Raw genomic sequence first — 68,909 nt, forward strand, 5'->3', positions numbered from 1 at the left:
ATTAATTATTGGAACTATTCATTTTTAATTCATTATGATCACTAAAATATGTGGTCCTAGGGTTTGAAATGGGAGCCTTGTTCATTTGAATAATTGTTTCTTAAAAGAACAAAACATGCGCATTACTTTTACGTAATAAATAAAGTTAATGATCATTTTTCTACTCAAATTTTTTGAATGATCAGGAGGCACCTTAAACTTAAATAAAGATCTATTCTATTTTTTTTATGTTAAAAATTCTTTCCCCTGTCATCTTATCATTTTTTCACTATTTTTTTTACTGTTAGTGGACCCCATATCATTTGTTTTAAAAAAATATATGTATATATATATATATATATGTATAAATAAAATGATGTAATTGCAATTGGTATACTATAGAACTGAATGAAAATATTTTAGACATAGCAACAACAACAATAATGACACTGAATTGTCAAACTTGGCCTAAATTAAGCATAATGATTGCTCTTATTCGCGTTATTGTCTGCAAAAAATGAATTCTGTCTGAGATTACTCCGACGTCTACTGAATGGCATTAGAGTCCATTAATTAATAATTAGAGGTAACCAATTTCAAAGTCCAAAAGAAGTCTTTAAAAGGTCAACGGGCCTTCGGTATCAACGTGCTTCCACTGGCTTAGTTTCACTTGCTGAAGCTCTTTAAAAGGTAAATGGGCCTACATAAGGGAGGTCTAACAAGCTGGGCAGGCCTTATTTGAAAACATTAACAATGAACTCTATCCTATTAGGTGGAATTAACTTCATAAATTGGACAATATTATTGTGCTCTGTCAAGTATCAACAACTAAGCTTTTTGATATATTATTATTATTAACTAAAAATATAGTACATTAATTTTCACAAAACCCATAAAATTATAACACCACCAAAATGACATAAGCCTTAATTTTTCATAAATTTTTTTATAGAACGTCAGTTTAGGTTTAAATCCTTCCGAGTTTGCATGCAACAATAACATTTGTTTTCCAATCTCTTGACTTTCCACACGCAGGATCTTCAGGCATGATACGAGCCACCTCAAAGGCTCAAACCAAAACCCGTTTGGATTATCCTCCGGAAGAGAAAAAAGAATCCATTGTACAAATGGGGATGATATGTTTCATATATACATGCATGCATGCATACATTCCTATCATCATTTCCTTTATCACTTTTTTATACAGAAACATAATGAATTTCTTATCTACAAAATCATTTTTCATTCTATTTTCTTGCTCACTTTCTTCCATTTTGTATATCACAGAGATCGAAATTGTTCCATGGCCCAATGAAGTGTCTGTTAACATTTTCATACAAGTAAGTTTATGAAGGGTAAGTTTTACCCAAGTGATTGCGGGATGAAACAAGCAATCCTAACAAAGTATTATGAAAGGTAAATGTGCTTATTTATGATTGAAATATTAATTGGATGAGGTTTTGGGACTCATTTCTTATATATAATTAGCATAAACCAGAAAAGAATATCAAAAATGAAAAGAAAAGGACGAAATTATGATGGAATCCAAGGAGCAAAATTTTCCGCGTTTCTATTGTATCTTAAAAGTCAAAAACAAAGTATTAGTCATTGCATTATTGTCTAACAATGCCTATACTTAGCAGAGTTCAGTCACTGAGGAACAAAATAATAGCAGCTTATGGGTTTGATCCCACCTTATTGCTGAACATATCAACAGCGAACTATAAAATTTACAGGGAAGGGAGGAGCCAGAAATTAAAAAGACAGGAAGCTGATAAAAGAGACCAACACAAGAAGGACATAGCAGCAGACCATCGAAATCCATTGCAAGACATTATGGGGCACATGGATCCACCAGCATGTTGCAGCAAATCTGTGACGCTGGCTGTTGAACAAGCTGCAGCTAGTGAGAGGTATGACAGACACTGAAGGAGGACACAAAACTCAAAATCATCAGTGCAGTGTGGCAAAAATGAGGCCTTTAGGTCATTTTACTCATAGACTTCACATACCAAGTCTCCCAAGAAGATGATCCTTATGATTCTCCGTTGACGTGGTAAACAATTTATGAGGAGAGAATATGCATCAACCACTAACAATGTCACACTCCAAGGAATTACCAAACTCATAACTGTAATGGAATAGCTGCGGATCACCAACAGTGACAGTTAGAACAAAAAACCCAATTAAAGATGAGAAGAGGATATGCTATATAATAAAAAACCTGCACTTTTGTCACCCTCAAACTGTAAGCCGACAGAAGATTCTAACCATGTGGACAACAATAAAACTCCCAGCCTAATTAACATCTTATAACATTTTCATTTGCAACATGTGAAAAAGTATATACAATGGAGTAATTGAAGAATGTCAACAACAAACTTTCAAGATTGAACAAAGATAATTCATCGAAGATTTTTTATTCAGCATCACCTAGAAGTCGAAACTCATCTGTTCTTTCTTACTTCCCTCGTTTAAAATTCCAATATAACAAACTTTGCAGTAAGCTACCTCTCCGTAATTTCTTCTCATCCTACAGTGTTAGGACAGCAAATTTAATGCTAGCAATTTACATGATTAAGTAAATCTGTTACTTTGTCTCCAATGTTGAGTAGTGTGGATGACAAGTCATCCTAAGCGGCCAAGTCTCTGTAAAATTGAAATTAAACATAGCCATATTGTAATTCCAATACAGCCTTGTTTAATTTTTTGACGACTACACCCAAAATATTATTCGCAAAGTCAGTTCTTCCAACTATCTTTACAAAACTTATGAGACCAATGATTTGAAGCCTATGAAACAGAGCATTGCTTTCATCGAGTACTCACAATTCAAGACCAAGAATTTGGACTCAAACCGAACAATAATGAGCAGGCTTGTCAAGAACAATATGATTTTATGAAAGGATACTGCGAATGACGGAGGGGCAGGATCGTAACAGAAGCATACCAGTGAGCAGAGTACATATAGAATTCAACATGGAAGCACAAAAAGAGAAGCGAAGCGGCGGAGAAACCGGCCTGCCCCAGTCGCAAAGTGAAACTCGAGCTTGTGCCAAATACTCCTCGCAGTTCCTCCATGGTTGCAAGCAACTCCTTGTCATGGTAATTTAATCGAACAGCTGGTGGTTGTGGAGAAAAGTGAGAAGGGAAAGAAAATGGAAGAAAGCTGGGAATATGGAATTCTAGAAAGATACGAAAAAAAGGGGAAGATCATATTGTTCTGAATTTGGCATTTTTGCAGGGAAATTGCAATAGAAAAGTGGTGGAATCGGCTAGAGACTCTTCTCATCACTTGGATTTCTTACACGTAGAATGCGTTTCGCCCGGTTGGTTTCTGATACACACAACACGTTTCAGGAAAATAAAAAAAGAAAGATGAGAAAAGATCGGTTTGTGCCATTCATCATTGGTGGAACAATCCCCGCTATTGTGAAGTGTGAACACCAAGCATTTGCCCCCATAAATGTTCTACTGTTTTGTACTTCTAAATTAAAGTCTAATGAATATTTGAGATATTTGTCTTCTTTTTTTTAATGAAAATCTAACTATTTAATTTAATGCAAAACCCAGAAAAAGTATTCTGTGTGCTCATTAAACAAAATTGATTACGAACACTTGACCATTTTGGAGCAAGTTCAATATATAGACTATGCAATTTGAATCTAAGATCCCATTCAACAAAATGAGTTAAATTTAATTTTATTTTCAAAGTTGTTTAATTATGTGAGTTGGGCTTAGATAATTTGATTATTAAAAACAAGTTCGGTTAAACAGTTTGACCCTCTGCCGGTCTTCGCTAAAAGTTCTTCATCATGGCGCACACACCGATTGCAAATTTTGGGGGCATATATTTCACAACATATTGAATCAATCTGTTTTGACCCGTTTTCATACTAGTTTTAAAATATTTTATTTTGGTAATGCATCATTTTAAATGAAAAAAAAACAAAATTCAACATTCAATTAAACTTGTTTTAAAATGGAAAAACAAAAAATTATAAAAACGATAAATTTATATATTATGACACAAATTTCATTACAAATTTTTATTAAATTAATTTTTGTTGTTCAATGAATTTTTAATAAATTAACTTCTGAGTAGACGGACACTATTTCTAATGCGCGGAATCCAGATGATGTAGTAATAATAACATGGATAGAAATTCAATCAGGACGATGATTCATCATTCATGAAGCTGAACTCACTCTTTTGCATTGGGGTTCGATGGAATTGCCACCGAAAGTAAACATCGAATGTTACAAAAACTCACGCACCACACCACCAATATAAACTACATTTTTTGATAATTTCAAGTCATTATTATAATATACAAACATAATAATAAAAGTAGTGCCCTTTGGGTCAGCCAGCATATGCAATATTCTCCTCTAGAGACTACAAACTCCGAACCCACACATTTCTTTAATCAGATCGAAGAAGAAGAAGAAGAAGGTCTATGAGAAATCAAGCTGAGCATACCAGATGCCCTGGATCTTCACATCCTTCGGGGCTTTGGCTCCTAAATCGGTATCAGATGGCTGAACGCTCTCAAATACGCCGATCGCCTCTCCAGTCTCAGGCTTGGTCTTGGTCATGCTCAGCGTTATCTTCCCTTTCGATGACTGAGCACTCTTATTGTTCTCCTTCGCAAGTTCTTCCTCGTCTCCTCTTCCTCCTGCCGGCAATGCCACCGCATTGTCATAACCCGTAGAAGCACCCCTTCCCTTGGGGTCCAAAAACGACGATCCCCGGTACGACGGCACCAGAAATTCTCCGCCGAAGCTCTCCGGTTTTCCGGAAGCCACCAACTGTTTGATGGTGAAGAGGAAAGGCACGCGCTCGCCTCCGGGAAGCTGGACAGTCACGGCGGCGTAGTCGATGCCGTCTTTCTCCTCGAACTTAACTGTGCCGTCTTGAGAAACTTCGAAGGGGCCCTCGATCTCGTCGAGAGTGTAGGTGAGGCGGGTCATGAGCTTGGTGTTTTGGAACTCCGGCGGGGCGTTCTTGTTGACGCCCTCGGCTTTCACCGTGAAGGACGTGGGCTCGAGACAGAACTTCTTGGCGTTGTATTTGCCAGGCCTGAAGGCGAAAGAGTCAAGCCCGCCGTCGATGGTCGGACACTGGTTAGCTGTTCCCGTTCCCTTGACTTCCAAGTACGTCTTGCTCTGGATTTCGTCGTAGGTGAGGCGTTTCGGGACACCCTCAGCACTCGCTCCCTGAGATTTCGAAGAAACTACCAGATTATGCAATCATCAGGTTGAGAAAAAAGAAGTGAATGCGAAAGAGAGAAAGAGAGAAACATACAGAGACAAGGAGAGCGGAGGAGGCGAGGGCGAATCCTGCAATTTTGGTGGCGTCGGCACACTTGTGAGCGAGGTCCTTGAGATGAGGGTGAAGAGAGCAGGTGAGCCTGGGGGCACAAGTTTCCAAACCGAAGGCCTTGGAAATGGAGTGAGAGGATTTGAGCTGTAAGGGCATGGCTACGAGGGTGGCGGCTGCTTGGAGTGAGGCTGCCATTGTTGCTGCCAAAAAAACTAGTGGTAGCGACGACAGAGAGAGTGATTTTGCTTTGGGGACGAAGAGGGTCTGGAGAATTATGTTGTGATGTGAGTAGAGAGCAGTGGGAGTGAGATAACGGATAAAGATAAGATGATATATGATTGGTCGACTCAAGCACCTGTGACTGCTTGCCACGTTGGAAGCTTCTCATTTGAGATAAAGATTCTTGCTCTCCGAAAACAGGTCACATGATGACGTGGCAATAAATTAATAATTTTGAATTTGATGTCTGAAACAAGCTCTTCCCACTCGAGTTTGCGAGGAACGATGATAATAGGTCATCAACAACAGGGAATGGTTTTGGTTTATAGATTTCGACGTCAATGGCGACCTCTTGGATTTCCTGGTGACCTGCGTACGATCGGCGGTTTTGATTTTTGGATGCTGTAGTAAGTAGGGTCCTGTTTTCACTTTGGTAAGGCCGCAAGGCTGATTTGTTCTTTCCATATTATAAATACACTTATTTTTCAATAAAAAATCATACAAAGATTTCTTTTATTTTTCTTTTAACATATCTTTATTTCACTTCCTATTTATTTTATTCCACTCTTTTTTTTTTTCCTGGATCTATACGAGGATTCCGGGGCTTTCGAACTAAAGCCCAAATTTTAAATCATCTTAAATATAGTTTTATTATTTATAAAGTCTAGTACAAAATATTACAAATTATAACCAGCTTCAGTAATATCCTAAAGAATTTAACCTCTAATTAAATAAATAAATGAGATTAAATAAGTAAATAAATGTTGTGTGTGGTTACGAAGAGTTAACGGGTGTTTTAGATTATGAGTTTGGTGAGATCAGACCATTCGAATGTCAAAAAGTTAAAAAAAAAATAAAAACAAAGAAATTGCCTTACGTCACATGCTGCGACACACAAGCCAATCAAAGTGCAAAAGCTCCTCTTTGTACCACGTGACGCGACATGTGATATATTTTCTGTAGAAATAAAACACAAAACTGACAAAAAATAGAAGAGAAACAAAAGATAAAAGAAGAAGCTTGTGAAAACTTCTGCTAAGGCTTGAGATTTGGATGCATTGAGAGTGTTTTAAAGCTTTTAAACGCTAAAGATAAGACTCCTAAGTTCTTTCCCTCTCTTCCTTTTGCATTTTCTTGAATTTAGAAGTTTGAGTTTAGTTGGAAAAGATAATTTTTTGTCTAGAGAGGCTATGGGTCAAAATATATTGATGTAAATAGAGTTAATAGAAGTTATTTGAGCTATTTAAACCTAATATTTACGTCATAAATATCCAAAATTCTATCATTAATGAGGTGGTTGAAGCAATATAGTTCTATTAATGGTTATTTAGAAGTTCAATAATGTTAAAGGGAATTAGAGGAAGCTAATAAATCCTATAGGTACCTTTGAAATTGAGGAGATTGAATTTTAAGAGCATTGAAGTGTTGAAAATTATCCTAAAGGAAGATATTGATAATTGTGTCATGATTTATCGTAGATCAACTATCTATTGACACCGTTTAAGTTTCATGAAAGCTTTGAAAGTGTAAAATTGATAGATAAATTTTTGACCTCACAAAGATTTAAAGTAGCCAAATGAATTCTTTCTTGTGCTTTTGTGTATTAATTGATCTATCAATTTATATATTACAATTGAAATGTGTAAAATTACTTAATGCAAGTGCGACATGAAATATTTAAAAATTGAATATTTTAATTTTGTGGAGTTCAATGATGTATTTGTATGAAGTCCAATGATGTGGTTGAGTATAATTCAGTAATATGATTGTATGGATTGTATGGAGTTCAATGATGTGATTATGAGGAGTTCAATAATGTGATATTTGTTAAGTTCAATGAATATCTATAGTGAAAAGTTTGATGAGGTGAAGTAAAAGGGAGTTCAATGATCAGTATATATATGTTATGTGATATCTATTTATGATTAGATTACAATGGTAAACTTATGCATGCTTATACAATGAATAATTGCATGCTATGAGATATTACATTTGTACACTGCATGATTATGAGATGCAAGAATTTTTCTGAGAAGAGGAGTAGTGAGTTGTGTAACATCCTAATTTAAATTTTAATAGTTAATTTGAGATAATAAAAATTTTAAAAAATATTTAGAGGTAAGTAAATTAATAAGAGATGATTATTAGATTTAATTTTAGATATAATTCTAAGTTAAGATTTTAGAAATTTTTATTCATCATCATCATCAGGAAATAAGAACAAGAATTGTAAGAGAATGAGAAATTAATTAAAAAAAAAGGAAGATATAGACGTTCTTTTCGATAACAGGAGTTGATATTATTAATATATATATATATATATATATATAAAGGGAGGAAAAAGGACATGGTACCCACAGGTGTTTTTTAAAAACAACAAATGTCCATTTTCCTTTCATTTCTCCTTCTGTCTTCATTTCTCTTTGCGTACGAAACAGAGGGAGCAACAATAAGCGAGTTTGCCGGCATAGGGAATCTGATTTTAAAAGGTGAGCTTTTTTAATAAAATATTTAGGATGAAATTTTAAGTTTTTTAAGACTAAATAAGTGTTTTAAAATTTTTTTTATTCATCTAGCTCCTTTCGTTTCTGATTTTATGTTGGTGAAAAATCTAAAATTTGGAAGAGAAATAAATTTATGCTGAATAAATGTGGTTGTTGAGATTGTTAATAGTATACTAATTGTTCTAGAGTATAAATTTGTTGATGAGCTTTGAATTTGAAGCTTATAGATCAAACTTTAAACTAAATTTTTATTAAATCTAAAAATATATGTTGATTTATTAAAGTTTAGATGATTATTTGGGATAAAAAATAAATTATTATGGCTGTAGGATGATGATTTTAGACTTGAAATTCAATTTCTAATTTTTAATATTTTTAAGTGCGAATTTATGAAATAAAAAGAAAAATATTGATAATAGAAATTGGTTTAGACATTAGTTTTAGTTTATTAATGTTTATTGATGACTAAAAGAGGAGTTAAAAAATTTTTTTGATAGTACTAATTCTAGATTTGTATTAAGATTGAGATTAAAAATTATGTCATATTCTCTAATTCTATTATTAGAGTTATTTTATTAGTTTCAATAATTAAAACTAATATTTATAAATAATATATTATTTGTAGATTATGTTGTTAGTAAAGATTGTAGTGAAAGAGAAATTGTAAGAAATAATTTATTAAAAAAGTCACAAGGTAATCATACTTTTAATTTGTGACTAGTATTGCTTCATATTAATAGGGTGATTATTGAAAAAATTATGAATTGTTATTGAGAAATTATTTTGTTATGTTTATGACAAAATTGTGAAATTATAAATATGCATTTTAAAGTATTTTTGCCAAGTAGGATGTCATGTAATATTATTGAAAATGAAAAAATTGTGAAGATTGTAATATTTTTTGTATTTTTGTTGGAATTATATGACTATTGTTTCCCTACTTAGCAAGTCCACATTTAACTGTTTGTACACATTATCATAAATTGGCATGGGTTACTGGAACTTTTAAGTCTCATTATGTGATTAATAATTTTCAAGAGAAGAGTCCACGAGTGACGCATAAGAAGCCTCTGAGGCTTAGTGGCATCGATCCACTGTCTTTTTTTGAATATTTAATTTATTATTTTTAATCTGTTATATTGCCAATACTAGAGCTTTTTGTTTATTAACAATTATATGAATGTAGTGATATAATCATGTTCGTCAAACTATTTCTACTTTTGGTACACTTTAAATGACTATAACTTTAATATTTGGTTTATTTTGGATAGTTTGAAATGGTATAATAATGAGGCCAAATAATTGGCTTGTTTTGAAAATTGATTAAGTTGTTTATTTTAGTTGTTGGTCTATGATTTGCACTTATTAGGAGTACAAGGATGGAAAAATATAGTTTTAGCCTAATAGCATGTGGGAAGTAAAAATTTATCTGAGATGTTACTTTATGCAAGCTTAAGCTAATTATTAAATATTTTTTATATTAAATTTATTAATATAAAATGTGTTGAGTTGCTGTTACCTAACTATGATTGTAAATGTGTATTAGTTGTATAAAATTATTTTATATTATTTAAAAAAGGTGATAGGTGGTTGTAAGATTTTAAAATGCATGACTATTTCTATTTTTGATTCTATCATGTTCATCATATTCTCAATTCTAAAAGGGATTATTTGGGCCTTTCACATTTATTTATTTTTTAATTTCTTGAAATTTCAAATTTTAAAAATGACAATTTAAAGAGTTAAATTCTACTTACCATGATAATATTTATTTATCTAGTTTAATCTTTCCTACCATGATAGTTATTTTAAGGCTTTATTTGATTTAAGGAAAGAAAAAGGGAGGGAAGGGATGGAGGGGATGGAGGGAATAGAGGGGAAGGGAGGTGAGAGGAGAGGAGGGGGAGGGAGGGGGAGGGGGGTTCTCCCCCCAAATTAGAGGGGGGAGGTTTTGGAGGGTTCCCTCTCCTCTCTCTAACCAAACAAGAGAAGGGAAAGGTCCCCTCCCCTTATTTCGATAGGACAAAGGGAAGGGAGGGGTGCCCCCTCCCCTCTCCCCAACCAAACAATACCTAAAAGGTGAAATGTATTATAAGGTTTTGTTTTATCATTTTCTACTACGGTAGTATTTTAAATTACAGAATTATTTCAAAAAAAATATAGGATAAGTTGATTTCTATTTATCATGGTAGACACTTTTCTACCATGGTTGAGTTAAATTATTTTTTAAAAAAATTTAGGGTGTTACAAGTTGAAATTCACGTGGTACAGCTTTCATCAGAACTTGATGGTTTGCCTAAATTTGTTTATACTTATCGTCCCACTTGTTTGACTTGACTATCCTACTAGTTCAACAAAGGACTCAAACCTAACTACTTTTTTACTTGTTCGATGAGAAAGCTAGTTTAAAGAAAATGACACCTCACAGTTTGAGATTTAGGGAAAACCGTGACCCACAAGTGAATTAGGTAACCTTAATCAGGTAACCCTTTACATGTGAATGATTAGGGTAGTCTCATCTCTTAGATAAGCCCATTGTGTGTTTTAGCCCACGATTTTATGTCAAAGGTATAAGAAGGATATAAGGGTGGTGTAATAATATATATAATGATAAAAGGGCACATGGTTGTCTAAATTGTAACCCTAGTGAAAAAAATCATTTAATTAGTGTTATATCCATGTGAAATTGTGTTATCAATCATTATCATATGATTATATGCTATTATGAATGAGAAATGTCAATAGTATTCTTGGACATGCTAAACGATTTGAGAATGATATCTTTGCCACTTACATTTAGATTAATTGACATATATTAGTATAAGTTAAAAATACTTTAGTTATTAAGTAGTTGTACATACCCTTTTCTTTTTAATATTATAGGAATTAGCTCAATGGGACAAGACATAGGGAAATAGTCTAAGGCATAGGGTTCTGATCCTATCTATAGGCCTCATTTTCTTTTTAGTTGTTCACATGTATAATCTTGCATGATATTTCCAACTAGGGAAAAATTCATGTTTTTGGCTTACTTACACTATAAGATTGTTGAATTATGTTATGTATTTTGGGCCTTAGGACTGTATATGTATTCATTGTAAAATCTATAGCAGGTTTAAAATACTAGTATAAGTAAGAGATGAGTATGACATGTGATTGATGATAATTAATTGATGATTATGTTATTGAAGCTCCCCATTCTGTTTTTAGGATCAAAGGGTTGAGCATTGAAAATGTATTTAAATTGTTAAGCTTGTAATATAGTGTATTGCACAGATCCGTAATAGTTCATTAAGTGCGGTCTAGGTTGTAAATTTGGCTCTTGACTCTTGAAATATGAATTTGACACCTATATTATGATAAAATTGAAAGGAGTGAGTTTTAAAATGGGTGTCCAATTTTATATTGTAAAATGTTATGATTATGAAATTAGTGTCATTAGCTAAAGTTAAGAGAAATTTTTTTATAAACACTTAAATCACCTCAATCGAACGTTGGATGGAAAAATGAGATGCATTGAAAGTTCAGCCATGTTGTCGTCAAATAATAGCAACAATGCTGTCAAAAGCATGCAGTGTGCCATAGCATGGCACAAAGATTAACATGTTGTGGCATATGTAGAACAAGCAGTGATGCATGTTTGTTTTCATGCACTATTTTTGGTTATTTTCAACTTATAGAAAAATGCTTTAAATTGTGAACGATCCCATGTTTCCACATACATCTATAGCTTGGAATTTTGAATAGTAAATGTGTATTAAAGTGTTTTATTTTTGAAAACTTGGGATCCCCAATTTGTAAAACTTGTACACTTGATAACTCTTTTGGGATAATTCCTTAATTATCTTGAATTTTGAAGTTATTTGGAGATTTGTAAAGAAGACATTACAAACTCTGCCAAGGGGTAGAATTTGAACCCTAAACTATTAGTTTAAGTGACAAGACCATTCACATTAATTTTAGTTGGTTGATTGGATTCTATTTGAGTGCTTTCAATTAAGAAGGTGTTACTTTGTTTGGCCCAATAAAAATTATAAAAATGTCAAAGTGTCATCCAAAACTACATGTTTAATTGAATAAATATCAAAATATAATTTTTTTTAGAATTTAAATTTTTTATTATAAAGAGAAAATGTTGTCTTAGAAATTTTGAATTTTAATCAAATATTTATTTAAAAAATTAAAAATTAAATTTCAATAGTTCTTTTTTAATTAGAGGGGCAGCCACCAACTGTGATCTCCCACTTGCAATAAATTTTACATACCACTAGACTATAAAGCCATTGGCACATGAAGTTTTAATAGTTAAACATGTGAAATTGGAACTTTGGTGTGGCAATTGGACGAAGGAGACACTTCCAAGCTAAGAATTAATACAATTTTACATGCCAATTAGAGGGAGGCAAGAATCCAAAGCAATAGGAATAAGGACTTGGCTTTCCTCCTCCTCAATCCATTAACTCAGAAAAAAGATATTGACGGTCTGGATTTTATATTTATATTTTTATATTTATTAAAATACAATATTTATAAAAATTTAAAAATTTTAATAAATCTGACCACGATAATAGAGAATTAAGACAAACGAATTAAGCCACATAAGATATTAAAAAGAGATTCCCCCTAAAGAAAAGCTCTAGATAAATTTCCAATGATATCTATTAGCATGCATTCAAAATGAGTAAGAGTTATTACATTCATTATATGAATAATCATATGAACAATTTATAAAATATTATCTGTATCATCATAATTTAAGTTTTAAAAGTTAATTAGTGTTAATAGAAATTAAGAAATACATTTAAAAATAAATAAACTGATTAAGAGATATTTATTGAATTTAACTTGAGATGTAATTTTGGATTAAGAATTTTAGAAAATAAAAAATATTACCATGGGACCCACACCCATATTTCAAAATCACACCCCCCTTTCTCACTTCTTGTTCCCTTTGATGCTCCCTGCCCAAAAAACACACGACGCACATAGAGAGGGGGGAATCCTGGACCGATAGTAAAATTTAGGAAAAACATATTTATAAGTTTTTATGATTTTATTCAATTTTAAATTAGATTCCTGTAATTTATTTTATTTTAATTGAGGCCATATAATTTAATCAATTAAATTTGTTAATCCTTAAAAGTTAAAATCCTTGCCTTTTTCCTTTTAAAAAATAAAATTAAGAACTTTTATATTTTTTTAAATGTTTATATGACTTTAGAATTAATTACATAATTTCTATAACTTAAAATTTATATAATTAGGTTGTTTTCTAAATATTTTTTATACATGCATAATTTTTATAAAAAATTATAATAAAAATATATACAAGGATTAAATCAAATCTTCTTTTTTTATTTTGGCTAAAAGTATTACATTAACTGTTTCTATAAACTCCAAGAGTATTTTTGTTTTGTAAAATTTAATAATTTATTATTAATTTTAATCTTCAGGGATTAATATATATAATAGATGAAACTATAAGGGTTTGATTAAAATAAAATAAACTACAGGGACTTAGTTTAAAATTGAGTAAAATTATAAGGACTTCCAAGTATATTTTCCTTAAAATTTATATTAGTGTTCTAAATTTTTTATCTATCCTCTTTTTTTTTATAAATTTCTTAATGGTAGAAAACTTAACGTTTGATAGATTTTGAGTTTTCATATATTTCAATTGATTATTTATTTTTAATGGAGCTAATGAAGTTGGAATAAGAGTTTGTATGGTGTAGATTTTGTCTAATTAATTGATTTGACGATTAAAGTTGAGGTTTATTGAAAATTTGTGATTTATGTTTTGGTAGTGATATATTTCAAATTTAATGGTTTATTTTGGGTTGATAGAGACTATGTTGATTATTGAATGGATTTGTTTTGAGCTTTATTATTAAATGTGAACATTAGTGATTTTTGTAGATATTGTAAATGTTGGAATTTTGAGATTAAGGATGGCTTGAGGAAATTATTGTTGTTTAATATCTCTAATGGGTGAAATAATATTATTGAATTATAGGAATATAATTAAAATGGAGAAATTTATTTGTGGTGGCGAATTAAAATTTTTAAAGAAAATAAAGTTTAGAGAAAATTGAGGGTTTTTTTGTGATGATTAAGAATTTATTTTGATTTTAAAACAAAATGTTTGTAAGGTATTGAGATGAAGATTTGTGGCTTGAGGCAAGATCTAGATTTTTTGGATTTATTAAATGTGAAAAAGTAAAGTTCCAAAATACTAATTATGGCAAATATAGATTTAATGGCTATGTTGAGAGTGGTTTAATTGGAGGGGTGATTAAGTTTAAAAAGTTTAAGTGATTAGGTGAGTGTTGGGTTAATGTGGCTAATTAATCTAACCCTAAAATTTTGTTGTGATTAGTGTTTAATCACTAACATTAATTATTGTTGATATTAAATATTACATAGAGGATAGTGTTAGCATTATTGGTGGTGATAATTCGCTTATTGGGAAAACTTGCTTACTCAGAGCAAATGTAACTTTTACTCTTATGTTGTGGTGTGGGTTGTGTGTATTTATTTAAAATTTAGTGTTGCTTGGAATGTATATGTTTTAAAAATATATAGTTATTGTTTGAAAATAAATTGTTAATGGGATAAAATTTTATATATAATTATGTTGGATATGAAATACTTATGTTTGAAAGTATGTAATATTGTTTGAAATTCATCTTTGTTCATAAAACCATATATGCATGAATTGCTCGGTTATGGGAGGTTGTTTGGGAGATTTTAATTTGAAAATAATCTATACCACATGGTATGCCTTCATTTGATCAATGAGTGTCACTTTATCACTTGAACTAACTTACCTTTGACCAGGTGAGTTAGGTATCGAGTATAAACTGCAATCCCTGAGAAAGGAGGAGATAAGGTGGTATGATCTTGTATATTTTATTTGGTTTTGTTTGGAATTGTTTAGGATTTTTTTAAATTAAATTGTTTAGAATTTGCTTTGCATACCTCACTTAACAATTATATGACTAGTCGCATATCATGCATTATGACATAGTAGTTTTATTTATTGAGACATTTGTATCTCATTCCTTGTGATTAATATTTTTATAGGAATAAGTATAGTCAGAGAAGTACCAAAGACTTAGATTTGGTGCATGAAACACCAATTTATGTTGTTATGCTTCATTTTGTTATTTAATGTATATTTACCAATTGGAATTGAATTTAGTGACCGAGGCATTGAGTGTTTGTACCATTTGGATTGTTGAAATTTATATCAACAATTTAGATAAATTCCTTCATTCATTAATTTCAAATGGAGTATGTATTTAGAACCATTGATATAAATTTTAATGGTTTAGATGATACATTCACTCATTCATTAATTTCAAATGAAGTATATATTTAGAATCATTTATCTAGATTTTAACAATTTAGATAATACAAGCATTGAGTACAATTATTGAATCCAAATCCTTTGCCAACTTAGGGCAATTTTAAAAGTAATTGAGCATGTAGACTTTAGTTTTTGATAGACTTTGTATATATTAGCTATGAGAATTGTGTCTGACACCTACGGTCTTAATTTGTTATGTTCTAGGATTTATATATGTTTTGAAAATGAATTTAATTATGTTTAATTTTATATAAATTGTATTAAGTGACTGCAATTGAACTGTATTTTTTTTTCTATCGTATCTAATTAAAGTATTGATTGGTATGTGATGTTTAGAATAAATGACATGTGATCAAGCAGTTCACCTAAAGCGTTGGATCTAGTTTGTGAATTGTGATATTAAATATTTGGAAAATATTGTTTGGGTCTTAAATGGGTTATGGAAATTAAATCTCTATTTGAAAACATTGTGAATTAAACCAAAGCCAATATCTAAATTATGTATATTATGATGGGTGGATACTTGAATCATTAAGTTTGGATATTTGTGAGAAAAGTATATGATATGTTTGACTAAATTATCCATGGGAACTTTTATTTCATGTTGCATGTAATTTATTACTAAATTTGGATTTGTAACCTTGTATTAAAAATGAGATCTCATTAGGTGGACATTTCTATTTTGGTAAACTACAATCTACCATTGTTGGCCTATTTATTAAGTTTAGGCTAAAGCATACATTTAGTCTTTTAACTTTACACAACGTTTCATTTTAATCTATTGACTTTATAAAATATTTTTTTATTTTTTTAATTCTAATATTGTTAGTTTTATTCAACAAATTTTTACATTGAACTTTTAAATATTGACAAAATATTATCAAATATTGACATATTAAGTTTATTTTTTTAAAATAATAATGATTAACACAAAAAATAATCATTTAAAACTAATGATATTAAGGTTAAAGAATTAAAAAAATACTTTATAAAATTAAAAGACTAAAGTAAAGCTTTATACAAAATTAGATGACTAAAAGTATATTTTAATCCTAAGTTTAATTCTTTCTATCATGTTAAAATCTTTTCTATCATGGCAATCGATTTTGAAATGGTTTTATTTAATTAAAAGAAGTTTTTTTTTAACTATGATAGAGTTTTATTTAAATTGGCTTGTCTCTTTTTTACTATGAGAAACTCCTTTCTACCATGATAAACTTTTTAAAAGATAAATTTTGTCCTTAATTATCATTGTAGACATTTGATTACCATGTTATATGTAAATAATTATATTAAAAAAAAAGTGTGTTACATCATCACAATACCATGTATTCTGTCTTCGTTGGCCCAACAATACCATGTATTTGTTTCTAATAGTGAAATTCAAAAACCTAGAGAACAAAAAACAAATTTCCTTCGAAAACAATTCACAATCAGCTCTACATACTTAACAAAACATGCGCGAAGAGAAAACAAGAACATGAAGATGAAAGAGGACTCCTCTCAAAAAGATGCCCCGATTAGTTGTTATTGAATGAAAAAGTAATTGGACTCGTCATCCTTCATTGGGTTGGGCTTTTAAAAGCAATATATGATATTTATTTATTATTGTTAATCTGATAATTTTTTACCAATCTCTCTCTCTCTCTCTCTCTCAAATATCACTACATTTAATGTTGCCGCACTGAATTTGTTAGCTCGAAATTTTTCTAAAATTTGAAACTTCTTTTGGATAAATAAAGCCAAATTAGTTTTTATAATATACTAATCATTCTTTACAGAAATGAAGATTGACATCAATGTGCCTAATCGTAGAAAGAAAAAACAAATCAAACTAGAGAGTTTTATTAGCACAACTCCCGTTAGCCTATCTCATGCTAATTTTAATTGGATAGATAATAAATGATGTAGTACATTTAGTCTACCTAAAAATTTTTCTACCAACACTCCCCTCAAGTTTGTAGCAGAACAAATCAAAGGTTCCTAACTTGCCCATCATATCAAAATGTTCTTTCTTCCCAAGTGCTTTAGTGAAAACAACAGCTAGTTGTACTGCACTTTGTACATGTTGTAGACAACGCTTCTCTTATATTAGATGACAGTCTATGTCAATGTGCTTTGACCTCTTATGAAAGCTGAGACACAGGGTTTGTTGCTATATGTATAGCACGCAGCTTTACAATGAACTAGCCAACTTACTTTTAAAACAGAAAATCACGTAGCTCAATATTATAGCTTCTGTTGATGATTTAGATACTGTATTTTTGTTTTTGAGACTTCTTTGAGACCGGAGGAGAACCTTCAAGCTTCATCATATATATATGTCACAGATCTTCTACTCTCTGCACAAGTACAGTAGGTCCCCTAATCTGAATCACGGAAGCGCCCCAATTACATGTTATTCATTATAGGCAACAAGATTCCAAAGCTCTGGGGTATATTTCAGATATTAAACTAATTTGATTGTTGCTCTTGTGAGAATCCATAGAATTATGCATTTATAAATTGGCTTACAACTTGTATTGCAAAACAAATATCAGGGCTAATCATGGTTAGATATTGTAATCTTCCAATTGTTCTTCAACATGTCCCTGCATCTGTCAACCATCCATCTCTTGGATCCTCTTCTCATGTAAATTTCACGCATTGTTGCAAATTTTTAATTTTGAATTGTGTAAGCAAATATTTCTTTGTTTCTTGAATTCCACGGTCATCACTTCCCTGTTATTAGCAAGCCATCAACATTGGCCAATACAAATATTGATTTATTGTCCTTTTGTTTTATAAACAAAGAATAATAGTAATACCTAGTTTATCTTTGATGACTTTATATATTTTTATATATTTTGAAGAGTTTTATTGATCTTTTAGAGAATCATCTAATTATTTTTATTTAGTTGTCTTGTTATAGTATTTAGTTTGATATTAGTTAGCTTGTCTTGTAAATATTGCGTTTTGATTTTATTTTTGAATATTTTCTTTAGTTAATTTGAGCTATTTTGGATTTTAGAAAAATCCACAATAGCTTGGAAGAGGTGAAGAAGAAAAATATAATGAATTTAATGAAGAAATTAAATTATTATGATTACCCACTATAGCGGGCCAGTATTATAAGGTAAATCCCAAACCAAAAATAAAGCCTACTATAGTGCATTGCACAAAAAATGCATAGTATCAGTTTTTCAAATAGAAAAATGAGAAAACGCGAGGGTTTGAGAGAGTTCAACTTTTGGGAAATTCTTTGGATCAGAGGAGGTGATTTGGAAGGTTGAGCACTAACCTAAGAGCTTGAAGAAAGATGATTCATACACATTTTGTGATTTCTTCTCGTTAATCTTGTTTTTCTCTTTTGTCTCCAATGTTTCTAGTTTACCTTCTTTATTTTGTTGTTGTGGGATTGAGTTTACTAATGTATAGTTAGATTTTCTTTATGACCTAAACAACTATGAACTTATTTATTTATTAGATACTATTTTCTCTGATTATTCTATAATTAATTTAGTTTTGGACTACTTAATGTCATTTATTGTGACTTGCTTGATGATTGGCTACCATTGAATTGAGATTTAAGGGTTTAGGTTTTATCTTGAAAAAGAAAATCTTAAATGGACCTTGAGATAAGGTAATATGGGATTGTAATTTATTTTAATTTGTCATTAAGATATGAATATGCCTCTAAAACCCATGTAATCATATTAGAGTGTTATTGAACTTTTAATGCCTCTTGAATAATTGTGTTAACATTTGCATTATTATTTAAGAGAGGGTTGTAATTGATTTAGAAGACAACTTCAACTAGTTAGACTCTAGATTAACCAAACAAAATTAATCTTAGGTAATTCAAGGGAAATAGATTCTAAGAACTAAGTAAGGGAATAGGAGCTTAGGGCATCTCTTTTATAAAATTATTGTTCGGTAGAATTAATTGCTAATTTTTCTCATTTATAAACTCTCATGTGTGATTTGCTTGACTTGAATGAAATTAGAAATTTGATGCCTATTTGCTTTTGTGTTTAATTCTCTATAGGATTAACTTTGATGCATTATTATGTTGCATATTGACTCGTAGAGTTGTGGTGCCCATTTAGTTTTTGTGTGTATCAATTTTAAACCTCCATTTATTGATGCTTGTGTTAGTTTTCATTCCATTATCTTGAAGTCTGCTTAAGGTCATATGAGCATTATTTTCCTGTACTTGCAACCAAATAAAATGAAAACAAATGGATGACTAACCTCATTCTCAACAATCACATGAAGGATTAAGTGAGGTGAAATAGGAAGTGCCTTTAGGCAAACTAAAGAAGATTACTGATTTTATTACTGGTTTGAGTTGGGGGGTTTTTCCCAACTTATAATACATAATTAAATATTTTAAACTATTGTAGTATATTCACTTATTACTTAATTTTAATAGTTAAAATCTAATAATTAATTTTGATAAGTGATTAATGCTCATCATGTAAAAATTCAAATAGAATTGTCTTTGAAAACTAACAAAGATTATTTTAGTTAATAAAATTATGGAATTAAATCACATTACTAATGTGACGACTTTATTGATAGGTGATCTGTAAGTAATTATAAAAGCATTCTTTGAATTTAAAAGCATGCATTGATTGCCTTAACTTTGATAAGCTTTTGAAACCTAACTCATTTAAATTTCTTTTTATATAAAAATAGAATTTTTCTTCAAAAAAATTGAGAAAACACAATCATTATTTTCTATAAGTTTATTGAGTTTTGCTTTGAGTTTATATAATTTATTTTTAATATTTTCAATCCTCATAGTCCCTGTAACTTAACATCATTTGGAACCTAAACAACAAACGTTACTCAACTTTATTAAAACTATAGGGTAAAAAAATAATGAAAAAACTATAAAAAATAATGAAAAAACTATAAAGATTTAAAATAAAACTCAAAAACATTATAGGAATTAATGATTTTGTTTTTCAAAAAAAAATTATTGCTTTTGCTTCAAAATTGAAGTTCAATATTTTCTTATTTAATTCCGAATCATATCAGAAAAGAACGATTCTACTATTACTCAAAAGAAAAAGGTCTCCGATGAAAAAAATTTGGACGAACATCTCACCTAATGAAAATGAATATTTTCTAAAGTTGGAAAAGTAACTTCCTTCACTTCAAAAACTTAATCAAAATTAAAAAAAAATGCCAAAATTAGATGAACAACACATCTTTCAATTTCATTTATAAATTACATTTTAAAAAGTACATTTAATCTTATTTATATATTATGATATGATTTCTTAAATAATATTTAAAAAATATTTTTAAAATTATCTTTCATAAATAAAAAAAGTAATATAATATTACTTTTTAAAATTTATTATATAAAAACATATTTAAAATCATACATACTTTTATTCATTATAATTTTTTATTGATATTGGAGAGGTTAATAAAAATATTTTATAAAAAAATAAAAAGAGTATTATTTTAGAAGCGTTGACGTGCATAAAGAAAAATAACGGGGAAAAAAGGTACAGTAACAGGGAAAAAAAAATAAAAGGAACAAAATAAATTCGGACAGCGGAGGTCCCCGTCTGGAGGCATTCAAGAAGAAGATTTACTGACCCCCAAAAAATTATGATGGCTGAGAAATTACGGAACACGCGGGAAAATCATGAGTTTGACTGTCATCCCTTAAAACAAATAGGAATATGATTAGCCAACAGGGAAAGTGCAGCAATTATGTCCCCATCCTCCACCCTGAGAAATACACCCACCCTTTTTAACTACTCCTCCCAATCATTACTACTTTCAGCTTCCTTATCAGCCTTTTCTGCAACCCTCTCTTTCATTCCAAGCAATCCCTATTCTTCTATTGTTCGGGCCTGTAATCCCTACACATATCCATTCATGCTTAGCTGTGGCACCCAATGTGCGTCCCTACCTCGAACCAAGCATCTTAATTTCCCATTACTGCCCCTCAGTATTTATTCCCCATAATTCTCTGGTCTTGCGCTCTTCACCCTCCACCTCAAAAGCTGCGTCCCCATTTCACCAATCAATACCATCCACGTCATCCTCCTACCATTCTCCTAAGCTTTTTTTGTTTTCCTTTTTATCACCTCATGAACAGAGCACTCGGCTTCAAATTACAAAAAAAAAAAAAAGAGGAAAAAAGATGATTCAGCCAACGCCTTCATCAATCTCACGTGACACTAAGCTGTCCAGCAAGGAAAAGGTTATTCATTATGGGCATGGGGATAGTGTTGATGGGGCCGTCCCTTGCGTGTATCAACGACAGCTTGTTCGCGGGAGTCACAGACCTGTGTTTTGAATTTGCAGCTGAACTTCTTCCCCAAGGATGCCCTCCAGCTCCCGCCTCCTTGTGGGCCCCCCTTCTTGTCAATCTTCGAGATCACTTTCCTCATGGTGGAGCACTCGCGTTCCAGTTGATGCACCCGCGTCCTCATGCTATCCATGTCCAGCCGCAACACCTGATTCTCTCTCTCCGCTACCCTCCACGTGCCGCTCGGCTCCTCACGTGCTTCCTCTTCCATCCCTGCCGCCGATGGCCTCCCGGCGTCGATTGCCGCCTCCGCTGACATGAACGACCCCGCGACGGCGTGTCGCAGCTGAAGCTGCTCGAAGAACAGTACTTGGATCACTGCTCTCAGTGGAAGCCTTTCGTTCTGTGCTGCGTGCGTGCATGCCTCTAGTGTTAGCTTCGGACAGTCCAGCAACCCGCAAATCCTTTCGCGTTCCGCTTCTGATATCCATGGGTGTGCCTGCGAGGAGTAGAAGAGTGAATTTATGTGTCTTGAAGGTGTTTGTGAAAATGACAAATAGAAAATCGCGACTGTTTTAACCGAAGGGCGGAAAAAAAAATAAAAATAATAGAAGTGGTCGGCGCTTATTACAACCTTGAGATAGATATCAATGGCACGGTAAAGACCATCGTCGAAGAGTCTGGCTTGTTCGGGGAGAGAGAGAGCGAAGTTGTAGAACCTTTCTGGTTTGAGATTTGCATCGGAAGCTATCTCGGAAAGATAGCCGTCGATTTGTTTACCCACAAGGGTCAACGTCGGCGACCTGCCGTCGATCGTAGCAGGATCATTTCTTTCTTCTAAACCCTCCAAGAAATGCCCTAGCATTCTCTCAACGCAATCAACGTCGTAAAGCGTTTCGTTCAAATACGAGAAGTTCGGTATGAGGAGGTCGTCCAGCGTAGCTTCCTCGAGCTGGGAACCTATCTTCTTCTCCAATGTATCTCTGCAAAATTCGGAAGCGTTCAATATATTCGCTGTTCGCAGTAATCCGAACAAAAACCTCGTTGCTGTTGAGGACTTGGAACCGCTCTTCAATGGAAGATTCAATATTATAGACTCCAGTAGCTCTTTCTGTTGAGACTCCGAAACTGCTGTCGAAGACGAGGTTAACGACTTCCGATTCGACCTCGAAACACCAGGAATGTATTTCTTTGCATAATACAGAAGACAACTCTCTATTACCTCTGGTCTCATATCCGTATTTTTCATGGCAAGAATGAGTTGCTTGAAAACAGGAAAATTCAGACGTGCCAGATCCTCAAGCCATGAGTCTCCTCTTGCAATGCCTCTGCTCACGCCCTTTTTTCTTCCCCCCGTTTCAATCGTATTCCACAAGATCTGCTTCGAGTCGGAACCTCGGGTTGTTATGTCATTAGTTCCGGGATCGTTCAGAGGCCAACCAATCAATGCCGGATCCGATGAAGAAGCTAAGGCGACAATGGAATCTATGCACCTCTGCATAATGTCTAATGTTTCCGCCAGAGGCATCAATCTCTCGCAGGACTTGAGCGCTCTAATGGAGTCCTTGATGCTTTTGAGGACAAACTGAGAGAAAAAGTTCTCGGTCTTGGAGATGAGGTTATCTTCAGAATACTCTTCAGTCATCTCAAGGAACTCTCCGGCGCAGCGAAGAGAAGCCACATTGGAAGAGGATAAGTCGATTTTGACACCGTAGCAGAACTTGGCAGCTATCTCGAAGGTCTCAGAGCCGCCGGGAAAGTCTGCGAACGTTATATGACAGTGTTCTTCAGCAATTTCGTCGTCTTCCTCAATTTCTTCAGGGACAGATTGTGTTTCTGTGCCAGCTGATTGGTTTCTAGTAGCAGAGGAATGATTTGCTTCTTGTTCTGTAATCAGGTTGTGAATCTTCCGACTTTTTGACATCAGAGGAAACTGAAATATATCAAACCCATGACAAAGTTCAGGGAATAGGGTACACATGATTGTTGTTTCTGGACATGGAAATAAACCCAACAAAGATATGCTCACCTTGTGAAGGTGGAAGGTCATGTCTTCCACTTCAACCACAATGTCGCTTGGCAATCCGGTGGTGCAGAACCTACAAAGAGAAATTGTCAGAAAATGGAATAGATAATGCAAAAGAAAAGAGGTTCAAAGGGAAATAGATTCATCTAACCATGCTTGTCCTTTGGAGCTGAGCTTCTCAGATGCTGTCATTTTCTCAGGAAAATTGTATTCTCAGAAAAAATTGGGTGAGAATAAAATTAGTAGAAAGTTTGATGCGCGAAAAACAAATGAAATAATAATCTCAGTTGAAGTGGAATATGAACACACAGATTCTAAGAACAACCAGAACGATAGAAGAGAAGTGGAGGGTGAAATAGACTATATGAGAATGGAGGATCAAAGAAGTTGCTTGTGCTTTCTGGTGAAGCATATAAAGGAACAGAACAGACAAATCTTTTGAGAGAGAAGAAAAGTGAAACAGAGAATGGAATCCCACAAAGTCACAAACTCAATCGAGACAAATGGACCTTTAACAAATTCCTAAAAAGCAGAACATATTTGATCCATCTTCCTTCCATCACCAAACTTCATTTTTACTTGTACTTTGAAGCATATCAAGATCTCACCTACTGTTCCTCCCTTAGATGCCTAAGAGGCCAAACTAAGCTTAATAATAATAATAATAGCAGTTGTAGTAATAATAATAAAAAAAATAAAAAAAAATGCCTCTTATATGAGTTTTCTTCTTAAAACCATTGAAAAGACAATGATATTATCCCCCCTTGGCCATGCCATTTTTTTTTTTAATACGTTCTCCGCATGAATAATTGAATATCTCCCGGTGGAAATTGCAATTGAGGGTGACAACCCTAATATAAATTGAGACAAACATAATGAATTTTAAAATTTTTCCTGATTTCATTAAAATAGAAATGACTTATGGATAAGGTATGAGTGAATTTGACATTTATTTTAAACTATGAAAAGAAAGGTTTTTTTTAACTATAATTATTATAAAACGAAGAGTAATTTTCTAACCAATTGGTTTAAATTAATGTTAGCATTATGTTATCCTGAAAGGGTACGCGACAGAGGTATGCCCTTGAACTCATCGATCTTACCATTTCAATATCTTAATCAGTTAAACAATGCAACATTCATGATCATAAGCTTCACAAAGTCGTGAAAATCGTGAATTCCTTAAAATCATAACGTTGCCTTCGTTTCCCCTTCCTTCGGTAGGGTCTAAAGCAACTTAAGAATTAATGGTTCGTTAAAAAAAAAAAAAAACAACATAAGAAGGATCATATAGGAGAACTGGGACTGTTTTTCTTCATCATGCTTTCACTGTAAGTATGAACCATTTTGAATCGAAAGCAAAGTAGTATTGAGGGGCTTTCTTGCTTCTGGAATCCCCAAGTCGACGATCCTATGTGAAATGTGTACAGCATAATTGGATGAAAAGCCATAAGCTGCAAATGACACATAAAAAGAAGGCTACATAACATGAATATTCAAATCCTTACAGCTAGTTCAGATTTTGAAGCTTTCCTGTTCTGTGCTATTAATAATGGACCTATATATCAGGCAGAAGTTCAGGTGTGGAAAGGTACCTAAAATTCTGAGAGCCCTCAAACAAAAGAAAATCTAAAATAGAAAAAGAGAGCCATTCCCTCATTAATGTTTGCATATCAACCCTCTCGTCCTTCCTTCCTTAGAATTTATGACTCTCTTTAATGAGTGACAACAATTGCAAGGTCCATTAATGCTGCTGTCACACATTCAAAATGACCCTCATACTGATCTGATATTTTCAAGTTTTCAAATTGAAACTCCATTATAGGCAAAGCAGAAAAAGCATGTACCCTGCAGAATTTTAACGCCAACTTCATTTAAGTTCTGAGTTTTTAACGAATTCCTTATTAAAATTAACTTTATCTTCAAACATCTTTGAATTGAGGAGAATGTGCATTATTATTATGGCCAATTATGGCCAACGTAACATCCAATTCTGACAAAATTTAACAAGACTCTGAAATCTGATTCAAATGTGACGTATACTTAATTAGATGTATCTGATTATGTGAAAAAACCTGCATATCGTAACTATTAATTACTTCCACAATTCTGGATTTGATAATAAGCATTCATCTAACAAGAACTCGCTACTAGTGTGCAATGACAAACAACAACCAACCAAAACTTCTCGAAGTCGGAGCTTATCACCATGCGAGATGATTATGAAATGCATTTTTTAAAGAATAATAATCATAAGGTAATGTTACCGTTTTATGTCTCCCAATTCTTATAGCTGAAACTTTGCCCCCTTTTCCATATTTTTATTCCACTTCTAAACAATAGATTAAACTTAATTAACAAAAATAAACCCACAATTAGAATTAGAGGTGCACAAAGAGTTACAAACATGAATAATAATATAAAATATATAAATATATATTTCTTCCGTTTAAAAATATAAAATATTTTTAATTAAATTTTATTCTATAATAAAATAGTTAATTATCTTTAAATTAACATCATCTTTTTATATTTATCTTTATTTAATAAAATTTTTTATTTTAAAATAAATATAAAATGATATATTTAGTAGGGACACTTTCAAAAAAAAATACATTAATTATATCTTAAAATATTAAAATTATTTTATATTTTTGAACAAGGAGGAGTATCAAATAATTTAGTCATATAAGCCATGAATAATAGTGCAGCCTTAAACTCTATGTCTGTAATTTAATGGCAAAAATACTCTTGCAGCTTATAATTAAGATGATGTCAAATTAGTGAGATAAATTTACCATATAAATTAATACTACCTCCATCCTAAATTATAAAATAACTTTAAAAATAATTTAGCATTATAAAGTATAAGATATTTTGATAAAAATAAAGTTTCATTACTTATGTTTCTCCAATATTATCATTTCAATATATTCTCTCTCTTTAATATTCTTTTATAAATAAAATATTAAATAAAAAGTATTTTTAAAACTCTAAAAAAATTATAAATTATATTTAATAAATTTTATTAATACGTGTGGTTTTAATTAGAATTATTTTATAATTTAAAATTAAGGAAGTACATGATAAAAGGAGCTTCTCTTTATAAATAAAGCTAAATTATATATGGCTCTCCTAAATTTTGAACCACGTACATACATAACTTTTTTAGCCTTTAAAACTTTATAATGAATCTCCCTCAACTCTTATATTAATGTAGATAACTCCATATGATTAATTTTATATATTAATTATCTATACATAATTTAAAGTTTAAGAGGCTTATTTATATATTAATCAAAGTTTGGGGCTTAATTGCACACAACAATAAAGTTTAAGGGGGTATATAATTAAAAGCTAAGGGTTATTATTTACATAAACCTAAAAGCTCAAGGAGGTTTATCGTTAAATTTTAAAGGTTAATAAAATTATTTATTATATATAATTCAAAATTTAAGAGAATTTTATATAATTTAACCTATAAATAAAATTAACATTCATTCCATGAGGTATCTACCTAGATGGCAAGATGATGTGGAGTGATGATAATAATCGTAGTTTAGAATCTTATAATGTAATATTTTTCATTCTCATAAAAATTATTCTCACAACATGCAGAAAAGGACATAAATATTTGAAAATCAATATTTTGAATTTTTGCTAAAATGCTATTTTATTTATCAAATTTTATTCTCATTTATAATTATAACTTATTTCTAACAAGTTAGATATAAAATAAGAAAAATGATAATAAAATTTTTTGAATCATATAAATGACAATATGATATTTTAAAATATTATAATTTTAATAAAATTTTTAGAGACTTCTGTATCAATAAATTTTAAAGTAAAAAATTATTTTATTTTTATTAAAAATAACAAGTCTCAATTACAATTTTTGTTAAAGAAATAATAACTTTTTTTTTGTGAATTGAAAAAATTAAATAAAAAATTATAACTTAATTTTTTTTCTTAAAACAATAAACCTCAATCATAACTTTTACTTAAAAAATAATAATTTTTATTTTATAAATAATAAGAGTTCGATAATAAATTATAACTTATTAAATATAATTTTAGTTATTAAAAAATAAGTTCTCAAAAAAATTAATTACAAATTTTATTAAAAAATAATTTTTATTTAAAAAATTTAAAGTATTAAATAAGAATTTATAATTTATCAATAAGGATAAAATAATTTTTTTAATTTAAAATTTTTTAACACAAAATTTTTTATATAATTATGATATTTTAAAAAATTATATTATTATTTATACAATTTAAAAACATTTTATTATCAATTTTTTATAAAATAGAATAAAATTCTGATTCCATTTAAAATTTTTCCTAGTCATCAAAATTCATGATCTCTTTTCTCATCTTCGTCGCCGACCTATTTAAGTAAAATAAGCCGTCTCCGAAATGTAATATTTTGAGGTTGAAGTTTTTTCTACGAAAGATTGAAACAAAACATCTTGCAAGCAGTTGCAAACTCGCAAGCAGATTCACAGGAGTGACAGCGGTAGCCTCTTGAATTGAAATCTCAGAGGCAATCGGAGTATATTCTCGCCCCTTTCGGATGGCTCGCTTGTCTTCAAACCCCATTAGTCTTCATGGATTCCGACCATGCCTGCAAATTCCTCGACCTCCACAAATCATCGGATATCCTCGCTACCCTCGCCGCAGGACTCCCAAATTTCAGACCTTTGCTTGCCAAACAACTCCTAACCTGGACGAGCCCTCCACAACGGTAAAGATTCTGTTGAGTAATTCTTTGGAGCGTTCAAGTTCTTGTGAGTTCGATTGTTCTTTTTTGCCTTCACTTTCCATCATTTGCTAAGCATCCTTCGACTTGTGCGTTCAGGAAAGATCGGTCAACGAGGCTATTGCCGTCAATGATCAGACAAACAAGGTTTCAGGCTCCCCTATTAGTTCTCCTGGTCTCCCTGAATTCCCAAGCAAAGATATCAATAAGAAAATTGCAGCAGTTTCCACTTTAGCTGCTCTGGGACTTTTCTTATCCTCAAGATTGGATTTTGGTGTTTCTTTGAAGGATCTCTCTGCTGTTGCATTACCTTACGAAGAGGTTTAGTTTCTTTCCACTGATTATTACTCAGTATTACTCTGTTGTATTGCTTCTCACGCGGAGAAAAATGGTTCGGTCTCTGCTGAATGCCAACCATCTTATCGACGGAAGTGACCTTTAGCTCTTCCCAAAAACTGTTTCTATATTAAAACGGCCCTCTTGTTAAGCCTGATAATATCATAATAGACAGTTAACGAGCTTTGTGACGTGAATTTCCAGCATGATTGATGTGGCGCTAACTGCTTACGTGGCCGCCAAAACATTGCATAAGCACTTTTCCAAGCTGTGTGTTCAAGCCTCCATAATTCACAAAATGCAGCGTTTTGGTGGCCACATAAGTATTTAATGATCTTGGTGATTTTGTTATGCTTAGGTAAGAATTATTTTAAAATAGAAATAACCTTGGGAAGCCTACAGTTGGGAGCTACTCTCACTAAACCTTGTTGTATTCATATGCTTTTTCTGTTGCTTTTACGGTTCTAACATAATATTTGCCCATGATTTTTGCATGTCGTTGGTGGATAGTCCAGGCTCTTTTGAATGGGAAGCCCACTGTGGTGGAATTTTATGCAGATTGGTGTGAAGTATGTAGGGAATTAGCTCCTGACGTGTATAAAGTAGAGCAGCAGTACAAGTAATGGCTTATATTGCTGACATAGTTCTTTTTGTAGCTTTTAATAACTATATTCTAGCTATAATTGTATAACTAATATTCAATCTTGACGCTGCTGTGTTTTAAACTTAGGGATCGAGTGAATTTTGTAATGTTGAATGTGGATAATACGAAGTGGGAGCAAGAGCTGGACGAATTTGGTGTTGAGGGCATTCCACACTTTGCATTCCTGGATAAGGATGGGAATGAGGAGGGCAATGTAGTAGGCAGGTTTCCAAGGCAGTTCCTGCTTGAGAATGTGGATGCCCTTGCCCATGGAGATGCATCGGTACCTCATGCTCGTGTTGTAGGACAATATTCAAGCACGGAATCGAGGAAGGTGCACCAAGTTGTTGATCCCAGAAGTCATGGTTAGATGACAAAGGTATCATCTCTTCAGAACAATTCATTCAATTTGTCAGTGAGAAACATTTGAAGAGGCAACTCGTTGCTCTTGTATACTCTTTCCAAAAATCTTGTAATTTGAACAATGTTGTGTAAGTCTCATGTAAATTCAAAAAGTAGATTATCAACCACTAGCTCAAATGTCTATATTGATGCAATTTCAGGATAGGTATAGTTCAGCCCCGAAAAAAAGGATAGATATTGTTGCACTTGAGTGCTTAGGAGTCCACTCATCTCTAAATTATTTGTGTGAACATGTTATTTGTTTTCTCATTTCACAAGGTCTTACAACTCCTGGCCATTCATATTTTGCTGGTTGAGTTGAAACAATATAATTTTCCTGCATTGATAATAACTCACTACCCACGGCCCAGAGATCTAACTCTCAGCCTCTTGAAAGTCAGAACATTTGAGCTCAAGCTCAATGAGACCATGCTTTACTGAGACACATAACAAGGAATGAAAGATACAATACAAGTTCTCAAATAATGTAAAAGCATCCTTAGATTTATGCAGCTAACACTAGTCATTTTATGGTAGTGATAGTTACTCAGTGATCAAAACAAATTTCACTCTTCATATGACTCAGTTGCTTCAGATTTTTATCCAACGTCTTAGCCACTCTATCTAGCTTGAGGTCATAGACATATTGATGCAGCAATTTATTTATTAATTGATGCGGGAGCTTAAATCCATGACGAAGGGTGGGGCGATAGAGATAGAAGTGAGTGTAAAATCCATAATTTAGTGCCGAAAGTTGAAGCATGTGCAAACAGAGCACAAGAACAGGAGTTTATTGTTTATTAATTAATACATCAACATTGTGAAAAGCGTGCAGGCTTATGCCGGTCATGTCGACATGACCAACCCTGAACAACATTATTGATAATATGATTAATTTTTGAAGGTACCGATAGTCCCAATCTCTTTTTGCTCTGGTGCCCAGGAAAGTGAAACGGCATTCTATGGTTGTTTCGAGAGTGGTGATTCTCCATTACCTGTAGTAAAGGAACATTAATTTAGAAATAGCATACTTCATCTTTTTAACTCATTGGATTTCGCATAAAGATCTGCGAGTATTGTTCTTTTGTTATTTAGAGTATCGCTGGGAGAGATTTTTGTATTGTTTTCTCATTATTGGGACACGTGATGCCCGTGTTGGGAGGTTTGGCGTTCTAATTCCCTGTGTGTTTTCTATGGGTAATTTTTTGTCGTCTTTCCTTTTGAATCTATGATCTACCTGGGTCTGAAATATGTTCAGTATTACGTTTCCCCCTAGAAGTGCAGGCTTCTTGAAGGTGATCTACGATACTGTGATTTTCAAGTCTTCAAGGGTATGCCTTAAGCCTTGCTATCTTTCTTGATTATAGAAGTCTGCAACCAAAAAGGCCAGACACCATGCAAACTAATTCTAAGAGGGTGTACATGATCCGAATCTTACTTGACCCGATCTGTTCAAACAATAATAAACCAATGAAATGGCAGGGGCGGATTAATTACCTTGTACCGAAGTTGCAGAGTGTGATGGTTGGTCAGCAGAAGAAGAGGCAGAAGCTTGGGAGGGGATGACCACGCCAGGCCAGGATTGGCACATACAGTGCTTTCCCTCATCAATGCTTCCATATAAGTTTTTCAAGTGCTTCCCACATCCTCCCCATGTATATTTCCCACAGCTTCTACACTCTACCTTGTAACACATTCCCTTCTAGCTTTTGCTATCTCTTCTTTTGGCTTATTAGCTCAATGCTACCTCACACTACGTGAACCTGTGTCTCCTTTTATACCAATTCCTGTAACTTCGTGTTCATCGTCCCTTTATTTAATGTTGTCTTCTACAGTCACCACCTGCATCAACAGCTTGCTCGCTACTTGAAGATAACGCCTTCCTCTGTTGTCTTCTGTATTTGGTGATTCTGTTGGGCTCCGTCTTCCTTTGGTTTTCTGTTTATCACACTGGCAATGCAACATTTTTCTAAATATTTTAAATTTGTGCGCATCGTGAAAAACATTCTTTATATCTCTACATTAAACTTGATTCCACTTTCATATCCATACATAACCATACAAAAAATGAAACCCATTAAGAAATACCAAGATGGTGATCAATCCTAGGCAAGCAAGACATAATTTTGATTCGGTTTCTTCACTTGGGAATCTGATAATTGATAACCCCAAGGTGAAGCACAATCTTAAGCATACTTCAAATTTAACCAGTTTCTGTGAACAGAAAAATTTCTGCCAAGGGGTAATCTTTCTTATTGCAGTGCCAGTGAAACCCTTCACCTCTACAGAGATGGAAGTAAATTAGCCATGAAGGCACTAAATATCATTCGATTAAATATATTGATGCAAAACAGCTTCGGATCATTCAACAGTCAACACAAGTTCAAACGAGGAAACATTATAGGCACCTGCATCTGGAAATTGATCTTGTTTAGCTTATAAGTTGACAAATGGTTTCGGAGGTTTGGTATGAGAATGTTGTATCAGTAATTTAAATGTCATTGTCTATTTTTACAAGTATTTGATATGTTAGCTAGAGTTAACCCATGTTGCAGTGGATACGAAGATATAAAGGAGTTGACTCAAATATAAATAATAAAAGATAGAGTATGAAGATGATACCAAAATTTATTTGATTCAACAAAATGCTTACATTCAATCCACAGAAGTTCTTAAGATTTTTTTTTTTCAATCGAATTTTCGATAAAGATGAAATGTTTCAATGCGTTATCTTCAACCCAAGAATTTAGCTTACGGTTGCAATTTCTCTCACGCTAACACTTCTCACAGTCACAGGTATGATTACAAAGAAAATAAGCTGAATGGGGTTCAGAGTTCAGAGCCTAACTAACAAAAGAGGGTCAGAAGAATAAAAGCTCAATGTTAAAGTCTTTTACATTTTATATTAAGTATATCTGAGGATAGTTTCTTCACTAAAATAATTTAAGCTATTTAGTTAAACATATTATAAATTTTATATATTCTTAATTTATTTTTTATCTTTTAAATGTGAAACTTCTTTCTTTATTTTAAATATTCACTTTACTATTTTTCTTTTCTTTTCTTTTCTTATTTTTTTTTCATCTTCATTTTCTTCTAGCTTGGATTTACACTTTTTTTAGTCTCAAAGGCTTGAAGTTTATCATTCTTCTTCTTCTTTTATGTTTCTTTTTTGATCTCTTTTTTTTCATCTTTAATTATTTCATTTTTTTTCTTTTTTTTTCATATATATTCTTAATTTATTTTCTACCTTCTAGATGTAATATTTTTTTCTCTATCTCTAGTACTTAATAAATGCTTTTTATCCCAAGTAAATAGAGATTAAACACAGATAGTCATGCACTAACTTAGTAACTTACAATTACTGGCTATAGCGGAAGCTCTCCATGTCCCTCTAGCATACTTTGATGTTACTTTTTCGTTGGAATAATTGTGGATTAGAATTAATCAATTATAAATTCCTGACCAAAATAATATTATAAATATTAAGTAATCTTTATATTATACTCCTATTAAACACTATTTTAAAATGAACTAAGTCTTACTGAATAAATCATAATAAGTTGTAATATTATTAGTGGATGTTCTTCTAGATTTGAATTACTGCAATAAGTTGCTTCATTGTACACATATCCTTAGTCCAGATTCTTGAGTTATAAGTGATAGATTTACTTGCTTTGCTTTACTTTTTGATTTTTCTAATTAGTGTGTATACTCAATTTTTTCTGACATTATCATATTAACAAAATGGACTCTTGTTTTTGGCCCAAAAAAAAAATTAATTGGACCATTCCACCAAAAATGACTATTCTATAGGATTTAATTTTTCATAAACTAATAGTGATCCCTTAAGACTTTGAGAGTTAATTTTACATAGAGGTGAAATTACGTTATACTTGGAAGGGGCAAACTATCTAATTATATGAATAGAATGAATTTCTATAAAATTTATATTAATTAATTAGTTAATTATTATTAATATGGATGGTTTTTGTTTTTGAAGTTCTTTTATAACAATTTTAATCTTCAAATAAAAATCTGATAGCAAAGCTAAAAATCACAGCCCCCGTTGAGCAGCAGAGGATCCTTTGTGGTATCCTTATTCCATCTGTCAGCGCCTGCGTGTCAAGCATTGACATGGTTGAGATGATTCGGCGACCCAAAACCACAAATCCAACATTCGCTCCCACTATATCATCACTTATCGCTCTCGGCTCACCTCAAGCTTAGATCCATGGCTTCCACACTTTCACCTCTGAACCGAACCCTTTCACTTCCCCCTGTACGCAATGCTACACCATCCTCCTGCAAGGCCCACGCCGCCAAACTTGCGCCGGCATTTTCAATCAATGCCCTATCAGGGCGGAGGCAGTTGCTATTCTTCCTGACGACTTCTACGGCGCTTACGGCGAAGGAACGGACGTCCATGGCGCAGGACGTTCCTCTGTTCGGATTTCGGAAGAATCTGAAGAAAGTTGAGGAAGCAGCCGAGGAGATTGTGAAAGAGGGCTTCGAAGCCGCGGACAAAGGGGTGGAAACGGCGGAGCGTGGGCTGGAGACGGCGGAGCGTGGAATTGAGGCGGCGGAAAAGGGGATAGAAGCGGCAGAGAGGGAGATATCCGATGCTGTGAGTTTTGGGGGGTTGGCACAGGCAGGAGCGATGGTTGGAGCGGAGGTTTTTAGTGTTCTGGTTGCAACAGCCGTTGTGAACGGTATTTTGGGGCCGGAAGCTCAAAAGTCATGACGTTACAGACTAATGCATCCGATCAACTTGCAATCGGCTATTTGTGTGAGTATTACATGTTTATTGAATTGTGTACATCTTGTGAGAACTCTCTTGTATTTTAGCTTGACATGAACACATTAGCTTAGTGCCATAAAGTGCAAAGCTGAAATGACTGATAAATCAGTTAGTGTTGGTGTATTATCTGTTACTTCCCGTGAATATATCCTACCTTAATTTAAAATGGTCATCTCACTACTCTAATCAGCTTGCTTTTGTTGTGATTTACGAAAGACATGCTGAAATTACATTTCCGAGATAACTGTTTATTTGTTCAAAGCACATAATTGTATAGGAAAACATAATGACATCATGACCCGCATATGATCTTGATAGCATCATAAGTTGTCCGTATGATTCAAGAAGAGGGAAGAAGGAAACCAATGCCAATGTGTACTACATAAGCTGATCCATGTCTTTTTAGCCAATGATATACCGATAAAGGTGAAAGAATTGAGTGCTTCCTTTTACCTCCTCCACAGATTGTTAACCGTCTGCTCGAACAGTCAATGTCTCACTTCCTAAGTTCATCCCATTCCCATTCTCATGAATATGAGGCGCCCCTGATGAAGCCATGCATATAGTTTCCTCCAATTTCTTGCATCCACTGCTTTTGATGTATTCTAACTCCTCTGCCACCTCCATCATAGCAGGCCTGATGTCTCTTCGTGAATCAAGGCATCTAAATGCAAGCTCAGCCACCTTGTGAACAGAATATTTCGTCCATTCATCCTCGTGTGATGACAGGAAAGGATCCACTATCTCGTCCACACAACCCCTTCCAATCCTGTCAACTGCAAGTGCAGCTAAATTAACCTCATTCACAGGACGAGAAAAATCAACCACTTTCAGGGCAGTTATTATCTCTACTAAAACCACTCCAAAGCTATAGACATCGCTCTTGTCAGAGAGGTGGAAATTGTGCTCATATGAAGGGTCAACATAGCCTGGTGTCCTTCGTGGAGAGGTTGAGATATGTGATATGTCTGTTATGCCAAGCCTAGAAAGCCCAAAATCTGCCACTTTTGATTTGAAGTTGTAATCCAGCAGTATATTGCTGGACTTTATGTCTCTATGGTAGATTGGAGGATCAATGGCAGAATGAAGATATGCTATAGCATTGGCAGTTTCAGAAGCAACGGTGAGCCGTGTTATCCAGGGAAGTGCAGTACCCTTTGCTTTCGTAAATGCTGAGATAGTGTTCCATTGGGCACAAATTCAAGAACGAGTATTTGCTTTGTTCCCCCTATCCAGCAACCCAAGATACGGACTAAATTTGGGTGGCTTACAAGAGAAAGGAGCTTGATCTCATTTATGACTTGGACTACGTTATTATCTCGACGCTTTATCTTTTTTATTGCAACCCATTCATGGTGAAGTTTCCCCAAATAAACTGTGCCAAAAGCCCCAGATCCGAGCTTCCGTTGCTCCGAGAAAAAATTAGTGGCTGCTTCTATTTCTTTGTACGAGTGGACTGCAAGATTGGTATTGCCTAAAACTTCACTTAACAGCCGCTCTACTCTCTTCCTCTCTCTCTTTCTCGAATGCCGCAGGTTGACGTCATATAGAAAACACGCAAGAACTCCGAAATAAACTGCAACCGAAATCCCTACAGACAATTATGTGACATTGGCGAAAGTCAAGTCCGACTGAGATAAAAACGGATGAGAGAGCGCAAAGTGATACTGCAATTTTAAAAACAAGGAGAATGCCCGCATTCCGGACCAGTGCGGTCATTAATAAGCACCCTTCTCGGGGGAGAAATATTCTCAAATTATGCACGGAAAGAGAAACATGTAGAGGCTGAAATTTTAGGATGACATTTCGACAAAAGTTTGCCTGAAAAGAACAATGGCATAAGAGAACCGAGGTCTTACCTCCCGCAATTTTCCTGAGTTTGGATGTAATGCTTTCGCAGAAGACATCTGTTGACAATGCAACAAAAGAAAAAAGATGTAGCGATGAGAAAAAAATGTTGGCTTGGTTTTTTCTGTGTCTTTCAAATTCTTGTTTAGTGTTTTCTCCCTTTCATTTGTTTGTTAAAATTATAATAAATGTGCTTAAATCTCCATTTGATTTGTGGAATAGAATAAACAAGCGGCTTCTAAATGTGAAATTATATTCTTAGATAAACATTAGTAATAAAATGGGACTTTACATATTCAGTCCGAGCCAACATTAATAATTTGTGAACATAAAGTGCAGGAGGGGCCTCTGGGGTAACTGAGAATATATATATATATATATATATTGAAAGTGAATTATTCCTGGAAGATGATGATGATGAATAAAATCTGAAATAAGATTTGAAATAAATGAGAACATGTTTGACAAATATGATTTATGTTAGAAAGAAATTTTAAAAATATATACAAGTGTGGCTTTTATATAAATGAGGTATAATTATGATGATGTTATGTAATTGATAATGTTGAGAATGATAATGTGAATGCAAAGAAAAATGAGATATTTTACATGTTGACATGTATGAATTCTTGTGGCATTATCATGTTGAGAGCGGGAATTAGTCTGAGGAGGAGTTGTGATATAAAATTCACATGGTAAAATCACTATATGAAACTCTATAGCTAGCCCACTTTTGTCCAACTTATTCATCAAGGGTCCAACTTATTTATCGAAGGACTTAGCCTTAACTTATCTCCATTGGCTCATTGAGGGAACTAGTTTAGGGCTATGGCACATTACTTGTTCACCAAATGGGAACCCATTATCTGATTATGTGCTATGTGAGCTTGGCTAGCTCACGACACTTAATTGAAGAACTTGTTGAAGCAACCAGTGATATGGATATTGACTTAACTTTGGGTTTAGTTGGGAGAGATAAAGAAGATATAAATGAGGTTATTGATGATGCATCTCATTGAATATTGTAAAATAATTTGTGATTGTGAGTTTGACTATGAAGAATACCCCCTTTATATGTCTATAATTAATTGACTTGCATGTGCATGATTTGAAAAATTTTAGTTATTGAGTAGTTGCACTCACCTCTCTTTATTAACATTACAAGAGCTAACTTTGTGAAAGGTAAAGGGGAAGCATTAGAGACATGGGAATGAGTTTCCTATTATAATGCTCTAGTTTATTTTGAATTATATTTGCAATTATTATGATAATGTCAATTAAGACATTTGTTTTATTATACTTGCACCATTTCCATCTTATTTGTAATATGGTTGTATTTTAGGCCCCAGATGTTATATTATATGAAATAGATTGTCTGGATAAGGTTCAAATACTAGTGCAAGTATGATTATTGCTATTGTGTGAATTATGGTTTTGGTTGAATATTGGGGTTGATGATTGAAAACGGATTGTGTGACGAATTGTTATATTGTAGTGCATTATACCAGTTCTCCTAAGTTCTTTAAATGTAGTTCAAGTATTGGTTTAGGCTCGTGGCACTTGAATTGGAATTTGAAAACCTTAGAAGTAGTTAAGTGTAAAATAGTGGTTGTTTTTTGTTTTGAGTATCCAACTTTGTGATATAGTATTATTTTAAAATGAAATTAGTTTTATTAGCTAAATTATTGAATAAGCTTTCTATAGAAAACTTTATTACTTTAATTGGATATCGAAAAGAGATTTGGAACGCGTTAGAAATTCAGTCTCCTAATCTAAATTGACAACAAAGTTATGTCATTTGATGTTGTGCAGTATGATGCAGTGGACAATGCCTCTATTGCAGTGCACGTCACAAGAGCTCATTGGCCACAATGTGTCGAGCCTTGACTGCAATAGATACCCCATTTAGTGAAAAACGGTGTTTTTAATCTCGTTTTCAAATGTTTACAATTTCAATTGATATTTCATACTCCTGTATGTTTTCTAATTTTGATAAATGTTGAGTTTTTGTTTTGAAAAGCTTATTTCCATAAAATTACACTTGGGATCCTGTTTTTACTAAAAAAATTTATTGGTTAAATAAGTTTCAAACCTTTTTTTACCACAATAGTCTTGTAATGATTGGTGGGTCTTTTCCTACTACAATAAAATGTTTTTTTTTTGTCATAATTACTTTAGTCAAAATCTAATAACCATTGTGAACTTTTAAAATTAAGTTTTTTTCTACTATGATTAGCTTTTATAATTGTAGTTAAGTTCTATTTACCATATTAAAGTTAATAGGGTGATTAATCCCTAATTATCATGATAATATGTGATTGTTCATGATTAAGTATAACGTTATGGTAGGTGATATGACAAGGGCTCTCTTAGTGGCTGTGCTAATTCAAATCTTTATGCCCTCATTAGACAACGGAAGTGTTCTCTATAGGCTTGTATGTGGGTCTTTCTTGTTTGCTAATAATAGAGACTGCTTCTTGTGGATCATTTGGCTTTGCTGTGGGTGTTATTAGTTCAGTCCTATAGTGTTTTTGGTTAACCTGAAAGTTATTTTTAGCTTTCAATATTGTTATTTCCGTCTTGATGAGAATGGCTGTTAATGCTGCTATTATGAATGCAACTTTAATTCAGCGTATAAGGGTGTGGGCTTAGTGCTTGAACAAGCCTTTGGACTACCGACCCATCCAGCCATTTCTGCGGTGATTACCATGGGCTTCAAGACGCACAGGATTGTCTATATATCTTGGCTGGCCTCTTAATTTGCAGAACAACTCATCTAAACACTGTTGTGTCTTTCAATTTATTTTTGTTGGAATATTTTGAACCATTGTTTGTTTCGCTCTTTTGTCGTTGGGTTTTGGTCGATTAGTTCTGGTATTTGTAATTTCTTTTAATGCGCCAAATTAGTATTTGGCCAAAAGGAAGAAGAAAGGGGAAATGAAATTAGATTTGTGCCAACTATGTAGTGACAACTATTGGACTCACCTGTACATACGAGACAACCGGTGCCGTTTTGGTAGCCATCGCCAACGTAACTTTCACGGCACCGGCACCGGCACCCGAGCTTCCCGTCGGCTAGATGGACCTGGTTACACTCTGCATCGCGATGGCATGGGCACAGGTCTTGAAGCCACCACCCTAATTCCAGTATCTGAAACTGCACCGAAACCGCCGGGTCTTGTCCTCGTTCAAAAGCAATCGCCGAGAACCAGAACTTGCACTGATTTCGGCTCACGTCCTCGTAACTCAGAACATCAGAATCATTCTTTCTATGAAATTCATTGAAGAAACTGATATTATCACCATCTTTACCGCAATCCTCCAACTCAATTTGATTACCTACTAGACTGGTAATGGGTATACTGCAGCCGCCAAGCGAAGATGAACAAGCTTGCGCGAGAAAGCTGTTGTTCCGTGTAGGAGCAAAGTTGTTACTGAACAGGGGTCTGATAGATTCCATACTTCGGTTGCATTTCCAAGGAACATTGATGAAGATGCTGCTCGAGGTTACTTCATTGACTTGTAATCCTCCAATTTCCATGCGATCGCCAAAACTGCAGTTTAGTCTGATCTCGCAACTTTCGGAGAATCCAAAAGGGTACTCCACTCTATGTCCTCCGCACGTGCGCTCACAGGTGTTCGACTTTTTGGCTGTTGTTGTGTACACCATCAAGATGGTGAGTATAACAATTGCATTTTTCTGGTGATGAAACATTTTTAGATTCAAAATTGAGGCTGCTTGCTGAAAAAAAAAAAACGATATGTATATTCGTCTTCAGGAGTTGCTGAATAGAACTAGTCCTATCTCGTACTCAATATATAGGGACTCTCTGCAAAAGGGAGAGATATCAGAGATGCTTAATTAACTTCTGAGCAATGCCAATTAAGAAAAACACTGAAACTAACAAGGAAACAAAACAACAAAATTAACACGCGGACAAGCCTCCCCTACCTGGTCGATTGGAATAATTGCTAATTGATGATACTTGCTCACTTCTTCTGCCCCTTCCAACACGTACTGTGTAAGGTAACCAATTTTGACACGGAAAACGACGGTGAACTCTAAAAAGAAGGGATTAATGATACTTTTTTGATAATTTTTTTTTAAATTAAGTTGCATAAACTGAAAATTACGTTTATAATATAGATACTTTATTTATACTTAGAACTTTTGAATTTATAATTTATTTTTTATAAATTTTATGGAGAACTAAACTGATATTAAATTTAGCTATTATTCTCCCGTCTTGATTCCATCCTCTTATGTTTTCAACTGATATTAAATTCATGATGCTTTTCATTCCTTTGCCCCAATCAAGTACCAAGACGGCTACATCATGGTTGACTCCCGGTTTATATGTCAAGGCAATTTGGAACCCCGTTTCGAAAGGGGTAGAATATTCAAAATCAACAACCGCGTTTGGCTTTTTACGTTTAATTTCATTAAGATATGTAAAAAATGTGTTTGAAAATGTTACATATTTTTTAGTAGAAGACATTTTAACACTACTGTTTTTCCCGGGAACAAGTGGGATTGTTGGATACAACTGCTACGAGTCATAGTGAGTTTGAAACTTCAAGAGTTGTATATGTTATGTCAGGTAATGGATATACTTGTATTTCTTGGGGCAGCCGTGTTGGCATTAATGCAAAGCTATGTTTATTCGTATCACCCAAATATCGCTCTTGCTCGGGTCCTCTTTTTTTTTTTTTTTAAACACGATCAAGGACTAAACAGAAAGCACGTTCGCTTCCAGGCATGGCCGCATCATATTACATACTCAGTACCATCAAATAACTATTGCTGCTAAGCTGCATACTTAGTACCATCAAATAACTATTGCTGCTAAGCTGCGCCTCTCTGCATTTTCTCATTTTCCAATTTCATCTATTTAAATAACCTAAAAACAAGATAAGTATATATAGGCTGAGTTTTTGGCAATTTCCAGCCAAACTTGTACATATGGATTATCCGGGTTTGTTTCCTTTTCCCTTGTAGCCATCACTAACTCTGCATTGATTATATTTAAGGAGATGGACGACAGATTACTAAACTAGTCATCTGCAAAGATAGCCCATATTGTAACTATATATGCGACGAGAAAAAGGAATATGCGTTTTAGTATTCACATTGCTGGAGGCTTTCCACAAAAATGAGCTACTGCTTATCACTGAACTACATATCCCAACAAGCTGTTTGCTGAGGGTGAGCTTTGTCCGCGTAACCAACGGTCATGCACTGATACAGGAGAGCTATCCTTCACTTCTTCTGCAGAATGCTGAATTTTATCCCTCTTCTGTTGACTAATTGATTTCTTGCTCCGTCATTTAGCTTTTTTAAGAGTAATACGATCCATAAATGATAGGAAGCAAGGATACGTGCAAAATGCCACCGTGTCCTTGTCGGATACGTATTCGACACGGACACATATTCAAGATGCGGAAGCGGTGCATCTGCTTTTCCGGTTTCAGTCGGACACGGGCAGAGACGGGTTGTAACTGAAACTCAGTGTTTTAGCCTTTTTTTTTTTTTAAGAATAACAATTAAGGACTTTTTAAAAATATTAATTGATCGTAAAATTTTAAAATTTCAATTAAGAATTATGATCTTTAATTATGATAAAAAAATATAATTTATGAAGTGAGATTTACTAACGCGACTTGAAAATTCACTAACTCAACTTAAAAAAATTACTAACATATATTGTAAAAATATGAAATTTCACTTGAAAATGGAATGTTTAACAAAAAACACTACTTAAGAATTTACTAACTAGACTTGAAAATTTTTTTAACATGTATTGTGAAAAAATAAAACCCTACTTAAAAATCATTAATAAAAAGTAATTTGTTTAAATTGGTGTTTTTTATTAAACAATTAATTTTTAAGTGAAGTTTCATATTTTCACAATATACATTAAAAAAATTTTCAAGTCGAATTAGTGAATTCTTAAATAGCGCTTTTTGTTAAACAATTAATTTTTAAGTAGGATTTCATATTTTCACAATATACATTACAAATTTTTTCAAATTAGATTAGTGAATTTCTAAGTGATAATAATGAATTCCACCTCACAAGTTATATTTTTTTATCACAATTAAGTACCATAATTCTTAACTAAAATTTTAAAATTTTACGATTTATAATTGAAATTAATATTCTTAGAAGATCCTTAATTATCATTTTTACTTCTTTTTTTTTTTTTTCTCTCACTAACCTTCATCCAGTTCCAGTCAATCCTTTCCCCTTTCTTGCATGAGCTTTGCTCTGTCTCTACGAGGTCTGACCATCATCCTTCTTCAGTCACGGCTTACAACTCTCTGTTTCCTCAGTCACTCCGAGCTCTGTCGCTTCAGTCACGGTGCTTCTTCGGTCAAGGCGCTCTGTCTCTTCAGCCCGTGATTCCTCGCTCTGTCTCTCCGAGTCCAAGGTAGTTCTTCTTCATCTTCTTCTTCGGTGTTGTTCTTCTTCATCTTCTTCTCTGACGCTCTGTCACTTTTGGCGTTCGGCGTTCCCATATATTCAAGACTGAAAGTCCTCGGTGCTTCTTCTTCAAGTCCTCGATGCTGTTCTTTTTTAAAAAACTATTTTTTAAATGTTACTTTTAAAAAAAATATATCCGTGCTTCCTAGAATATTACTGACTTGTTGATTGTCAATCTAATAATGTTGCTGATTTATTTTGTTATTTCAAATGGATTATTTTACTGAATTAAATATTGATCGTTACAGTGGAGAGAGTAGTGATGTCAATAAATATGAAAAAGATGAGAATCAATTTAAGTTGATCATTATCTTTTGTCATTTGATAGTGCTTAACTACTTATTATATTGTATTTTGTGATGACATTAGACATCTTAAAATTATACTTGGTAACTTTAAAAATGAAATTATAAAATTAAAAATGTGTGTGTATTTAAATATTTAATATTTAATTATTTTTTCAACCATATTTATATCTAATTTTTTTTGAAAATTACCGTGTTCACATATCATATTTGATATTCATACTTGTATCGGTGCTTCATAGGACTTCTCACTTCCAATGCGAGATGATGAGCATGATGAACCAATGGACAAAACCGTGCATAGAGTTTCTTCCATTGATGCACTTCCACTTGTGTTTGATATGTTCTAGCTCCGCTACCACCTCCATCATGGTAGGCCTCGTGTTGCTATGACAAGCAAGGCATCTAAATGCTAGCTCAGCAACCTTGTGAATAAAGTGAAGTGACCAAGCATCCCTGTAAGGATCCAAAAAAGGATCTATGATCTCATCCACAAAACCTCTTCTCATTCTATCAACAGCAAGTACAACCAAGCTAATCTCACTATGACGTCGTGCAAAATCAACAACTTTCAAGGCAGTTATTATTTCTACCAAAACCACTCCAAAACTATAGATATCACTTTTATTAGAAAGATGGAAGTTTTGGTGGTATTAAGGGTTGACATAGCCTGAAGTCCCTTATGGAGCAGTTGAAATATGTAATGTATCCATCATGCCAAGCCTAGAAAACCCAAAATCTACTACTTTTGATTTGAAGTCATAATCCAAGAGTGTATTCCTAGATTTCATGTTCTTGTGATAAAGTGAGGATCAATGGCAAAATGATGATAAGCTATAGCATTAGCTGTTTCAGTAGCAATGGTAAATCGTGTTGTCCATGGAAGTCCAATTCCCCTCACTCTTTGCAAATGCTGGGATAATGTTCCATTGGGCATATACTCATAAACAAATATTTGCTTAGCACCCTCTATGCAGCAGCCCAAGGGGCGAACTAAATTAAGGTGACTCACAGAAGAAAGAAGCTTGATCTCGTTCATAACTCGGTCATCACTGTTGGTGTCTCTATACTTGATTTTTTTTATTTTATTCTTTTAACATTAAAATAATATTTTATGCTTAATAGAATTAATTAGAGATTAAAATTGGTTTAAAAAATAAAAAAAATATTTTTAAAAAGTTTCAAGTATTCAGTCCGACTCGAATAAGCTCAAAGCTCAAAAGTGTTAGAGCTGAGTTTTGCTATATGAGTTTTTTAGAAGAAGTAAGATACTTTAAGTCCGATCCGAATTAAGCACGACTCGAATAAGTTTGGTCCGCTTGAATTACCGGCTCTACTTTTTTTAACTATAAACATGTTAAAAAATAAATGAAAATAAAGGGGAATCAGTAGTAATCGAATTCAGATACAGAAATACAATTGAATGCAGTAGAAATTAAAAACCAACTCTCGATTAAGTACTAATAATTAATTTTGCATTGAAATTGAAAGTATCATTTTATTTAAAATGAATAATAAACGATATCAATAAATGCTGGAAGACTGAAATTTAATAATGGAAGATTGTATAAATATAATATTACTTTTAACCATCAACGTTTTCTTTTTATATGGAAACGTTAATCAACCATTATTAATTCCTCTTATGTTTTATGGCATTTAATGAGGGACCATGCTAAAAAAGTCGTAAGCTTTAACATAAAAATTTGTTTCTTTTCAACTAAATTTTACTGACAACTGTGAAGTAGTTATGTATAACCTAAATAATTAATGGAAATGAATTTGTAACAATTTATACTATGATAAACTAAAAAACAACTTTATCCGTCTGCGCTGAAGAAATGAATGTGTTTTTTTATTTTTTTCTGAAACTACGGATATTAAAAAGCAAAGTGTTTCATATATCAAAACAACTATTAAGCATTAACTCTGTTTAATAAAAAAGTTATTATAAAAAATTTAAATCAATAACAAATTAATAACTAACGAATGAAGTATTACAATGTAATTACAATCTAATTAATATATTAATGGCAAATTTTAGTTTTTTTTATGCGTTTATCCAAAAAAAAAAAAAAGGCTTGCAATTGACAATTTGTCGGAGGGGTGATCGTGTCTTGTGAAATATGCAGCAAAAGCCCATTTTTACTTTGGAATTGTCCATCCATTCTTACTTTCGCTGTTCTGTTGCCCAGGAGTTATACCCCTTTTCAACTTTAATTTTTAACCTCATGCACAAAATCCTAATTTTTTTATATAATCTTCCAATCTAAGCACAAATCTTCTATGAATAGTCTCATTAAAAGTCATTGCAAATGATTTGTCAGCATATTCTATTGCAACTTGTTTACACTCCTTGGCATGAAAATCAACATGACATTAATTTCACAAAACTCATAATAAGATCAAAGTAAAGAGAAGGGTCCAAAAGGAAAAGGAATACTCTCATTAGGGTTACATAAAGTTTAGTCTTTTTTATGAAAAAGATTAAGTTAGGCAATCCATAATTTAGTCTTCTCCAATGATAACTTAAAGATTAACAGGATAAAACTAGATTCATAGAATTGGAAAACTGATTTTGTTAGTTCAGTACTCACTTAACTTTTTTTTTTCCTTTTTTCTATATGAAAAGCAATAATCTATTTTAACCTAATAAATTCAATTAAAATAACAAAAACACTTAAATAACAATAAATCTGTAATAATTTTCAACAATAAAAAAATATTTCTGTTATAGTTCAAAATGATTTAAATTTATAGTTTCAACAAAAGCAATATTTAACAAACTTCAACAACACTATATTACAACAATAATTTAAAAACAAACTCAACAAAACTTTATACAATCATCTTCTTAGCGTTAATTACACTTGAAGCATTTATCAAAAATAATTAATTTTAATTATATTAAATAAATTAATAGGATCGGACTGGACTCAATGGTCTAAATGTCTAGTCTCTTGTCCAATCCAGCTTAAAGAGATAATCTATTTTTTTCGTCCTTTTGATCTTGAAAGATCAGTGTTTATATAGACCAAACAGAACTAGACCATATCAAGTTAGATTGAGTTAGACAGGGTCAGAGAACTTTTATAGTCCTAACTTTTACAAACAACAGCCAATACTACAACTCACAAAAACAAATATTTTTTTTACTAGCATAAATTTAGAATCAGAGTCTCAGTAGAATGATTGCCACTTTGGATTAATATCTCATGTGGTGATTATCATGCAAGTGTTTACTTGGAATGCCACTTGGATAATTTTTCCCCCCCTTCTTACGCACATTCTGCTGTTCCTTTCTTTTCATTTTGGTAAAAACTTGAGAAAATGCAACAAAGGCAAAGCATAAGTACTTGTATATGTAAGGTGATTGATTGTTAGGACGTTCCTCTGTTCCGATTTCGGAAGAATCTGAAGAAAGCTGATGAGGCGGACGAGGAGATCTGGACAGCGGAAATTATTTCTCAACATCACATAAATGTATCCAGGCCCATATAGATCTGGACAAGGGAAAATTACATCACGTAATTAGAAATTGTTAGTACGTTCCTCTGTTTGGATCTCGGAAGAATCTGAAGAAAGCTGAGGAGGCAGCCGAGGAGATTGTTAGAGAGGGCTTGGAAGCCACTGACAAAGGGCTGGAGACGGCGGAGTGTCGGTTGGAGACGGCGGAGCGTGGAATTGAGGCGGCGAAAAAGGGGGTAGAAGTGGCAGAGAGGGAGATACGAGTGGATCTAACTTTTAAAAGCTTGGTAAGGGTTTAAATGTTAAAGCTAGATTTTTTATTTTGAATTTCATTTTTTAAATCTAACTCTTATGTAAAGGGTTTAAAATCGGATCCACAAGTTTTTTATTAAAAAATAAAAAATTAAAATAAAATTAAACATTATAAATTAATTAAAATATTTTAAAAAAGATAATATTTAGAATAAATTAAAATTAATAATAATATGATGCGTGTAGAATTAAGTGAACAGTCATTAGTTTTAAACACATGTTCTAGCAAAAAAAATAATAATAATATAACAAGGTTTGAAAGGCCATCTAAACTCGAACTTTTTTTTTATAAAGCTTATCAAAACCAAGCTCTCAAACCCGATTACTTAAAAAAGTTATTTTTAAAGTTTAAACTTTTATCTAAACAAGGTCTCCAAACCTGATTCTTATTCCTAACTTTACAAGTGAGAGGTAATTGGAGTAGAGGTTTTTGGTGTTCTGGCGGCAACATCCGCTGTGAATGGTATTTTGGGGCCGAAAGCTCAAAAGTCATGACGTTAGAGACTAATGCATCTACTATTTGCCGGCCGCTCAACTTGCAATTGGGCTATTTGTGGGAGCATTACATGTTTATTGAATTTTGTACATCCTGTGAGAACTCTCTTGTATTTTAGCCTGATATGAACACCTTAGCACCTTAGCTTAGTGCCATAAAGTGCAAAGCTGAAATGACTGAAATCAGTTCGTGTTGGCGTATTATCTGTTACTTCCTGTGAATATATCCTACCTTAAGTTTCAGTGGTCATCTCACTACTCGAATCAGCTTGCTTTTGTAGTGATTTACGAAAGATATGCTGAAATTATATGTCCAAGATAACTGTTTATTTGTTCAAAGCACATAATTGTATAGAAAAACATAATGACATAATGACCCGCATATGATCTCGATAGCATCGTAAGTTGTCCGCATGATTCAAGAGAGGAAAGCAGGAAACCAATGCCTATGTGTACTACATAAGCTGGTCCATGTCATTTTAGCCAATGATATACCGACGAAGGTTAAAGAGCTTACATTTACGTCCTCCACAGAATGTTGAGAATTAACCGTCTGTTGGAACAGTCACAGTCAATGCCGCACTCCCTAAGTTCACATGAGACGCCCCTGGTGCAACCATGCATATAGTTTCCTCCAATTTCTTGCACTCACTGCTTTTGATGTATTCTAATTCCTCTGCCACCTCCATCATAGCAGGCCTGATGTCTCTTCGTGAAGCAAGGCATCTAAATGCAAGCTCAGCCACCTTGTGAACAGAATAGTTCGTCCCTTCATCTTCACCTGATGACAGGAAAGGATCTACTATCTCTTCCACACAACCCCTTCCAATCCTATCAACTGCAAGTGCAGCCAAATTAACCTCAGTTGGAGGTCGAGACAAATCAACCGCTTTCAGGGAAGTTATTATCTCTACCAAAACCACTCCAAAACTATAGACGTCGCTTTTATCAGACAGATGGAAATTGTGCTCGTATGAGGGGTCAACATAGCCTGGTGTACCTTGTGGAGCAGTTGAGATATGTGATATGTCTGTCATGCCCAGCCTGGAAAGCCCGAAATCTGCTACTTTTGAATTGAAGTTGTGATCCAAGAGTATATTACTGGACTTTATGTCTCTGTGGTAGATTGGAGGATCCACAGTAGAATGAAGATACGCAATGGCATTGGCAGTTTCAGCAGCAATGGCGAGCCTTGCCATCCATGGAAGTACGGTACCCCTTTGTCTTCGTAAATGTTGAGATAGTGTTCCATTGGGCATAAACTCAAGAACAAGCATTTGCTCGCTTTCCCCTATCCAGCAACCCAAGATGCGGAGTAAATTTGGGTGACTCACAGAAGAAAGGAGCTTGATCTCGTTTATGACTTGGACAGCGTTGTTGTTGTTTTCTACATGCTTTATCTTTTTTATTGCAACCCATTCATTGCGGAGTTTCCCCAAATAAACTGTACCAAAAGCACCAGATCCTAGCTTCCGTTGCTCAGAGAAAAAATTAGTGGCTTCTTCTATTTCTATGTATGAGTAGACAACGAGATGAGAATTGCCCGCTGCTTCACGTAATAGTCGCTCTACTTTCTCTCTCTGTCTTTTCCGCAACTGCTGCAATTTGATGTTATAGAGAAGACTCACACCAACACTGATGATAGCTATAATGACAAGCCCTGCGAAAAATCACGTGGCACTTGTAAAATATTCATCTTAAAAATATTCATCTTGCCTAAGTATATGCCGCAATGGATCTAGGTTATGGACGAATTAGGAAGGACTGATATTGGAATCCGAAAGCTAGAAAGTAAGCATTTAGCCCTAGTACACTATTACTAAGCAACCCTCACGAGGTAAGATATCTCGTTCTAAGCCCCTCTGGTTAGTTGGTCAAATGATGAAAAAGGAAATATATTGAGAACGATTTGCATACTATCAAGCATACAGGACGAAGTTTTGGCAAAAGCTAGTCCTAAAAGAGTATAATGCCACTAAAGACCTGCAGTTTTACCTTCAAGAATATTTGAAATGAATGTCGAAGCATGGCAATGACGAACTGATGACAGAACAAAAGAAAAAGGGATTAGAAATGAAAGATAATAGTTATATCTTTTGAATTTTCAATGATTAAAAAATCAAACTAGAGCATATGCTCAAATCGGTCAAACTATACACCACTTAGGTTAACAATTCAATCAAGCTAAAAAAACTGTTTGAAAGGCTAGATTGGATTAGGCTACTTTGGACCAACAGGTTAATTAAAAACTGGATTCAGTTTCTAAAAATTGAAATACTCAAAAAATACCTTTTTACTTTTTTTTATTTTTTATCAAATTTTTTTAAAAAAATAATCAATTTTTTTAATTATTTAATATTATGTTCTATCATATGACTTGTTAAGCCATGATAAACTTAAAATATTTGAGTTTTATTTTTAAGTTGAGTAATAATTTCATATTCATTTCTTATATTTGAATTATATATATATATATATATATAATTTAATTATCACATTATTAATTCAACCATTGATCCAACCCAATTGAACTATGCGAACTGTGAACTACTTGTTTTTTCGATTTAATATCCAGTCTGGTTTTGAAACATTAAAAATTTTAAAAAAATGTGTAATTTTTAAATTTTACTACTCTTTGTAATTAATGTTCATATGTTGTCTAGAAATTTAAATGATAATAAATAAATAGTAGGTAAAATTAGAAAAAATGTTAATTATTCTAATTTTTTTATATTAAGGAGCAAAAACAAGTTTTCAAAATTTATTTTATATTAAGGATCAAATAAAGTATTCCACAACAATTGACAATTTTAATAGGGAGAGTTACATTGAATTCTTATATAAAAAAATTAATTATTATAATATTAATTAACAATTGAACTAAATTGCATCGACAACATAATCGATTTCAATGTAGTTTAATTCAATTATCAATGAATTTTACAATAATTAATTTTTTTATGTAGGACCTGATTGTAATTCTCCCATTTTAATATAGCAAATTGATAACTTCAATCATAGTATGAAAATTCAATCAACCTATTTGATTAAATTACTAAATCATTAAGCTAGTGTTTTGAGTGGTTTAATAAAAGATTAAAAAAAATTAACTCTTGAATCATTGCTTGACCATTAACTCTCAAACCACTGTTTGACTGGTTTAATAGTCGATTTGATTTTAATATCTTGACTTCAATAAAAGGCATAAAACTTCATAATATTTTTGTAATTTCATGGTACTTTTTTGTCTTTAAATTTCTTCTGTAAAATTTGAGTGGTTTTTTAAAAAATAAATTTACAAATAACATACTTTTATTCTTTAATACAAAAATAACAAAAAGATAATTATTGTGTGATAATATTAAAGATATAATAAACATTACATGTCTTAGGCCAAAAAAAAAAATTACATGTCTTGATTCAGTATAGGGGTTGTCTTTATTTCTTTTAACTTACTTTTGTTTCTTTTAAATTTATTTTTATTTCCTCTTTAATTAAATCAAGGGAGAATTACATATACATTCAAGATAAAGAAATTAATTCCTTACTAATCATATACATATATCAATACTGAAATTTAGTATGTAAATACAGAAATTTTATTTGTAAATGGCCTGAAAAAACAATTAATTTTAAAAACCTGATTGTCATTCTTCCTTAAAATTTCGATTATAAAACTAATTTAGTGTTTGTTTTTTGTTTTTTTTTTGTTTTGGCCTGAATCTAACGATTATACTTACAAGCACAACTCTCTTCGCAACCAGTGCCCTCGCCGGAATCGTAGCCATCTCCGACGTAATTTTCATGGCACTGGCATCGAAACCTGAGCTTACTGTCTGCGAGATGTACCTCTGTGCAGTCTGCGTTGTTAGAGCATGAGCATGCGCCTTCAAGCCACCACCCCAATTCAAGCACCTGAAACTGCAGCGACACCGCCTGCAGGTCTCCACCTCTCTCATTCGCAATCGCCGAGAACAAGAACTTGCACCGAGTTCGACCGAATCGCACTTCGTTGCTTGAAATCCCGTAAAGCAACTGATATCATCACTATTTTTATCGCAACCTGCAAACTCAAGTTGATTGCCCATGAAACTGAGGGGGGGGGGGGATAACGCAGCCGCCGATTGCAGATGAACAAGTTTGCACGAGAAGGCTATTGTTCGTTGTGGGAGCAAATTTTTCACTAAAAAGGGATTGAATGGATTGGATGCTTCGGTTGCATTTAGCAGGAACGTTGATGAAGATACTGCTAGAGGTTATTTTCTGGACCTGAAATCCCCCAATTTCCATCTCGTGGCTGTTGCTGCAGTTTAACATGATATAGCAGTCCCCAGAGAATCCGAAGGGGTATTGCACGGTATACTCTCCACACCTGCGCTCACAGATAGCAGAAATCTCTGTCTCTGCTCTTGTTGAGTCCAACACTAAGAGTAGAATGAGCGCAACCGCGTGGCTTCTCATGTGATTGCACGCTTGTTTTGATGCAATTTGAAGTAGTTTTAACCGAATAGGGAAGTAGAACTGATGCCCTGAACTTCAACTTGAATTGTTAGAGTTTAATCTATTAAAAGAATCATATATTTGATCTTCTTCACCATCATCAGGAGTGAATTGAAGAGAAATATGGAAGAAAAGCATCATGATGTCGTTGGGCAGTCATCCATCTCAAGTTAAGCTGCATAATATGAACACGTATAAATCTCATGTTAAAAAAGTATCCATCCTTCAATTTTTGTTAATATTATTTTGGCATGGTTTACTTTCAATGATAGATAATTAAGAAGAGAGGAAGAATAAACCAAACCTAATATTCCAGTAGCAAGTGATGAGGGAGCATCGCAGGAAGATGGAGGTGCTCGATGCAAACGCGCTATTAGACTGCTCGCCAAAAGCAACTCTATATGATTGTTCACTAGTTGCTGAACTAATCCAATTTTATTGGTCAATGATAGAGAGAGTCTTTAATTTGCAGAAGAGAGACGAGATGCATAAGTTATCATCAGTAATGTAAGTAAAACAAAATGAAACTGCGGGTTCTACAGTTAATTCATGATGCTTTTCATTCCTTTTGCCCCAGTCAAGTACCAAGACGGCTAAATCATGGTTGACTCCCGGTTCATGCGTCAAGGCAATTTGGAACCCCGTTTCGAAAGGGGTAGAATATTCAAAATCACTAACCGCGCTTGGCTTTTTATATTTACTTTGATTAAGATATGTAAAAATTGTTTTTGCAAATGTTACATATTTATTGGTACAAGACATTTTGACACCCCTCTTTTTCCCGGGAACAAGTGGGACTGTTGGATTCGACTACTACGAGTCATAGTAAGTTTGAAACTCCAAGAGAGTTGTATATGTTTTGACAGGTAATGGATGTAGCTGTATTTCTTTGGGGCAGCCCTGCTGGCATTAATGCAAAGCTATGTTTATTCGTATCACCCAAATACCGCTCTTGCTCGGGTTCCTTTAAAAAAAAAAAAAAAAAAAAACACGATCAAGGACTAAACGGAAAGCATGTTCGCTTCCAGGCATGGCCGCATCATATTACATACTTAGTACCATCAAATAACCATAGCTGTTAGGCTGCACACCTCTGCATTTTCTCATTTTCCAATTTCATCTATTTAAATAACCTAGAAACAGGTTAAGCATAGGCTGAGTTTTTGGCAATTTCCCAGCCAAACTTCTACATATGGATTATCCGGCTTTGTTTCCTTTTCCCTTGTAGCCATCACTAACCCTGCGTTAATTATTTTTAAGGAGATGGACGACAGATTACTAAACTAGTCATCTTCAAAGATAGCCATATTGTAACTATATATGTAACGAGAAAAGGAATATGCGCTTAGTATTCACATTGCTGGAGGCTTTCCACAAAAATGAGCTTCTGCTTATCACTGAACTACGTTTCCCAGCAAGCTGTTTGCTGAGGGTGAGCTTTGTCCGCTTGACCAAGGATCATGCACTGATACAGGAGAGCTATCCTTCACTGCTTCCGTAGAATGCTGAATTTTATCCATCTTCTGTTGACTAATTGATCTCTTGCTCCCTCGTTCAGCTTTTTTAAGAGTAATACGATCCATTGACTTCTCACTTCCAATGCGAGGTGATGAACATGAGGAACCAATGGACAAAGCCGTGCATAGTGTTTCTTCCATTGATGCCCGTCCACTGCGTTTGATGTGTTCTAGCTCCTCTGCTACCTCCATCATGGTAGGCCTCATGTCGCTGTGATAAGCAAGGCATCTAAATGCGAGCTCAGCAACCTTGTGAACAGAGTAGAGTGTCCAAGCATCCCTGTGAGGCTCCAGAAAAGGATCTATAATCTCATCCACAGAACCTCTTCTTATTCTATCAACAGCGAGTGCAGCCAAATTAACCTCACTATGAGGTCGTGCAAAATCAACCACTTTCAAGGCGGTTATTATCTCTACCAAAACCACTCCAAAACTATAAACATCACTTTTATCAGAAAGATGGAAGTTTTGGTGGTATTGAGGGTCGACATAGCCTGGAGTCCCTTGTGGAGCAGTTGAGATATGTGATGTTTCTGTCATGCCAAGCCTAGAAAGCCCAAAATCTGCTACTTTTGATTTGAAGTCGTAATCCAAGAGTATATTGCTGGATTTTATGTCCCTGTGATAAATTGGGGGATCAATGGCAGAATGAAGATAAGCAATAGCATTAGCTGTTTCAGTAGCAATGGTGAGTCGTGTTGTCCATGTAAGTCCAGTTCCCCTCATTCTTTGCAAATGCTGGGATAGTGTTCCATTGGGCATAAACTCGTAAACAAGTATCTGCTCACCACCCTCTATGCAGCAGCCCAAGAGGCGAACTAAATTAGGGTGACTCACAGACGAAAGAAGCTTGATCTCGTTCATAACTCGGTCAACACTGTTGGTGTCTTTATACTTGATTTTTTTTATAGCAACACATTCATTATCGTGTAGTTTTCCAGCATATACTGTACCAAAAGCCCCAGTTCCCAACCTCTGTTCCTCAGAGAAAAAGTTAGTGGCTTTTTCTATTTCTTTGTACGGGTAAAAAGGAACAGTAGAGTTGCCTGCAGCTTCACGTAATAGGCGCTTTACTGTCATTTGTTTTGTCAAACACGCATAATGGCGCCGAGCAAAGTAACATCGAAGACACAAACCAGTCAGGAAGACAGCTACAGCAATGATCCCTACAAACAGCCATGGAGATTTGGATCCTTAAAAATCTTAACGCAATGAAATTCAAGAGTATGTTTTTTCTATCCAGAGTTGGATAAAAGTCAATGACAAATTAGAAAAAGGAGAAAGCAAGAGCCAAAAAAGAAAGAGGGCATAACTGATACTAGAATTTGGAGTCTAAAAGATGTGTATTAACCAATAAGCAACTTTGTGACGGGACAATGATTCTCTCATATCAAGTCCTCTAGTTGATCAGTGGATGAAAAAGGCATTTGATAAAGCTGATGTACATAGGAATAGGATATTGACAAAATTTAGCCTGAAAAGAACAGAAGCCATCCAAGAAGTGAGATTTTACCTCCGACAAGAACACCGATTTTAATTGCTTTTCCACATCCACCAGACATTAGAGTTGAGGCGCTGCACTGAGAATCTGAAAGCAGGACAACCCCAAAAAAAAAATCAAAAGAAAAGGAAAAAGAAACAATCAGCAACCATGAATGTTTAGTTTCTTGTGCCAGAAAAGAAAAGAAAAACAATGAATGTTTAGAACAAAGGGCTGTAAGTCTCAAAGTGCACCATAAGCAAGTATCGCATTACCTTGTATCTAAATCGAATCATGGGATAAAAACAATTTGGGGTGGCAGTGACATAGAAAAGAATGCAACAACGAGATTGTACCCAACTTTTTCTTCTTTAAAAAGTAAGAAAGAAAGATGATGGCAGAATATAGCAAAATCCCATCAACCATCAGGCCATCAAGTATATTCTTCATCACTGTCAACAGTAACAAAGGGCTGATAAAAGTACAATTTTTTTTTTTTTTAGATTAAAGACTGGGGAAAAGATAATGCTAAGCCAACAACAAATCAGAAATAGAGCATAGCATAATCTCGTGCATTGATGGACGAATAATCGGGAAAAAAAAAACTTGATTAATAAAAGTCATTTGGCATGCTGGTTCCGTCATGACCTAAACGACTTAAAGATGTCCCGTGGGAAACGCACAATTTCTTTTGTTATCAGAAGTGCATAAAACATGTAAACCAGTAAAATGTCGGTGATGGCCCGACGCTTAAGAATGACAACCGTTCATGTTAATATCAGATGCATTTTGTAAACCAGTAATCGCTCTCTCCCGTTTGACTACCGCTAAAAACAAATCAAATCCATTGGGCCAGACTTGTGATTTGCCGAATACATTGTCTGTACAGATAATCGTGAGCGGGAGCTACAAAATGTTGACCTGGATTTTCTAGTTGGCAAGTTATCATTCACAACACCAAGGCATTTTGCCTTTTCAATTACTCATCTTATTGGGAATAGCGCATCAACAAAAAATCTAGGTTCAAGAAGCAAATTTACCTTTCAATTATTTTTCAAAGAGCATCCAATATCTAATATCCTAGATTATGAGATGGTGAAAATTAAAATATGAACTATCAAAATCAGCGTCAGTTATCCTTCCGTCCATTTGAACAAACGTCCGTTAGTTGACCAATAGTTTGACTGAAAAACATGCTAAATGCCACGTGTCAAAATATATTTGGTTCTCAGGAAAACACACTGGGGAAAAGTTAAAGAACCGAAGGATTTCGAACCTTATGCTCACAGCAGAGAGCATCAGGTTGTGAAGGAGCAAGCCTTTGATCAGAGAAGAGAGATGGCAATGGCAAGCTCCAGCGATTCATCATCCTTCATACTCGCTCTTTCTGGAATTTTCTGTTTTGATTTTTCTTCTGCTTCATCAATTTGTTCTCAATGTTTCATTCTCTTCATCGTTTCTCAAGTCTCAACATTCCGCTCTCTCATATTCAATGTTTTTGCCGAATGCTATCTGCATGATGGAGGCAGATCCTTTGTGCGAGTCGATCAAGAAGGTACAGTCACGATTCAGTTTCGAGGTTCCTGAACCGGTTGTTCGCTTAGCTCTGACGGAGTCCCAGTTCGACACCGATAAAGCAAGAGGGGTTCGATGATTCGCGTATGTCCGATGAAATGTGTCTAAACAGCAAGGTACCCGTTCATTCGGCTCTAGAGAATCAAATCCCGGCGAAAGCAGAAAATGATTCCGATGATTCTCATGAAATGGCATAACCAGTCGAGGATTTGAATGTGGAGAAGAAAGTGAAGGAAGAACTCAATGTCGAGCCCGAGAAGCAAGTTTCAATGAGAGATGGCATTTTCTGACACGTGGCATTCAGCTTGTTTTTTAACTCAAAATATTGGTGAACTAGGTTTGCTCGAAATGGATGGAAGGATAACAGATACTACAATTTTGATAGTTTCTTGTTTAATTTGCACTATCTTACAATATGGGATACCGTATGTTCTTCAAAAAAAAAAAATGGTTATAAGGTAAATTTGATCCTTGATCCAAAAAACTAACTATTTTCACCTAGTAAAAATTATTCTATGAAGGATTATGGCAAATCCCCATTAACTTGAAATTTTCCCACAAACCAATCAATGGAATGGAAAAAGCGGTAGAGGATCAGGCCATAAGTATCCTATAAGAACAAGATGCTGACGCTTGGAAAGTGTCCAAGAGTTTGACATAGTGAAATGGAATTATCCTTTATGGAATAAGGTGAAATCAAACGAAACGCAATGTTTCATTGTTTGGAGTGCCCTCTCAACAATACAAGCGTCTTTAGGGCCCTATGTAAAGTACACACTGCTAGTTTTGAAACGATTCTCAAGCCAAAGAAAAATCCACAGCGAAGTTGAAATGCTTTTACACGAGATATAATCCAGTTGTTACTGCCTAATTGGTCATCGCATAATGCCACAACTAGCTGCATACTTTAACAATTGGTCCCGTCAAACCCCACTTTCTTCGTCAAGATTCCACCGAAAAAGAATAACCAAATGACAAAAAAAACAGAGAATATATAATAAAAAAAATTAATCTTTCAGTCATCTTATCACTACTTATAACTCAATTTCTCAATTATGACTCATTATGACTCAGTTACTTAGCTATAATTCGCCTATAACTCAATCTCTCAATTTTTAAATTACTTACAAATTAATCCCTTAACCTTTATTAATTTTTTTTCATATTAGCTTATATCTCACATTAATGAATAAGAAGAGGGTATTTTAAAATATTATATGAGCATTTTTTATCCCTCTTTTTTGATAAAAATTTTTTAAAAAAATTAAAAAATAAGGACTGAGTTATAGATAAATTAAAAGTTGAGGAATTGAGTTGCAACGAGTTATAGTCGAGGGATTGAATCACAGCGAGCGGGATTGAGTTATAAATAAGTTAAAAGTTGAAGGACTAAAAGATTAATTTTTACTATAATAAATTACCATATTGAAATTAGTCTCAACAACTGGACTCACCTTTCCGGCAACCAGTGCCGTTCTTGAAGCCATCTCCGGCGTAACCTTCATGACACTGGCATCGGTACCCGGTCTTCCTGCCGCCGAGATGAACTTTGGTAGGGATGGCATTGTCAGAGCATCGGGGTGGGCCTTCAAGCCACCACCCCAATTCAAGCATCTGAAGACGGAGCGCAATCGTTGGGTCTTTGCCTTGCTCAATAGCAATCCCAGAGAACAAGAACTTGCACGTAGTTTTATTCAATTCTGCTGTTGTCAGAACATCTGTATCATCCCTTGTTTGCAAAAAGCAACTGATGTTACCACGATGGCAAGTCTTCAAATTGAATTGACTGCCCATGAGACTGGCGGTGGGTATAAAGCATCTGTCCTGCTGAGAAGAACAATTTTGTACCAGAAGGCTATTGTTCCGTGTGGGAGCGAAGTGGGGACTGAAAAGGGGGAGGATAGATTTCATACTTCGGTTGCATCTTGCAGGAAGATTGACGAAGATGCTGCTAGAGGTTACTTTCTCCACCTGCATGCCCCCAATTTCCATGCGCGTCCCATTGCAGTTCAATCTGATCTTGCAGTCGCACTTCTCCGTGAAACCGAAAGGATACTGCACGGAATAATTTCCACAACGGCGACCAGAGTTGCTCGACTTTTCTGCTCTTGTTGAGGAGATGAAGAAGATCGTGAGCACAATAATCAAGTTTCTGGGGTAATAGGACATCTCTTGATGGAAATTGTATTGGTCTGTATTGGGTTTTGAGCGAACAGCATTACCATCACCTTCTGAAACCTAAAACAATACTCAAGCTTTGATCTCTCAGGATATCATATTATCCTACTGAACATCTGACAGAGTTCCTTGATTAATTAAATGAGAAATAAAACCTCGTGGCTGAAGCCGTTGAGCAGCCATCTGTATCAATAAATGCTCAAAGAAGAGGGGTCAGTGACAACTATTATATTGCCGAAATTTTGTTACATTGAAAAAAAAAAAAAAAAACACACTTGAGAGTGAAGCTATAAATACCATACCTTCGAGCATCCTGCAATTGTTGAAATAAATGGCTGTAGCAGTTGGAGAAGTAACTCACCATAGCTAGATGAAATTTAAGTCTGGGATTGGAATTCGGAGGACAATAAATCTTAATTAAATAATTACAGAAAGGGAAAGGAAAAAAAGTCGTCAATTAATAACATATGCACGGCTAATTGAGGGATTCTGATTTCGGAGAAGCTTCGTCTCGTTCATACTTTCGTGTCTGGATTTGTCCTTCAGGCTTCAACGGAAAACGCACTTATGGTGCTGTGGATGGTGATTAATTGACGAATATACCCTTTACCGATTTTCTACTTCACTAAAAATGCCCCTATTCAGATGCCAAATTACCAGGAACAAACATACAAGTCCAAAAAAGGCGGCGTTTGACTAATGGCAGAGGCTATTTTGGATTCTACTTGCCTAATTTTCATATTGAATAAAAAAAAATGTTCACTTGATTCGATTGCACTGAATTAAGCCGGAATGAGAGCCAATTCATTTAACCTATTAATTTTATGGATTGGATTGGGATTTTATTTAAAAACTTCTTTTAAAAGGTTCAAATATATACAGCTCATTTAATTCACAAGTTAAATGAGACAACTTGCATGTTTAATAATAGATTGTCCATTTAACTGACCATAATATTAAAAAAAAAAGTCTGAAATGTGAAAATTTCCAAAATTTTGTCCATATTTTTTTAGAAATCACATGTTTTTTTTCATGTTGTGTTATGAATTGTGCTAAATTACAACGCGCGGAAATAGATCATGTTACTAGTGCTTACTGCTCCTCTTGTTGTTATTATATATAAAGCGCTTTTTAAAAAGTTTTGTTTGTCTTTGATTATTTTATAGATGTGTTATTAATTATTTTTTTAACATTATCCTTATTTAAATTTATTAATTATGAAAAAGAATGTAATATAATTTTTAAAAAAATGTTTAAATAAAAGTAAAATTAAAAGTTTATTATATTTTCATATGATGTTAATGACTTAACCTCTTCTTAGTTCTAATGAGATACTTAGATGAGTCTTATAATAAAGAGAAGAAATAATACTACTCAACTAAAAGACAATATTAAAATATGATTACAATTTAAGGTTTGTTAAGGAGAAAGGTAGATTTGGTGATTCAAGCTAGTTAGGTTTAACTTTGGTAATACTACATCGCATTTTTTTACCCTTACTAATGTGAAACCAAGTATCAAAAGAGTAAACATGAAAGCATATATATGAAGTAATTTCTTGTACTTATTTTTGGATTTAAGGATAAAAATATTCATGAACTTTTTCTTAAGGACATTTAGTATACTTAAGTGAAGAAGGGTGCAAAAGTACCTCTAATGATGATAAAATTTATATAAAAGTGCTGAAACTATTAAATTTGACTAACAAACTCCAACATCCATTAACTCTAACCATTAAAAAAAAAGCAAACATAATGTGAAAAAATATTAGAATGTTTTTGAAATAAAGAGATATCTTTTTGAAAAGGCATGTCCTTATAAATTAAGGAGTTGTGTCCTTATAAATTAAGAAATATTTTTATAAAAAATTATGTGGAGTTATAGTCATTAAAGTCATGTTTCTAAAAATTCCAAAGGCACCTTTAGAGGTTATAAAACTAAAAGGTATCACTTAATTAAAGAAATCTATTTTAAAAAAACTTTGCATATTAAAAGGAAGTTTCTTTTCATAGAAAAATATTATAAATAACCCTTAATTAATATTAATTATTAAATTATGCAGGTTTATGAACTAACATAGAGGTGTTCATGAATTAATATAAAATTATTCATGAACAATACAATGGTTATGAACTAATATTTGTTATAACTTTGAAAAAGAGTTTTATTATTTAAAAATATAATTTTAAGGCATCACTTCAATATTTATAAATACTTCTTATCATCACTCATTTTAGAGATTCATCTATTGAAACTCATTGTCTTTAATTTATTCTTTAGATGCACAAGAGATAAAATCAAATTATCACTTTGTAAAAACCATTATTGTCTTACTTGAGTCTTGATAGTGTAAATCATACTTAAGAATCATACTCAAAAGTCTTCATTGTATTTTGAGGAAAATTCACCATTAACACAATTTGCACCTGAAAATTGAAATAAGTAGGGGCAAATTAAGCCTAAACAAAATGTTGCCCACTCTTTAAAGACAACCAAGGACATATCTAAGGGGCCATGAGAGGGGAACCCAATTTGATTAGTGCTTAGAAAATTTTTAGAAAATTTTTTGATTTTGCTTGTCAAAAAAATATAAAAATTAGTGTTAGCCCCCATATTTTAAATAGTTTTTAATTTTACCCCCATACTTTCATTCTTGTATTCATCCCTATATACAAGTGCACAACTTTCTTTTTTTATCTTTACTTCTTTTATTTTTTAGAGATCCATCCTCCCGAATAAAAAGTACTCATGAACCTTTTTTTAGGAGCTTTTGGCTTTCTAAAGTCAATAATAGTATATGGATATTCATTAACTTTATAAAATAGGCCAAGCTTCTCCAATTCATTAAGTTCTATTTTTAGAACTTTACAAACAATATCAAGTTATTGTAACAAATTGGGAAAGGTTAGATCAAGTATTTTGGGTCAAGTTCAATATGTTAGCATGAATAAGCTCAAAAAATCTTAATACCGGGCTTGGGAGTTTGGAATTTTTTTTATTTCAGGCTCATTCGAGTCACTTAAATAAGAGTTAATAAATCTAGACAAAGCCCAAACCCGAATGGGGTTCAAATTATTTTTTATTATTAATAAAATAAAATTAAAATTAGACAAAATTGAAAAATCTTAATTTTTAAGATAAAAATTGAAATTGATAAAACAAGAAAAAATAAAATAAAATAAAATTTTACAGTTATATTCGAATAAGCCCAAAAGCCCTAGTTGTTAGTGTTGAACTTAGCTATATGACCTATTTTATAAAATTAATAGATACCTATGCATCATTATTGACTTTAGGATACCAAAAGCTCCTAAAAAAAATTATGAATATTTTTACACCTTATGTTTATTTTTTTTTTCTTAACTTTCAAAGTCAATGAACGTTAGTTAGATTTAACAATTTGGGTATTTTTACACCTACTTCATTAATGTTGAAAGTATTTTTGTACTTTTATTCATTTAAGGATATTAGGTGTCCCTAAAAAAAGTTTATAGGTATTTTTGCCCTTCAACTCTTTATTTTTCCTTAATAATTTTTGAAAATTTTCAAAATAAATAGTCATTACAACATTGACATTTCATTTAAAAGTGTGAAATGTGAGAACTATTGTGAGAGGGTTTTGTAAGTACTATCAGCCCATTTGGTTGGATTCCTTGATAAGAATTATAGATAATCTTGATACATTTACCTGATTTAGGGTGTTTGGTTGAAAAAAATAAAGGAAAGGCCATTACATGGGTTCTAGATTACATCATATACTGTAATTGGGATTACATCGCCAGACCTATGTAATCTAGATTACATGATGGCAAAGGACACCCATGCCCTTCTTCTTCTTGTTGACTCCTCCATGGACCAACTCCACCAACAACACTCCTCTATGGACCAACTCTTGCAATGGCGACGCTCCTCCACAGACCAACTCCTCCATTGACAACACTCACAAAACTCCTTTAATGGCAGCACTTGTCAACCAGAATCATGGATCTGAATCAAAACCATAATCTCAGCCTCGTTCATTTGTGTTTTTCGATCATTAACACTCCAAGCTTCAATCACTCGTTCATCTTCTTTTAATCATCTCCAGATCTACTCGCTTTTTTTTCAAATTTATTTCTTTCTTTCCCTATATTTATTGGCCATATAAGGAAGATGAAGGAGGAAATATGTTAGGGGACACAGAAGCAGAATGGTGCTAGTTTAGGGACAGAATTCTGAAACATAATAAAAATACAAGAATAAAAAGAAAAGGACAAAATTTATGATGAAAGTAAAGAAAAAAAGAAAATAAACAATGAGATAATGATCAAGGATAAGATCCTCTAGAGCACCTATCTCTAAGGACCTCAACCTTCGAAGACACTACAAGAGTTGATCATGCTCTTGATCAAGTTTGTTTCTCACAAGAGATGCTACCAAAAGTACTAAGGCTCACAAGAGTTATAAATTTTAAAATAAATAATTTCATTCAACTTCTATTCTGTTTACAAAAGGGAGCATGCCTAATATATATATAGGCTCATAGAGAAGACTATTTTTTAAATTTAAAACCCTAATTTCCTAATACTAAAAGGAAAAATAATATAAAATAATGAGAAAATATTTAGTCACATAATTTAGGAGATGTGATCCTAAAATTATGGAATTACAAAATTTAGAAATTAATAATATAATTAATTCTAATTTTTGACTAGACTTAAAATAGGAAATCAAATCAAAGGACCATTAAAATAGAAAATAATTTAGGAGACAATCAAAGGATCATAAAGAATTTAAAATCATGTCACCCTTAACTTCTTCACTAGTGTTTCATGCCTCCTTACTTGCAAAAGGCTCATCTTGTAGTCTTCCTTGCATTGAACTAAGATTTGCTTCTCTTAAGCTTGGCTCTTCATGAATTTAGATCTTCAGCACATTATATACGTATACATGCTCTCCTTTGGGCTTGAGAGGAGTGCCTCAATGCTCTCTTAGTTCTTGAACTTTTTGCACAAGACTAAACAAGGCTTGCTTCATAACTTTAATTTGGACTCTTGTCATTAGACCTCCAATATGTTATAATGAGTCATTAGGTATGTTAGATTGAAAGTATTGGACTCCTTATTTCTTGCCTTGAGCTCCTTCCATGTCACCATACTCATGATTACCATACTCAAGTTTTGCTGCTATTAATGCCATATCATCCATACCATGGGGTCTATCAAAAGAGAAAAGGGCAAAAGTGATGGGTCTTGTTTTGCCACAGAGGATTGGAGATACAAGGAAGCAATGGGTTTTCTTCCAAGGGCTTTTTTATTCTTTTACTTTTATTTGTATTTAATTAAATATAAAAAATAAATTTATTTTTATCATTCCTAATATCAAACCAAATAAACTTATGTAATGACATTACATTCCATTTCATTTCCTATCCATTACATTTTATTACATTTTATCTGATCCTATGAACCAAACAGGCACTAAATGAATACTAGAGTAAATGCTAATTTCATTTTAAAAAAGAATTCAAGTATTATAGCACCTTTTTACAACTTGTTTGGATATCCTTCCACAATCAATTAAATGTAACAAAATCATGGTTTTGGTAAAGAAAAAACCCGAAACAGCCCTATTTTTTTATGCAATTGATTATTTTACATCAAATCACGTTTTGACCTAAGCAGGAAAGAAGAGCTTTAAGTAATTGACAACATTTGTAAGTGTAATTATTGTCAGTCAAAATTTTTAATCTACCAGATGAGAGCCTGGTTAACACGTGAATGCCTCTGTTGATCACTTTTTTATCTTCACAAAAGAGCGAACTCATGCCACGGTTTATGTCTCTTCTCCACCTCTGACTTCTGTTCTTCGTGGTCCTTTTTATTACAATATAATATAGCATTAAATTGAAATTATAAAAGGCTCTTCTATTTTTAATATAATTTTCATAATTAATCACATATATGTTAAGTATTATACAAATATAAACTGGATCATTATTATACATATTTTATTTGTTAAAACAAATTTAATAAATATATAATTATGTTATATTTATATCTTAAATGAAAATATTTTTATGGTAATTTATACATTTAAAATTGATTCTGGCTAAATTATTCATATATCTTTAATTCTATCAAAATTAATTTTAAAAAAATAATATCTAAAAATGCATTATATTTAAAAAAAAGTAGTATTATACTCTTTCCATTCAATGTAATAAGAAATTTTTTAAGTATTATATTATATTAAAAATTATAAAGTATTTTGAATATTTTAATGTGCATGTAATTAATAATATTTTTTAAAAATGTCCTTAATTAGACGTTGTAATTAATAATATTTTTTAATTGAGACGTGATTATTAAACAAGAGTAAATATAAAAAAATATGTAATTTTAATATCATTAATTAACTTATTGGAAGTGTAAATTAGTAATACTCTTTTCGTTAAAAAATATAAATCATTTTTTAGGGTTATATTTAAAAATGTAAAATATTTTTAGTATTTGAAAATATAAATCATTTTCAAAAGGGTTAAATGCAACAAAGCCCTGTGATGAATCAAAGAAATATTGCTTCGGATATCTGGCGTAGTATCATGAAGACGTGGGACAACTTTCAATTGGGTTTGGGGAAGCGAATCTGTTTTGGGCAGCAAACAAAATTTTGGAATGATAATTGGCCTACTGCTAGGGTGCCTTTAAGGCAATTTGTTGATTGTAGTAATGGTCCTTTTGATGAAAATGAACGGGAGGCTGACTTTATAACTCCCTGGGGAGCCTGGGATTGGAGAAAAATGGGGCTTTGGTACCCCTTAACATTGTTAGTCAGGTTACTAGTGTGAGAATTTTGAGAGAGAGAGAGAGTGATGATAAACACATATGGCTCCCATCCACTGATGGGGTTTATAACATTAAATCTGCACATAAATTTATTTTTGCAGGTAGTGGAGGCCAACGTGACAGCTTTAGGAAAAATCAATGGAGATGGCAAATCCCTGAAAAATCAAGACTTTCTTATGGCTTCTCGATCATGACAGACTCCATATAGGCGATCTGAGAGTAAAAAGAGGATTAGAAGGTGATGGCAAGTGCCCCTTTGGCTGTGGAATGACCGAAACCAGTATGCATATCATTAGAGATTGTAACCAAGCACAAGAAATATGGAAATGCTTAATTAAACCAAATTGTTGGCAACCTTTTCTTGTCTCTGAAGGTTTGGATTGGATCAAATGGAAGAAGGTTTAGATTGGATCAAATGGAATTACAAGTCTAAACCTGGAAACTTAAGCACAAACAAGGCACGATGGCTTTCATTATTTGCTTATGTTTGCTAGGAATTGTGGACTAATAGATGCAACAAGCTTTTTGGGGAGTAAGATTACCAGGAGATTACCAACGGTGCTTCCAGATGTATTTATAAAATAGCAGCAAATAACTTGTTCTGTGAGGTTTTTAATGCTCAAAGTAATAATATGGGAAATCCTCCTCGAAGTCACAATGTAAATGTGGATTGCGTATTTCTTTATAGTGATGGTTCTGTGTTGAATAATGTTGCCTCATGTGAAGATATATATATATATATATATATATATATCTTCAATTTAGTTACACCAGTTCCTTAAATCCTCAATAGCATCCTTCTTCCTCTTACTTCTAGTGGAGCCTTCACTTGTAAAATATAACCATAGGGGTGAGTTGAGAACTCAGTGACTAAATAATCAAATCTATTTACAAGCATATAAGAATAGCATATAAGTGTGTGAAGTGCAAGTAAAACATTTATTTGATGCTCATCAAACACGTGATTATCATACAACAACTCATACAATGCATGATCAACACTTTCCCTTTTATATTCTCCTTATTTTCTCTGACTAAATCTGTGGGTTAACAATACATATGAGCAAATTAATGTGACTGGACTGGCTCAAGCTCATCAATCATGGGAGGTAGTCTCAGCTAAAGATACTTTCACCCATTTTGAACCACAGATTCTCCCTTGTCTCAAATATTCAGGATGTCGTATACCCAACCTATCTCAAATAGTACTGGAACTCCACAATGCCATTGTACCCTATGGATTTTATATAATATCCTCTGATAGCTCTAGGATGAACTTCCACCCTCTCACAATGATCATGCTCATGCCATTTTAATCAGAAACATAATTCTCATGATGGATAATTATATAACATTTAGTAACATTTCAATTTGCATCTGATTCCACACTTGTTTACAAATACAAGAAATAAAAGAGTTTTAAGCATAGGATAATAATTTATATCAATTCCACCTCACATAAATTTTCTAGAACATAAATAAATCATACATAGTTCAAATCTTTCAAACAGAGTGTGTATATGTGTGTGTGTGTGTGTGTGTTTTTTTTTTTTTGCAAACCCATAGCTACTCAAATATACAAGTAAAATGATTAAACGTTCGGTTACCTCAACTTTTTTGGTTACAAAGAAGGGTTACCATAGAAAATTATTAACTCCACGAGGGTCCACTAGTTTAAAGAGGCTCAATTAATATTTACTCTATTAAACACTAATAATTAACACTTATAACACACTCCAATTAATTTCATTTAACACCCAAAAACTTAAATAATATTGATTCTTTACCCACATTACTCCCAATCTTCTAATTCTCACCTAGGGTTCGTCCAAACCATAATCAAAAATTTTAAATTATAATAAAATCCATAAATCTAGGTTTAGAAGCTTGATTTAATTCCCCAAGGCCCTAACTAAGCCAATGAGTTCGGTCAAAACTCAAGGAAAACTAAAATCAACTCTCACTCTACCCAAAACTATCAAGAATTTGTACAAAAGGGAAAGGGAGAGGGATAGGAAGCTTATCAAATTGTGCAGTAAGCTCATAATGCCTCCAAAATGCTTACAAAATAAAGCCCTAGCAGCCATGAGCTCACTCTCAATTGCCCTTTTTGTTTTCTCTCTTTTTCTCTTCTAAAATCAGATGCGGCTTGCGTATGATTTAACGTAGAAATTAGTCGTTGCTCCATGGCACATGGCATAGCAAGCCCATCTATTGCTTTTGGCTACCCTCTCAAGCCTAATTAATTGACCTGAACTCCATCCAAGCTTATTTTCAAAGTTGTCTAGAGGTCGAATCACCACATTAGTAATCAAAAAATGTCACTAACTCATTAATCACTTAATTTTATTAATTTACCCCATTTAACCACTCAAAATTTAAAGTTAAAAATTGATGATGTTACACCATAGATATCAAATACCACTTTATTAGAGACATTATTGCAATTAGTGAAATTGTTGTGAAGAAAATTCATACATTTTAAAATCCTATAGACATACTTACAAAGCCTCTTCCTAATATAAGTTTGAACATTGCTTAGGTTAGTTGGTATTCACAACACTTGACTGCCATTTGGGACTATTTGGTAATGATGAACATTTTTGAATTTTAGTCAATTAAGAGTTTGTTAAGATTATGGTTCAAATTTCCATAATCTTTTATAATTAATTTTATATATTATCTTGGTTTAAATCCATTATATCCTTATTTGAAATTTCAAGAGATATTTATTATTATTTAAGATAATATTTTTAGTTGATGGGAAAGTCTATATATATCTTGTTTCTATATCACCTATAATAGGGATAATTATTGTAATTCTTATTTTTTATAATAAAATTCTTTGTTCATTGTTTGTGAATTTTAATTTTTTGTCTCTCATATTGAGAATTTTTTATGTTAAATTTCTTATGTTATCTTTTATTATTTTTTCTAACTTTTTTATATATAATTTTTAATTATTTTATCTTGTTTACTTTCTCCTATTATTTGCGCGTTTCGTAAGAATCAAAAAGCTAAAGCAAGACAAAGAAAGTAGAAGATAAGGCCGATATATTATTTAAAAAATTTAATACAGGGCGATACAGAAGATTAAGTCACATCACTTACCCGATTCATGCGATGCATGCAAACACGCGTCCCTTTCTTTGGACGTCCATATTTTGCATTAATCCTCATCACTTTTCTTTTTCTATGGTCCACTCAACCAAGTTAACTTTTTTACTCGCTCTGGTGCTGAACCTGCCACACAATTCTTAGCCGTGCATGTGCCCATCTTGACTAACG

General features: G+C 33.2%; 6 protein-coding genes and 3 pseudogenes across 8 annotated transcripts; 2 read left to right on the forward strand and 7 right to left on the reverse strand.

The window, feature by feature from the left end:
• Nucleotides 1–1,537: 1,537 nt before the first annotated feature.
• Nucleotides 1,538–3,442, reverse strand: LOC129312129 (CASP-like protein ARALYDRAFT_485429). The gene is made up of 3 exons (XM_054954726.1): nt 2,930–3,442; nt 1,992–2,124; nt 1,538–1,904 (listed from the first exon to the last, which is right to left on the reverse strand). Exons 1-3 carry the CDS (start codon nt 3,058–3,060, stop codon nt 1,710–1,712), a joined length of 459 nt encoding a protein of 152 aa, XP_054810701.1. The 5' UTR covers nt 3,061–3,442; the 3' UTR covers nt 1,538–1,709.
• A 699-nt stretch (nt 3,443–4,141) lies between these two features.
• LOC129311813 (oxygen-evolving enhancer protein 1, chloroplastic-like) lies at nt 4,142–5,597 on the reverse strand. Its single transcript, XM_054954284.1, has 2 exons — nt 5,288–5,597; nt 4,142–5,199 (listed from the first exon to the last, which is right to left on the reverse strand). Exons 1-2 carry the CDS (start codon nt 5,498–5,500, stop codon nt 4,438–4,440), a joined length of 975 nt encoding a protein of 324 aa, XP_054810259.1. The 5' UTR covers nt 5,501–5,597; the 3' UTR covers nt 4,142–4,437.
• Nucleotides 5,598–20,945: 15,348 nt separating this feature from the next.
• On the reverse strand, nt 20,946–24,274 carry LOC129310545 (BTB/POZ domain-containing protein At5g66560-like). Its single transcript, XM_054952411.1, has 4 exons — nt 23,837–24,274; nt 23,689–23,758; nt 22,294–23,592; nt 20,946–22,158 (listed from the first exon to the last, which is right to left on the reverse strand). Exons 1-4 carry the CDS (start codon nt 23,875–23,877, stop codon nt 21,613–21,615), a joined length of 1,956 nt encoding a protein of 651 aa, XP_054808386.1. The 5' UTR covers nt 23,878–24,274; the 3' UTR covers nt 20,946–21,612.
• A 3,833-nt stretch (nt 24,275–28,107) lies between these two features.
• LOC129310929 (thioredoxin-like protein HCF164, chloroplastic) lies at nt 28,108–29,962 on the forward strand. The gene is made up of 4 exons (XM_054952822.1): nt 28,108–28,435; nt 28,550–28,771; nt 29,302–29,405; nt 29,517–29,962. Exons 1-4 carry the CDS (start codon nt 28,265–28,267, stop codon nt 29,797–29,799), a joined length of 780 nt encoding a protein of 259 aa, XP_054808797.1. The 5' UTR covers nt 28,108–28,264; the 3' UTR covers nt 29,800–29,962.
• Nucleotides 29,963–33,959: 3,997 nt separating this feature from the next.
• LOC129311321 (uncharacterized) lies at nt 33,960–36,122 on the forward strand. Of its 2 annotated transcripts, none has more exons than XM_054953551.1 (2): nt 33,960–34,620; nt 35,265–36,122. In XM_054953551.1, the coding sequence occupies exon 1, from the start codon at nt 34,066–34,068 to the stop codon at nt 34,573–34,575; it is 510 nt and encodes a 169-aa protein (XP_054809526.1). In that variant the 5' UTR covers nt 33,960–34,065; the 3' UTR covers nt 34,576–34,620; nt 35,265–36,122. The 2 variants fall into 2 exon arrangements, with proteins under 2 accessions (XP_054809526.1, XP_054809525.1); XM_054953550.1 differs by having other exon boundaries at nt 35,268–36,122.
• On the reverse strand, nt 35,101–40,288 carry LOC129311463 (wall-associated receptor kinase-like 14; annotated as a pseudogene).
• A 3,198-nt stretch (nt 40,289–43,486) lies between these two features.
• LOC129311464 (wall-associated receptor kinase-like 14) lies at nt 43,487–43,985 on the reverse strand (annotated as a pseudogene).
• A 3,843-nt stretch (nt 43,986–47,828) lies between these two features.
• On the reverse strand, nt 47,829–53,173 carry LOC129311320 (wall-associated receptor kinase-like 14; annotated as a pseudogene).
• Nucleotides 53,174–53,317: 144 nt separating this feature from the next.
• Nucleotides 53,318–59,344, reverse strand: LOC129311319 (wall-associated receptor kinase-like 14). Of its 2 annotated transcripts, none has more exons than XM_054953548.1 (5): nt 59,097–59,344; nt 58,950–58,977; nt 58,071–58,854; nt 55,075–55,149; nt 53,318–54,727 (listed from the first exon to the last, which is right to left on the reverse strand). In XM_054953548.1, exons 1-5 carry the CDS (start codon nt 59,156–59,158, stop codon nt 53,439–53,441), a joined length of 2,238 nt encoding a protein of 745 aa, XP_054809523.1. In that variant the 5' UTR covers nt 59,159–59,344; the 3' UTR covers nt 53,318–53,438. The 2 variants fall into 2 exon arrangements, with proteins under 2 accessions (XP_054809523.1, XP_054809524.1); XM_054953549.1 differs by having other exon boundaries at nt 59,092–59,111.
• Nucleotides 59,345–68,909: the final 9,565 nt, after the last annotated feature.

Source organism: Prosopis cineraria, unplaced genomic scaffold (assembly GCF_029017545.1).
Source record: "Prosopis cineraria cultivar Desert tree isolate PC_DT_omini unplaced genomic scaffold, ASM2901754v1 PC5, whole genome shotgun sequence".
Lineage (NCBI taxonomy): Eukaryota > Viridiplantae > Streptophyta > Magnoliopsida > Fabales > Fabaceae > Prosopis > Prosopis cineraria.

Excerpts from the sequence above, each read along its gene's own strand:
- LOC129312129 (XM_054954726.1), bottom strand. The coding sequence starts at position 3,060 with ATGGAGGAACTGCGAGGAGTATTTGGCACAAGCTCGAGTTTCACTTTG. Across the intron at positions 2,125-2,929 it reads TATATGTACTCTGCTCACTG|CTATTCCATTACAGTTATGA; the intron begins GTATGCTTCTGT and ends GGTGATCCGCAG. Across the intron at positions 1,905-1,991 it reads TCATCTTCTTGGGAGACTTG|TGTCTGTCATACCTCTCACT; the intron begins GTATGTGAAGTC and ends GTCCTCCTTCAG.
- LOC129310545 (XM_054952411.1), bottom strand. The coding sequence starts at position 23,877 with ATGACAGCATCTGAGAAGCTCAGCTCCAAAGGACAAGCATG. Across the intron at positions 23,759-23,836 it reads AGCTCCAAAGGACAAGCATG|GTTCTGCACCACCGGATTGC; the intron begins GTTAGATGAATC and ends TTCTCTTTGTAG. Across the intron at positions 23,593-23,688 it reads TGACCTTCCACCTTCACAAG|TTTCCTCTGATGTCAAAAAG; the intron begins GTGAGCATATCT and ends GATATATTTCAG.
- LOC129310929 (XM_054952822.1), top strand. The coding sequence starts at position 28,265 with ATGGCTCGCTTGTCTTCAAACCCCATTAGTCTTCATGGATTCCGACCA. Across the intron at positions 28,772-29,301 it reads TTGCATTACCTTACGAAGAG|GCTCTTTTGAATGGGAAGCC; the intron begins GTTTAGTTTCTT and ends TGGATAGTCCAG. Across the intron at positions 29,406-29,516 it reads AAAGTAGAGCAGCAGTACAA|GGATCGAGTGAATTTTGTAA; the intron begins GTAATGGCTTAT and ends TTTTAAACTTAG.
- LOC129311321 (XM_054953551.1), top strand. The coding sequence starts at position 34,066 with ATGGCTTCCACACTTTCACCTCTGAACCGAACCCTTTCACTTCCCCCT.
- LOC129311813 (XM_054954284.1), bottom strand. The coding sequence starts at position 5,500 with ATGGCAGCCTCACTCCAAGCAGCCGCCACCCTCGTAGCCATGCCCTTA. Across the intron at positions 5,200-5,287 it reads CCTCCGCTCTCCTTGTCTCT|GGAGCGAGTGCTGAGGGTGT; the intron begins GTATGTTTCTCT and ends TCGAAATCTCAG.
- LOC129311319 (XM_054953548.1), bottom strand. The coding sequence starts at position 59,158 with ATGGTGAGTTACTTCTCCAACTGCTACAGCCATTTATTTCAACAATTG. Across the intron at positions 58,855-58,949 it reads TCAACGGCTTCAGCCACGAG|GTTTCAGAAGGTGATGGTAA; the intron begins GTTTTATTTCTC and ends GTATTGTTTTAG. Across the intron at positions 54,728-55,074 it reads AATCGGTGTTCTTGTCGGAG|GGATCATTGCTGTAGCTGTC; the intron begins GTAAAATCTCAC and ends GGCTGTTTGTAG.